General features: G+C 40.3%; 1 protein-coding gene across 3 annotated transcripts; it reads left to right on the forward strand.

The window, feature by feature from the left end:
* Window positions 1-14086: 14086 nt before the first annotated feature.
* Window positions 14087-52671, forward strand: RNASEH2B (ribonuclease H2 subunit B). Of its 3 annotated transcripts, none has more exons than XM_041407400.1 (11): window positions 14087-14221; window positions 25176-25247; window positions 28174-28281; window positions 30545-30621; window positions 33195-33315; window positions 39578-39642; window positions 40866-40971; window positions 44042-44120; window positions 44899-44941; window positions 49915-49995; window positions 51931-52671. In XM_041407400.1, exons 1-11 carry the CDS (start codon window positions 14140-14142, stop codon window positions 52036-52038), a joined length of 942 nt encoding a protein of 313 aa, XP_041263334.1. In that variant the 5' UTR covers window positions 14087-14139; the 3' UTR covers window positions 52039-52671. The 3 variants fall into 3 exon arrangements, with proteins under 3 accessions (XP_041263334.1, XP_041263335.1, XP_041263336.1); XM_041407401.1 differs by having other exon boundaries at window positions 33198-33315; XM_041407402.1 differs by lacking the exons at window positions 49915-49995; window positions 51931-52671 and adding an exon at window positions 49788-49898.
* Window positions 52672-72089: the final 19418 nt, after the last annotated feature.

Genomic DNA, 72089 nt, shown 5'->3' on the forward strand with positions numbered 1-72089 from the left:
ATGTTATGGTGAGCACCTGTGCAGTCAGAACAGCTGCATCAGCAGTAAGGCAACAAAAAGGTCCAGAATAGGACATTTATATGTCATTTATCCTTTTCACCTAAGAAATTAATTTCAGAACAGAATGAAATAACTGGATGTAATTGAACAGACATCCAGCTTAATACTTGTGTTTGTAACATTTGATAACTATATTTTTTTTTGGAGAACATGGTGTTGGATTCTCAGTTGACTCATTCATTGTGAAAGCATCCACTAGATTTCCAACACTGAGATTTATTTCTTTTCATTAAAAGTCCACATTATTATTTATATGGTCAAGAACATAAGTAATGCTGGAAAAAAAAAAGTATTAAAGTCCAAGAAAAAAATATTCAAATCAATAATAACAGAAGAAAAGAAAAATATGTAGTACATATTAAAAACGAAAACAATTGTTATAAATATAATGGCCTTAAATGTTTGCTTTTATGTGACAGATGTTTTTAACAAAATGTCTGTGTTGGCAGTTTGAGCGCACTTATGATTTTAATTTGTGTAATATTCCCTTTTAGTATTGATGTCTATTTACAACATCTGTGAAGGGTCTGTAACCTGAATGTGACAGGGAAAAACTAACAGACTGCTATTGGAATCTTTCCACTGAGTCCATGTAACAGACTATTAACAAAAATCTTAAATAGCTATTCTAATCATCAACAGCAATCTTACACAAATTATATCAGACCCAAAGGACCTGATTAACTTTAAAATGCCTTACAGACCTGAAACATAAATTTTGCTCCTCCTACCTTTCTCTGTAGAGTCAAAATCAGATCATATCACAGGCACTGGTTTTAGCTAGGCACACACAAAATCAGTATGCAGGGCAGGCTGCAGACACGCAGGCAGGGTTCCACTTTCATGACAAGGAAAGCACATTTCTGAGTACTAAAATTAAATGTAATCCTCCTTTTTTTTTTTTCCCTGTTGCTGTTCTATAAATCTCCAACTGGAATTCCCATTCTGTAACAACTCTTTCAAACAGCTGGAACTTGGACAACATCCTGGCATGGGGAGGCATTAATATGTCATTGAAGTGATACCACTGATAGAGGCAGATACAGGATTTCTGCTGGAGGAAAGCCAAGTCTTACCAGGACGGTCGCACATAACAGGAAAGTGTAAATGAGAAAACATGAGTTGGGGTTTTTTGCTATTAATTTCTTAATATTTGTACCAAAATTTGAAATGCTAACTGTTATTGTTATGTCCCAGAGGTCTTTTCCACAGAGTTCTTGCTTGTTCACGCCTTCTAAGTCAGGAGCCAAGATTCCCCCACCTTTTGCCACTTAGGCCCTCTCTTTCCCTCCCCTCCCACACATACCCTTTATTTGACCCCATCTATACTACAATAACTATTTAATTAACAACAGTTGTTAAATTTGTTTATGGCCTGACCTTGTAAGTTTGGCTGGCCAGTCAAGATGGAGCCAAACTGTTTTATATCTTGGTTACAAAAAAAGCTTAGGTAGAGACCTCAGCTAAAGAGCTTTTTTTAATAAAAACTGAAAACCAAAATGCAACGAAAGAAGGTCATTCCATTTGTATCCCCTTTTCGCCTCATCCACTGTGGCTGTTCAAGCTGCATTATAACCAAATCCTTGACAACAGAGCCCAACAGCCATTGACTGCTAAAGTTTTCTATTTCTCATGCAGCAGAGAAGTAGGACAGTCCTTTGAAAGTTTTTTTATTTAAGGCAAAGCTTTTCATTTAAAGTAAAAAGATTTCTTCATTTCTAACCCTGTTTTGCTTGGCATTTGGAAGTTGGGTCTAGTTTCTGTCAAGAAAACCCTAGGGTGTCTGACAAATCTGGGTCTCTGCTGAGCACAGCTGCTTCTGTCTGAGCCACAGATATGGTCCTATGGGTAGGAAATTTCTGGTGTTCCCTGCAGTTACTCCTTCTTTCTCTCTCATTAGACATATTTAACTTCTTTGTTTCTATCTTTTTATCTTCCTTTGCCAAAATCCTCCTTATTTCTTGTGGGTTTATTTACAATTGCTCTTTCCTTTTTCTGCTTTTTGTCCCTCAGAATTTCCACATTAAATCACTTAAGAGTTGAGCACAGAAGTCTTAGTTTAACAAAAAAAAAAAAAAAGTGTTAGCTTTGGTTTACCTCTCTACTCCTAAGTGCATTAAGCTGCGAGGCAGAGCTAAGATAACTTCCCCAAGGACTGATAGTGTCCTAGATGTGTTCTATGTAATTCACAAATTATATATTGCACAAATAAACCCAGCTAGTTTTTCCATATTTATTAGGCTTTCTTCTTTTTCAGAAATATTCAGATAATAGTTTTAGCACTTCAGTATTTTTAATACCTCAGTGGAAATACCTCTCCCTGAGTCCAAGATGGTTCCCCAAGCATTCTGCTGCTTAAGCAAAACTGACTTGTAAAATTTTATTTCAACTCTGTGAAGAAAAAATGTGACTGCAGATGGGTCTAGAGCCAGACCATAGAAGGCTTAGAGAGTATTTGCATGGTGGAAAAGAAAAGAAGCAAAGCCTGGCTGCAAGTGAAGGAACTCACCCATTTGCCCTCTGAAGGCAGGTTGGTTGTAGGTAGAAAGGAGAACTGCTCTTCTTTGTGCCAATGTCACTGCTCACAGAACAGGACACAGCACTCCTGTGGGACCTGTCTATGAAACAAAGCCAGCCCATGTGATTAGAGATTTATTAGCACTTTTCATGAATTCATACCTTGGCCAAACTGGCACTTAATTTAAAAAAGAAAAGTAGCATGGGTGGACAAATAGACAGGCATTCCATACTGTGAATGTCAAGGTCTTATAGGAAAGTCTTCAGACTTTCACTGAAAAATACTAGGTATTCTTACTCCTAAACAGCTCAATTCTTCTGTTGTGCAACTGAGCTCAAAACAGGTTTCCTGAAGACCTCATCCACTTCCTAGTCACACTTGTGTTTGAGTGGAACTGTTATCAAAGTATCTCCTCACTCTGATTTCAGACCAAGAGGATGAGAAGGCACAAATCTTCATTTTATAGTGTGTTCTTGTTATCCAAATATGCAAAAATATTTCAGCTTGAAATCAGTCAGATTTTTTGACTACAGGCTCTGCTGGTTTCTTCTTTTATTCAAAAGGACTTATTTCAAATTCTGTTAGTATCCCTTTGAACCAGCAGTTCTCCTGCTCTTTTTGTGTACTGAGCTGTACATGCTCCAAAACAGTCAAAGATAATTAAATCATAAAACAGTAGATCTCTGATCCACCTGAATGTCAAGGAAAAATTAAAAACATATTTTGGAGAAAGATTAAGGAATCACATCAGCCGCTGGTCTGAGTACTTTCAGAAGACACAGATATATTAGAAAAGCTGAGTTCAACTGCTGATGCATGGCATTTCTAAACAAGTTTGTGTTCAAGAAGTCTTTGTCTTCTTTCAACTCACTACCAATGTATGTAGCAGAATCAATTGCCTTACCTGAAATTAAATTTTGGACTGAACTCTTCTATAATTTTGAATTAAATTGTTCCAGATAGACACAAGACTTGGACTTGTATTCAATAATTCAAAATAAGTTTTAATGAAACTAAATGAAAATTTATTCTATTTTTGCAGTATTTTTCTACAGTATCTAGAGCAATATTAAAGCATACAAACCACTATATCAAATACACGTACCTCCTAATTACTATTACTTTTAGCATAGTTTGCCATAATTCCCACAATGGGGCAATCTGCCTGTCTTCCTCTCCTGACCTCCATGGCCAATTTCAATCAAATTAGAAAGAAAAAGGTTCAAATTGGAGCCTTACCGTAGGTTTTTAACTTGATCAAACATTTCAGAAAACTGAAGAATAAGCTCTCCTAAAGCAAAGTTTCCCTCTACAATTGGTGGAGACAGGTGAGTACCTTTGGATCTTTCTGAAAGCAGACCCTGTCTGCAAAAATTACATGCCTAGTCTCAGGAAGGCAGCAATGATCTATTGTTGCTTTAGTAGGGCAGAAACACTGAAATGAGATTGGCTCTCTGGCTTTCTTGAAGTTAGGTCCCTCAGTTAGGCAGGCTTGAACCCCTCTCAGGCATCCATGAAACAATGAAGTTTTTCTGGAGGCCAGAGGTGCTCAGAAAACTCGCTGTCACTGAGACAGAGACACTGCGAGCTCAGCTATGGCAGGGCCTGGGGGCCAGCAGCACACCCCAGCTCTGAGTAAGCTGCAGCATGTGATGAGTCTCAGCTGGCTCAAAAAGTGCAGAGGACCTGGGCAGGGGAGCTGGGGTTATGATGAGGGAGGCTGAAGAACAAAGACAGAATTCCATAAGGAACAATTTGTTCTTTTTAGAATTTGTTTGCATTCATTAGTTCTGCTGCGCACAAAACAACTTATTCAAGTGTGTCAGTTGCTTTTGTTTACTCTTGTAAATGCCAAATGCATTCCAAATTCAACTGTTGGAGTAATGGGTAAGCCTGTCCTTACCGTACCAATTGCTTTTCCAGGACATCAAATGAAAATCCTCTGTTGTAGGAATATATCTTTTGTGGGTGGATTTGCTGATAGTGCAGTCCAAATGCCTAACTCTTACAGGAACAACCATTGCACTGACTCTTGCTTACATTTTTAATCTTTCTTTGGCCCCTGGCCATATTCTAAATAAATGAAACATGCCTGTATTGTTCCATCCAGCAGACAGATGATAAAAGGTCTGTTTCAGACTATGGGCAAGTCAGTCTTCAGCCAGTCATTTCTAAAGATATGGAACAAGTACAGCAGTCTTTAAGTTTAATACAACCCTTTCACATTTTAAATCAATTTACAATCTTTCTTTGTAATCAGTTTGGTTACTTCCCAAATCCAGTACAGGGGATGTTTTATTGCCAATTTTTTATTTCTGGTATGATGTTCTTGATAAGGGTTATGTCAAAGACAACAATTCTTGATCTGTAGAGAATCTTTGAAACAGCATCTCACACAGGTCCTTTATTTCAATAAAGCTATGGATGGTACATAAACCTCAACAGGTTATTATTTTAATTATCTGCCTTAAAGGTCACAAAATACTATTAATGATGTTCCAAGTAACAAGGACCTTTTTCCTCCTAGAATTTCCCTTCAGAACATTCTTGGCTGAAATCAAATTTTATATATACTAACAATATAATCTTTTTGCAGTGTTCATAAAATAAGACTTAATTGCATTAGTGAAGACGCAACACTTCATAAGCCAATACATAATTCAACTGAGAATACTGATTTTCAGTCTGAATTAAAAGTAACCTGAGAGTATAGCTAGTTCCAATACGATTAACACATGCAGCAAGCTAAGAATTCACCAAATACCTAATTTCCAGTAAGATTTATTTTGCCCATGAATTCAGGAAACTTTTAAAAGATACATGAAAAACTGTTGTGAAGTGAAAAGTTTTATATGGTATAGGAAACCATTAACTTAGACACAACTGAAAATTCTAAATTCTTAAGTATATCTTCACATTCCACAGAAAAGACCCTTCTTTTTTTTTTCCAGAAAATTTCTACTGTCAGAAAAAAATGCGCTCAAGGATCCCTGCATGCCTGGCTGTCCATTTGGAGCCTTGGCAATCACTTTCCCTGGGCTGGTATTTCTGGGTAAATGGGCACCGTGTGTGCACTGGTACCTGCACACACCTGCAGTTGTTACACAGTCTATTTCACAGAGATGCAGACCTACAATAAGTTTTCTTCATGTGCAGTAAGTCTTGTACTTCCAGAAATGTCAAGCTCACAGTGCATGAACTGGCCATGCCAACAAAATCTACACCCACAAGTCCTAGAAATAGGTGAGCCTTGCAAGATTTATTAGACTACTGACCTGTTGTGCCTGCTTACATTCATCCTATTTGGCAAAAATTCTCACTGGGCATGTTATGAGCCATAGTGAAGCATGGCTGTGTCTAAACTAGCAAATAAATCAACCCAGAGTGCCTCCCATTGACCCAAGGGAAGAAGCATGATGCTGACACTCTTCCCCCAACACAGCGTGGCCCTGCGTGGTGGGTTGACCCTGAGTGTCAGATGTCCACCAAAGCCACTTTGTCACTCTCCTCATCAGCTGGACAGGGGAAAGAAACTATAAGGAAAGGCTTTTGCATAGAGATATGGGCTGGGAAAAATCACTCAACAATTACCGTCATGGGCAAAACACATTCAACTTGAGGAAATTAATTCATTGCAAATCAAAACAGAGCAGGGTAATGAGAAATAAACCCAAATCTTAAAACACACTCCCCTCGCCCTCCCCTCCCTTCTTCCAGGCAGGGCTCAACTTCACTCACAATTTCTCTCCCTCTGCCCTGCCAGTGGCGCAGGGGGATGGTGAATGGGGGCTGCGGTCAGTTCATCACACATTGTCATCACACATCCTCAGCAGGATGACTCACTCTTTCCCTGCTCCAGCACAGTGTCCCTCCCACAGGAAACAGTCCCTCACAAACTTCTCCTACATGAATCCTTCCCACAGGCAGCAGTTCTTCACAAATTGCTCCTGTGTGGTTACTTTCCATGGGGTGCAGCCCTTCAGGAACAGGCTGCTCCAGTGTGAGTTCCCACGGAGGCACAGGTCCTGCCAAGAGCCTGCTCCAGCACAAGCTTCCTGTGGGGTGACAGCCTCCTTTGGGGCATCCACCTGTTCTGGGTGGGGTCTTTCACATGCTGCAGGTGGATCTCTGCTCCACAGGCTGCAGGGGCAGAGATGCTTCCCCATGGTCTGTACCAGCAGCTGCAGGGGAATCTCAGCTCTGGTGGCTGGAACATCTCCTGCCCTGCCTTCTCCACTGACCTTTGTGTCTGCAGAACTGCTGCTTTTGTGTAGACTCCTCTTTCTGTCTGCAACAGTGCAGCTTTTTTCCCCTTTCTTTTCTCTGCTATCCCAGAGGCACTACCACTGCCAGTGCTGGGTTCAGCCCTGGCCAGTGGAGAGTCTGTCCTGCAGCCGGCTGGCATTGGATCTCTCAGATACGGGGAAGGCTTCTGGCAGATCCTCACAAAAGTGACCCCTGTAGCCTCTCCTACTACCAAAACCTTGCAATGCAAACCCAACTCACACTGCTCACACTACTTATTGGGCAAAATCTTATCCCTGGCATTGTGCTGGTGCAATGTCTGGAAAGTTGACTGCATGGCACAGGATTAAGCCTGGAATTGCTACCAATTAGACAATACAGATGACTTCTGGACAGTGTTTGAGGCCATGTTCTAACCCTGTTTATTTTACTTCTCCTGATACCAGTTACAGTCACAGTTACAGTAAAGAAGCCACAACCAGGAATTATGCAAGAAGCAGGAGAATACAGCTGTGTTCTGTGGGAATTGGCCACTCCAACTGTGGAAGAACCAATAACTTGTCTTAAATGTGTTTCTTCATCTGTTAAGACAGTGTTTGTATTCTGTGTCAAATGAGGCTTCTTGGAATTAAAACTCAGGTGTCTCAAACTTCTATGGACCTGTTCTTTCTAAACTCACTCATACCTGTGCCTTCTGCTTACAGATCACCTGCTTTCATTTGTAGGCAAAGCTCGGTTCTCACACCACCACCACACAGCCCACACTTCTGGCCCCATAGAGGGATTTCTGTGCATGACCACAGATGGGCATAGGCAGATAACCCCTCCTAACATATCTGGGGTTTAGAACAACAACAACAACAGCAAAACAATGTTCCAAATTCACCAGGGAAGCTCATTTACTAATGAATTTGAGCTCTGTAGGTGATTGAATTTTCCTTTGAACTATGGCATAAGCTCAAGTTCTTGTTAGACATCACATAACACATGCACATGTTAGCCATTTTACAAATGCTATTACTCAAAATTGGGAAGCCTTCAGGAATATTCACACCTACATGTGTTGTGGTTTAACCCCAGCTGGCAGCTGAGCACCATTGCAGCTGCTCACTCACTCCCACCCTTCCTGGTCAGGAGGAGAACCAGAAAATCTTCAGCCTCATGGACTGAGGTAGGAACAATTTAACAATTCAAACAAAATAAAATATATTAATAATACAAATACTATTAATTATAACAATAACAATCTTCATAATGAAAAAGGAGAGGGAGAGAAATAGACCCTCCAAAAAAACAAGAAATGCTCAATACATTTGCTCACCACATAGTGACTGATGCCCAGCTGGTCCCCAAGCACTGATCTCCTTCTGGCCAGCTTCTCACAATTTAAATACTGGCCATGGTGTTCTGCAGTATGGAATACTCCTTTGGCCAGTTTGGGTCAGCTATCCTGACCATGTTTCCTCTTGTGCACCTGCTGGCTGGCAGAGCATGGGAAACTGAAAAGCCCTTGATCAGAGTAAGCACTACTTAGCAACAATGAAAACGTCAGTGTGTTGTCAACATTGAGATATATTCTCATACCAACTTCAAAACACATCTCTGTACCAGCTACTCAGAAGAAAATTAACTCTATCCCAGCTGAAAGCATGACAACAAGAAAGAATAATTAAGAGAGAGAAATCCTGGCTATGATGTTGATCCTCCACTGCCTTAGGACATTTGAACATCAAAATACACACAACTAAGGCATTTAGAATTTGTATTTCTTTATCTCACAACCCTCTTCTTCCCTAGAAAGGTCACTAATGTCATCTGAGATACTCTGAGGTATCTGACACGTGTACATGCAACTAGAGGTTATGACAAAAGACCTATGGGAGACAGCGCCCTACTATACCAGAGGTGGATGGCCAGGTGTATACACAGAGAGATGTACAGGGTATGTATCCGTGTGTATAAACTGTGGTAGAAAGGTATTGTTAACATTTTTTTTATCCTACAGATATTACATTTTAAACCATTGATACTCTGGAAGGAAAATTGTAGCCTCAAGACCCTCAAAATACTTTTGGCTAATAACATTAACAACAACAACAACCAGAAAAAATAACAGTAATAATGCCACTACACAGCACTTACAAGGGTCACTGTAACATTCAATCTCAAGTGTTACCTTCTTTCTTACCACCCTGGACATTTTGTTTCATAGCTTTTATTCATGCTTTCCAAGTGAACACTTGCTTTCAGAGAGAGTCCTAATGGGGCTGAGAAATTTGTTGAAGTACACAATAAAGGAAGGCAGGGCTAATACTGCTGCTATAATGGTTTTGATATATATTTATAACTTTTAATCTGAAAATATTAATAAATTCTCATATGTTTGGCGCTTTTTTTTTTTTATTATTACAGGGGCTTTGTAGGCTTTTTTTGTTGTTGTTGTTGGTCATTGGGGGTTTTTTGGATGTGTTTTTTTTTTTTTTGGGTTTTGCTGTTGGTTGGTTGGTTTTGTGCGGGAGGGGGGTTTGTTCTTGGTTGCAGGTTTTTTGGGGTGCATGTGTGTTTTGGGTTTTTTTACCAGTGTCTGAGTCATAATGAGGATATTTTGCAGTAACTTACTGCTGTGGATAAATGTATCAAGCACATTAAACAAGTGTTGCTACTGTTCATTTCAAGCTAGCTCACAATCTGTATACTCATTCAACTTTTTTCTCTAAACAGTATACATCATTCTGAGCAGCTTCTATAAACAGACCAAGATCTGCTTGCTACAGCAACACACCTCCAATAAGTGAATTTTCTGGCTGATTAAACAGAGGAAGAATAACTCTTAGATCTAGCATACTTGTGTCAATAAATATCTGCTTTTGCTAATCCCACAGTAAGGTCCTCATCCATTCTCAGGGTGTCATGGAGGCACCAAAAACAGGGGGAAAAGGAGAATGACAAGAGTGATCACAACTGTATGTAAACAGGGGCCTCTCCCAGTACAGACAAACAAAACAAACAAAAAACAACAACAACAGTAAAAAAAAAAAAAAGTGGAGAAAAGCTCTTACCTTTCATCTGATGTATCTTCAGTTTGGACATCTACCTCTAGATAGGTGGGCTAACTCTGACATAAACTTACGAAGTAGCTCAGATAGATGCTAGTCTGCTTCTCTCCATTTAGTAGAAAAAGAAACTATATAATCAGATTGAAACTACACATTTACAGTATAAAATTAGGCAATATGATTACTATGGTTTCTGTGGGTGTGCCTACATTTTCCCATCTAATTCTGCTTTCTTCCTTTTCTCTCTCTTACTGCTATTTGACCTGACATACTGGCAAACTCTTGAACTTAGTAGGTTATTTCTATAAAGGCCAAAACCTACAATTGTTACCTATAGGTGCACAAGGTGATGCAACCTTGTTTAGTGCAAAGGACAAAGTGATTTCTGCTCAGAGCTGGTTAGAATATTTTTCACTGTTGCTTGAGTGCTTTTAAATGAATACTGTTATTTTCCTTAAAATGGACTATTTTCAATAAGAGAAGCACTTGTTTAGACAAATGCTGTCATGAACAACAATTTAAAATAATTACTTTTCAGCCTGACAGACTGACTCAGAATTTCAGTTAGAAATTCAAATGATGTTTTACAGGTTTGCAATGCCAGCATGTGTCCTTTCAGGTCAGTGCCATCTCTGTGTGTGGCCTCTATATTTCAATTTGTTTAAGTGCCACAAATGTTTTGTTTTGAATAAACAAACAAACAAAGAAAGCAATAATTTTGCCTGTGATTAACTTAGAACAGTATTTTAAACTAGATAACTTAAAATGGATCACAATTATCATGGTACATCTGCTAGTTACATGTATCACTAGGCCTTTTACTGGCGTTAAATGTAACCCTTGCATCCCTGTGTGCAGGTGACCCTTAAATGTGTAGAGCAATGGATTTAAAGCCATGCATGTAAATGCTTGAACCACTGAAGCATAAAGCAGATAAACTTGGCCCATATTTGTTGAAACAGTGTAAAATGAAACATAATTATGTGGAAATAATTTTGTCTTTTAAACAAAAACTTCTACTTAACAATGAATCACACTTCTTTCTATACAGTCTTTTGTTTCTTGCTCTGAGCAAAGTTTAAAACTGCCTTCACTTAAAACTAGTGTAGAGTAGAAGGAAGGAGTAAATTCTGCAGCTGAAGGTGGACAAGAGGTAGCATTTCTTTGGCACCAAAAATAAGTAATTTTTGTTTGGCAAAAAGGGACACTTGCATTTGCACAGATATTTGCATTATAAGAAGCAGGCCTAGCAGAAATGAATGAACGAACAGACAGCACGTAGGTGAAGTCAAAATGCAAATCAAATGGCTCTGAAATGTGGAAAACAATTGTCCTCAGACTGGGTTAGGGTTAGTCCCATATTGGATGCATTTAACTTTCTGGACTTAATGAGTCATATGGACCCAAATGAGAATACCCATGTGCATGAAATTAAGATTTGAGTATTTAAAAAGGATATCACTGCAGAAGTTCAGATCACTCTAGTGTTTAAAACATCAGCATTTTCTTTTGGGGAGACACCACTACAGTTTAAAAGTGTTGGCAAGCCTGAAGGTAAAGTATTTAATTCTTAAGCAAATAAGATTTTAGTATCATCAGCCCTTGACAGAAATCCCTAATTAGTTTATCTTTTGCTTATAATGATATAGTATATCCTCTGTTTATAAAGGGGAACGGCATATATCAAGTGTGGATGAGTAACAGCAGAAAGTTTTAAATTTAAATTATGCAGTAATTTATACATATTTAATATGTATAAATTACTGCATAATTTTTATTCCAAAACTGATGTTATTCTAGAGCCTTGTCCAGGCCTATTTGAGAATTTCCGTTTGGGGCATTTCAAAGTACCTGAGAAAAACATTTCTATCTGAAAGTTCCTGGAAAAGGACATTATAGATCCCAGGGCCAATATAATCTAGAGATTGTGGGAGATGCTCATAAATCAAAAGAAATGAACAGCTGAAATGTCCATTCAGCTCAGTTGATGGTAGGAGTACTCAGTACCTCTGAAAATTAGCTTGCTTACCAGGTGCCTAAATAAGGATGGATTGGTGCTTTGAAAAATGTGAGCTTAATAAGTCAGTTTGGTAAACATACAGCAATGTTTGCTACAACATTTCCATCACACGCTACAGCCAGGGAGGAAATAGGAGGTCTGGAACAACTGCAGCTTATGCTTCTAGACTTGATCCTGACACACGCTGAATCTGGAGGCTGGCAGACTTGGATTCCTGGCTTTTCCAGAGCTTTTTTAAGTTCAGTGGTGTACAACATGCTAAGAGCTGCCATTTCCAGGACTAGAAGCCAAATCTTATGGAGAACCCTTTTTTCTGCATGGAAGGCTTTCCCTCTAGGAAGGTTTCAAACACAGCTATCAGCTCTGTTCTGCTCTTCCAGCAGTTTTGTACAGATTACAGTGGAATTGCTGAGCTTCCTTCTCTCTTTGCTAACACAAGAAGTGAGGAGAATTTTACAAGACCCATCAGTGAGTGTTGCAATCCAGGCATACACCACAGCAAATTGCAATCACTCTGAGAGCAAGTGATTTCTCTGGGGACTTCAAAACACATGGTGCAGTGCGGTCTTTGGCACTTAATTCTTGCCTTACTTCAATCAGTGGAAGGAAAAGTCAGAAAAATTAAAATAAAACAAATTTAGATTAATGTAATCTCAGTGATGAAGGTATATGCTCAAACTTCAGGAAATTATTTTTTTCAGCCTTACATCAGCTCAGCTGTTTTGCATGTGCTGGCCTTGGTTAGTTCTGCTCTGTTAGTATGTTTTTAATATTTGTTTCATATCTCTGAGATTTACAATTGATATGTATACTTTAATACTTTTGATAACATAATATTTATTCCTAAATCTCTGGGAAGGTGGCCATCAATCCAGTCTGGTACGGGTAAAGCCAAGTTTACATACATATATGTACATGTGCATGAAAATATGCATTTTGTGTTGTGGCTATGGCTTCTCAGAGCCATCTGGAGGAAAAGAACATATTTACCAGGATCATGTTGTACACATGACCCACACAGCTGGGTAGGATGACGGCTATGAGAGAACTGTGGCTCTGCCCTCGACCAGCCTTGTAGGAGTTCCGTTGAATGGCCAAGGCTGGCAGGCACCTTTGGAGAGGGTCTAGTCCAGCCCCCTCCTCAGGGCTACAGCTGCAGTGGCTACTCAGAGCAACACACAGCCTGGTTTTTGGTACCTCCACTGATGGAGACACCACAGTCATTCAGGACAACCTGCTCCACTAAAGACACATTTCTTATGTTTAAATGGAATTTCCTTCAGTCTGCACCGTTTGTGTCAAGCCCTGTCACACTGTTAGAAAGAACTAACTACTACAGTACTGACATGTCATGAGATGTGGCTGGAGAAGGGGGTCATGCAGAGGTAGGGCAGCACTTTTCCTGGACAAACACCCTTGTTCTAGTTCCTGGAGATGAGCACAACACAGTACAGTTTAAGCATGGGAATGATGAAGCCAGGAGGAGGGCATGGACTGTAGAGGGGGATCAAGACCACCCAAGCCCCCAAAGGCCTTTGACCCATTTCCAGAAAGATCGGACTGCACTTGGTAACCAATTTACACAGAAAGTAGGAAGCCCGTCTTCAGGGTGGAGAAAACCTATCCAAACAAAGGTATCCCTCCCAAGCCTGGGCAGCGACGCCTAGGACTAGGATGAATGCTGGAATCAGAACTGGCGATCTCTTTTCCCCTTTCTTTTCCTCTCTCTCTTTCTCTCTGCCCCTCTTTAACTCATCTCTTCCTTTCTCTCTTCCCTTTCAACCTACCCCTATATCAAAACCCACTGCCATGTGCTTACACAGTAGGCCAGGGACTAACGAAACAACTTCCACGCCAAGTGCGCGATTCACTAATAAAACTTTCTGATTGTTTGCGGACCCCGTGGCTTCTGCCGCTCCTTTGGACCACGAGCCTTCAGGAACCTCGGGCGCTGCCTTTCCCTTGTGGGTGGGACATCCTGCCCTCCCGCCCGAGCCCCGAGGGGCGGCGGAGAGGGAGAGGGAGAGGCTCTGCCGCCGGCACTCCCGCCGCCACAGCCGCACCACACGCTGCCTGTATGGGCTGGGAAGGGGAAGGGGAAGAGGCGGAGCGGCGGCGCATCCCGAGTCATGGCCGCGCCCCGCCACCGCCCGGCCCCTTCCCGGCCTGCCCCGCCCGCCCGCCATGTTGGTGCGGCGGCGGCGGGAACGGGAGCGGCGGGATTGCGGGGCGCTCGGAGCATGCGGGGCGCACGGAGCGGGCAGGGCGCGGAGCGGCGTCCCGCGGGCGCGTCCCCCGCGCAGTGGGTGCTCATTGCCCCAGGTAACCCGGCGGGGTCGCTCCGCGGAGGGGCGGCTCTGCCGCAGCGCCGAGCTCTCCCGCCCCGCCGGCCGGCTCGGGCGGGAGGCGGGCTCTCGTCCCCGGGCCTGGGGCAGGTGCCGGGGCTGCTGCGGGCGGCCGGGCCCCGCCCGGGTGTGCTGAGGCCGCTTGGACACACGGCCTGTACACGAGGCCCCGCACGGTACCTGCCCTCCCCTCTCCAGGGACCCCGTTTCCCTCGCTGGATCAGTGCGTTTAATTTACGTCTGTCATTAGCATTTTGCCAAGGGCTCCTGTCACCGATGTCCCCGGTGGGGTCTCGCTGTCCCCTCCCCGGAGCTGGCGGCCCGCCTTGCCTCCATGCCCTCAGTCCCTTGCTGCAGCTTTTGAAGGAAGCGGTTTCGTGCCCTGAGCCACAGCTGTCAAACAGACATCAGTGCTAAACTAAGGCAGAGGGATCTCCTCAGCTCCTGGTGCTGAAGCAGCAGAGCTCCCACGGCAGCTCTGCAGGTGTGATATCCACTGTGTTGTGGAGGCTCTCGCTCTCTCCCATGTGCGCTGAATCCGTGGGAGGATGCCTTTGCTCCTTACATGTATTTCTGCTCCTTACATGTATTATCAGGTTTAAACAAACAGATCACAAAATGATTTGCTGCTAAAAAGGATGAGTGAAACCGGATGTGTTCAAATGCCAAGTCATTAAGAGGAAGGAGACATAACTGTCCTTTTCTAGTTTAGTTTTTAAGGAAATGTGACTTCCATGATTATCTGTGGGCCAGCTTTGTACTGTGGCTATTTCCTAACTTGCCCATAACTGGACAGTGATAATAACCAAACCTAATAAAAAGATGGAGTAATTTTCTGAGCTTTGCCTGTGATGGTGTGAGAAATGCTGTAAACGGCACCACTGAAGGAAAGGCATAGCAAGAACTTTGTTCAGCAAAGGTGGAAAATAAGGCAGGAGCTCAATCTTGAGACATGTGCCCATAAGAAACCAGGCTTCTCTAGTTTCATGAGAAACAGAACCAATTGCTATGATTTCACTGATTCCTCTCTTCCTCTAGTTTTAACTTTTCAGTTCCTCCCTTTGGTATCTGACATATTTGATGCCTAAGAAAGGAATTTATAAAGTGAGGAATTCCTTTTTTTAATATTGACTCTGTGAAGACTAGGATTTAAAGCTGAATCTTGTATCAGATGACTGGCTATGCCAACAGATGTCCATACTGTGCAAATATTTACAAATATGCTTAGCTTATGCATGAGTAGTCAGTTCTGTGCAGTAAGTTAAACTTTTCAGTAAGTGTTTGCAGGATTGGAGCCAGAGCTTGTAACTTTCATGAAGCCAGACAGTTTGTATTACCAATTATGCCAGCACAGCTCTGACAAAATTTATGTAGTACTCCAGACCTGTAAGAAAGTTTATTAAGCCTTAGTTAAACTTCAAAGCACATAGTGATTTTTTAAAAAAGTCTGTGGCTGATAAATTCAGAACTCCACAGCTGATGAGAGCCAGCCAAATAAAACATTTCATGATTTTAGTTTTGTTTTAACATTATTTTCAGAAAAGCTTTTTTAAGTTAACTTGTTACCACTTTTCAGAATTTTGCATTTCATAACTGCTCCGTTGAATGAATCTCAGAAATTTTTCATTGGCTGTTTAGCAGAATGTGTAGTAGGAAGACCCGATTAGTTTCAGGAATGAAGATGGTTGCAGTTGGATTTAGAACAGAAATGTCTTTTAATGGTAAAATTTTATTCGTATGACCATCTCTATCTTCATAATACCAGTATGGCATTATGATACATACATACCTAAAACCAACTGGTGCAGATAAGTACAGAATCTGTTTCTGGGTGTGAGTTCAATGCCATTTGTTCCTGAGTCTGCTGAAAAAAGCTTGTCTGCTTTAATATTGAAGGTTATGAGATTAGTACTGATTTCCCTGTTTAAGTACATGTTTATATGCTGTTATATTGCATGGACAATGAATGGCTGCTCTGCCATTCAGAGCATGTGTGATTACTGACAGGACAAATTTCAGTTTTATTTTTGATTTTGTAGTTTCTATATTGGTTTCAGTGTTCTGGAAACAGCTCAGAAACAAGGAATCTCTTCTGTCAAGTAGAACTGCGCGTGTTTTTTGTTGAAGTTATGATTCTGGCTAGAGGAATGCAGTCAGGGTGAGTTTTTTACCAATGGTGTGAAGTGTTTTTAGAGGGACAGACTGTCACTTTCTGTAGCAAGTGATTAATTCTGTCATATTTCCAGCACTGGAAAAGTTTGGTAATTAGTGATCCTCTCATGCCTATGCATCACAGGACAGAGCTACAAGCTCTGTGTGCTCAGCAGCGACTTTGCATGGTTTGTAGAGGTGGGTGATGGTGGGGAGAGGAAGAGGAGTTGACTGAGCCAGACTTTGTCCTCATCAGCCCTTCTGCCACACCAAGATACTCGGGCTGTTTGGCATGGGAAAATTGCACAAAGGGGACTCCAAGTAGGAAGGGAAAAGAAGAGCCTCAGTCATGTCTGAGCTGACTGCTAAGCAACTTCTGGGTGAGATTGGAAATTGTACCTCTTGAGATGGTAGCCTGCCCTTGGCCTGCTGAGAAGTCTTGTGGTGGTATTTCTGCTGATACTTGCTTTTTTTTTTTTTCCATGAAGACAGGACAGTTTGATGTGCAAATACAATAATATTTTTGTTTTGTTTTTTTAAGTGTAATGGTTAGGGATTGAACCATCAAGGGCAGGACAAAGATGGAAGCCAGAAGTGGTGGGAGAGGAGTTAGGAAATGCTGCTCAGGCAGAGTGAGAAGGTGGTAACCATGTTAATGACTCCAGAAAGGCTGGAAGTCGCTGATGTACATTGTGCAGCCTTATTGGGGATGTGTAGTGAAAGGTTGAGAAATGGAGTTGAGTGGCCAGGAGAGAAAAAAGTGAACAAACAGGAGATGGTGGGATTGGTCGTTGTGGAGGAAGGTGAAAGGACAGAAAACTTGGTCATGTTGGTAGCGGTAGAGCTGTGCATGCTGGCCTTGAAACAGAGTCAGCTCCTCGGGCCATTTCTGCAGTTGCAGATTAGCTGTGCAGTGGATATACAGGCACCAGATTTAGCCTTGGGCAGGCTCAGCTCAGCACTAGCAGTTTATTAATTCATGTGCTGTGCCATGTTAACACATCTCCGCTGTTTCCAGAACCAGCTTTGCAGTGCAGCTGCTTTCAGACAGTGTCTGAGCTAATAAGTCCTGATGGGCCAAGCTGGCTCTGTGTAGACCCACTTGGGTGTTTCTGTGTTGTGCGCCATGTTCCAGGGGATTTTATTAGCTTGGCTGGAAATCTGGATCTGAGCTTGCTTTGTGCAGAGTAGTTGACGTTGATGGTTAAGGAGACCTCCCGAATCTGGAGTTCTGGAGGAATCATGGTACAGAGACACCAAAGTGCTAACGAGTCCTGAAGGACCACACGGGCTTTGTTGGTGGATGGCTGCATTTCCAGATAGTGCTTTCCTGCATTTTCAGTGGGAGCTGGGTAATCAAGGCTGTTACATTACCCTTGTATCCAAGCTCTCTACCCGTGAGAATGTGGAAATGCCTGTACTGGCTTTCTGTTGTTGGTCTAGCTACTGAACAGGTACAAGGGAAAAGTAGTAGCTCTTGGGGATTAAACCTTGGCTCTCTCACGGCTACAAAGTTACTAATGATGTGCTTTAATAGAGCAGATTCTGTCTGTATTTACTGAGTATCCATGTACTTTAAAAAAAACCACTGCTACTTTTTAATGTGAATGTAGGAAATTTCTACCTGCCTTTTCAGCTGGGCCCATGGAACTACCATTTTTTATGTGTTCTCTGAAAATCATAAGAGCTAGAAGTTATTTTCTAGACTGAGAAATATTGTTGAGACCCAGCAGTATTTTAGGGCTGTCTAAATCTAAAGATTTTTAATTTTAGGACAATCTGAATCTAAAGGCAGAGCTTTGGAAAACTCTCAAATACTGTGGTAAAGTCACTGTGTCTGAGGTAGATGTGATCTGAGCTCTGTATAACAAACAAACATTCTTATGTAATAGCTTCAAACCGGTGTTACCAAAATCACACTAGCTGCTTAACAGGATTGGTGTGAAGGACAGTCTCTTTTTCAGTATTCCTCAGGGATAGGTGTTATGTCAGAACTGAAACTATTTATATCCTTCACTGGTTTTAGCAAAGAGGTCAGGAATTGGAGGCAGTTTTCTAAGTGTGATGTTCCATTCTACACCTAAAGTTAAGAGTGATGTGTTTAATATGTTCTTTGTCTGTATTAGGAAAATAAGTAAGGGTTAGCTGCATGCTGAAAATTATTCTCAACCTTCATTTTTCTGAGCTAGACAAGTTTAGCTGAGCACATTTTTTCAGTCTGCTGTTTTCTTAAACAGTAAATTGATTAGCTCTTTTATTGTTTTATTGGAACTGCCATATGAATAGAACTGGAAGGGTTGCAATGGGGGAGGGAAATTTAACAATCCTATTATTTTTAGGAATTACTTATTCAAAAATAAAAGGAGCAGTTTCAAATTATACTTGGCAGATTGTTTGAACAAATCTCATATATGCCAAAAGTCAAATGGAGGCAGAAATAAATGGACTGTGATGCCAAACCATGGGGCATCAGCACACATTAAATTAATCCTCCATCCTTTCAGTTGAGACTAAGGAACTTTTGTCTCTATGCAGTAAACAAGGAAGTATTTGACTTGAAAATTTTGGGTCATAGTGAGAGAAGGTGTCATAGAAAAAGAAGCTGTGGAATACTTAATTTGTGAAAGTGGTTTGCTTTAAAAACAGAAGTAGACAGGTTTTACATTAATTTTTTTTCCATCCTTGCACTTTGATACATGCTTTCACTTAGTGTTTTTAAAAAAATTCAGTTTATCTGCTACGAAATAGATCACACTGCTTGGCTGTTAGGGTGCTTGAATCAAAAATTGTAATGAGTGTCAAAATTGAGCAGAATAATTGAACATTAATACTTTCCCAGAATAATCTAGGTAAAGAACTTGGAAATAATGTTGCAATAAACAAATATGTATTTTTTTAACAGCTGAGTCAAAACATCAGAAAACTTATATAAAATAATTGCACATGTTTATATACCTTTTTAATAAGGTGAAAGTGAATATGGTTATTTTAGAAGTTAGCACTGTGTGGGCATATTTTACTAAACCTCCCCCTAAACTGGCATTTGCATCTCCTGAACAAAGCCCTTTGCCTGCAGGTAATTTGCACTCTTTCTTACATGTCATCTCGTAACTCAAAGGCATACTGAGCTCTGCTGTGAATAAAGCAGATATAACTGGCAAGCTAAGGAGCCAGAAGGAAGCATAGCAAATAAAATAACTGAAAAGAGATGTTTTAATGTGTAACACCATCTCCCACTTCTGCTTTCTGCCATCTGGCCTGGAAGAGACCAACTTATGCCAACTTAGGCCTCTCTGCATATGGGAATAGGGCTGATTCAGCCAGTAATACAGCTGCACCAGTGCTGACCCTATAAATATTGAGAAGGGAAGTCTGTAGTTTTTATCCTTTCAAGTGATAACCAGTTCTTGAACTTCTCAAGACTGACCTCCCCTTTATTCAGCTGAAACTCTGCATGTTCTGCCAAGCATCTCGACTGCACTAAAGGATGAATTAGTACTGTCCATTGCTGCTAGTGAGTCCATGAACATGGGGGTTTTTTGGCTAAAAAGTGAATTGTGCCAGCATAAAGGGAAGCCAAAAGATGCTCTCAGGCTTAAGTCTTAAAATTTAGCTGTATTGCCTAGCTGTGTCCTGGAGCAAAAGACTATTCAAACTGTCAAGTAGCATTTCTTTCTGACCTTGTGGTCAAGATAGAAAACAGTGCCTTTTTTAGATACTGTGGTTTATTGTACAATGTTCTAAATTATGTCACATTGAGCATTGTTTCCTTAGGGCACTAAATAATAAATGCCATGATTGCCAAACCAGTTATCATTCTGTCTTTTACAATAGCCATGGCAAAAGTCCCCTCACTGAAGCGAGTGCTGTGTACAGTCATAGAAGGAGTAAGGTGATGAGGTAACATCAAATTTACATAACTGAACAACAATTAAGAATATTTCCAGAAATCAAGTGTGGGCAAATACAAACCCATACCCTCTGTGTAAGCACCTGCGAAATACTGGCTGTTTGCAGAGGTGAATTGAGCCGTGTTCTGTTCAGTGCTCCCCTGAGTATTGTGAGCCAAGGAAGCAACAATGTAGACCTGTGGCTCATCTCCTGCTTTCTCAACCCTGTCAGTTCACATATGATCTGGTTTTCTGATTTGTGTGCATTGGTCAAAGACACCTGTGTCACATGAGGAGTAGGGTGTATTCTACACCATCTGCTCCTGCCTTGGGTCCTGTCTCTTGTTCCAGTGAGCTTACTGATAGGATTGAAAGTTATTTACTTCTTCATTGTAGTTGGTTACTTCTCAGCTGGATGAGTAGACTGAGCTGACTTGCTGTGGGGCCATAAGCTTGCTAGTTTTGATGGTACAAAACAAGAAGGGAGCAGAGTTGGGGACCCCAGGACTGCACTTTTCTATGGACTGTGGTCTTTGGCCATTTGAAGCCATTTATGAAACTGTATCCTCAGTCTGTGCATACCTGAATTCATTTATTATACTTGCAGTTGATTGTTACTTAAAAAAATTATCAAAAATTTGGGTGATACAAAGTACTATTTTTATTAATTATTTTTCACTAGGCTTTTTTCAGGGCATGCTGCACAACAAAGGACATGGACAGTGAATTAAAGCCATTTTCTTGAGGGTTGAGATTCAGAAAAGAACACGAAATGTTTAATAGATCTAACCTATCTGTACCCTTAGGCGACATAGTTTAAAGTCTTCCATAAAATGCCTATTTAATGGGCTCCGTCATAATGTCTCCATCCGACACACCTTTCATGCACAGTTAGAAGTTAAGAAGGGAATGGAAAAGACTTGTGTAGGTGACGTATGGTTTAATATCTGTTTTTAAATGAAATCTTAACTTTATATTTCCAGACTTAAATAGTCTTTTTTCTTTGCAGGCTGGTGGTGGTTGGGAAATTTGTGCTCTCAGAGGGTTTTTTCCTCTTACGCATTTGACAGATATTTACAGCCTTTTTACTTGCTTGGCTGGCAGCTTTTTGCATGGGAACTCCATATAACTTGATATTAGTCTGTTATATATAGTATTCTATAAGCATTTCTTAAAAAAAGGTGAATAGACTTTGCATCATCCATTACAGTTTCATAGCTCTTACTGGGAGTTTTATGTTGTTTTTCAATTTATCTATGTTGCTGTACCAGGTAACACTTTTTTGTTTTAATGACCAGATTCATTAGTGCCTCATATCTATCCATGGTGGAAGAAATCATTGCCAGAAATCCTTTGAAAGCTTTGTTTTGTTTATGCATTTTATAGGTTGTATGTCTGACCTCCATGAAATACCATAATATTTTCTCCTTTTCTTCAGCTGTCTCCTGGAAGTATCTGCCTTCTGTCTTTTTTTAAAGAGTGACTTGCTGGCTGAGATGCCTCCTTGAGACAGGATTAATAGAGCCCCTCTGTACCCTTCTATTAGTTTTTTATATTATTGTAGTGTATGTTGTCCTAGGAGAAAATCATGCTGTAATGACACATGTTAGTAAGCTGACCTGACTGTGGGCCATTGTTGGTAGAGACTGTACTGTTCAAAAAGCTCTTACCTATCTCCCCCCAAGTATTCTTGGGGAAAAAGTTACTCAGGGCTGAGCTATGGGAACTGTTATTATAAACATAGTGGCAATCATCTGATGTTTTCCTTTAGAATTTAACAAAACAGCTCTTCCTGTAATGTTTTTACTGTTTATTTTCTGTAAGGTGATTTCTTACCTGGAGGTAAACCTTAAAATGGAAAAAACCTCCTAACCTAGTTTAACTCTCATTTTTTCTGGAAAATGGCTACAGTACTGCTTTTAAGAAGTCTGTGTTTACTTAGCTATAAGAGATCCTTGCTGAAGTAGAAGGACTGATAAATGTAATGGCATTAAAGAAATCCAGTTACCTTTCCTGGCTACAGTCCAGAACACAAATAAGTTAGGTTTGGACACCTAACATCAAAAATCCCTTGCTCAGCATTTTCCTAGTCACGAGGTATTTAAATTCAGATAAATAGGGCCTTCTTTGCCCTTAAGGCCATATTAATACTGCATCCAGTTTTCCAAGCAGGCATTCTCCCAATTGCCTCTTTTTTTTGTCTGCCAACTTGACATATAGTAAGCCAATCTATAACAAAAATATACTTCAGATGCCCCTGGAAGTGGAGTGGAATACTGCCTACATTTTGAGGAAATTGAATGTTAAAGAAACTCAAAGAAACCGCTTTTGCCTTTGCTCGGTCCTTCCCTTCTCTTTGTGTGTGTGCATGTCCCTTCAGGCAAACTATTTTCCGTGGCAGCTGTGTGGAGAATGTGACGTACACTCTGATCCCATGAGATACTGGGACAGAAGCCTGCAGCTCAGACTGTTTGTTGGGGTTTGATCCCTGCTGCCCTCTGTGCCCTGCTGAACCCTCTGGAGCCTGAGGAGCACCAAAGAGTCCCGTGGGCAGAGCTGTGCTGCCCTTCAGCACATGGGGAAGAGCTGCTGGCAGGACCAGAGGGGCAGATAGAGGGTGCTGAGCCTGGAATGGCATGGGGCAGGCCTGGATGAAGGAGGGTGGTTGTCTGGTTGGGAAGGTAGAGGATTGATGATGAAGAGAAGGGACACTGTATTCCTTGGGTTTGTTACACTTTGTGCTCCCTACCTGTAGGTGTCCCCCAGGCTTAGCAGAGATGGATAAATTCAGTGTGTTACTAGCAGGTTAGGAAGAGAACATCTCAACCCAGTAAAGATGCAAATGTCATTAAAACCAGCAAAAAATTAGGAAGGATTGTCGACTTAATTGCTGACAAGATGCAACTTCAGGCTCAGCTGGACAGATTCCCAGTGTTCATCAATCTGTGCATGAAGAAAGCAGAGCAGGCGAGCGCTGAAAGTTCCTTTGGGGTTTTTTTGTTTTGCTTTTTGTTTTAAATTTTGAAACTCACATTTACTGTGTATATTTTAATATGTTCATGTGAAACACATCAAAGTAAACACGTGCAGTGTGTTTCTTTCACTATCATTAATCACTTCAGTGTTTTAAAAAGTAACAAAAAATACACTAATGTTAAACTGTGGTCAAGAATTGAAATATACACAGCTCTAGAAACTGGAAAGTCGCCTTTGCCAGGGCAAATGTAGCTTGACAACCATGTGTTTATGTATCAGCATATGAGGCAAGTCTGCTTAGCAAATATGGACTTTTTCCATTAAAAGCCCTCAACTTATATTGAAACTTTTTGAAGCACTTTTTCAAGCCACCTGAAGACTCAGTTGAGTATTGAAGGGGAGAAAATTATTTTAAATAATTTTTAATTATTTTAAATTATTTTAATAATACTCTGAACAACTCTGAGAATTATTACCCTCCAACAGTTTTATCACTGAACACAGTTGTTTTTTGTGTCCCCCTTATGCCTTTATCTGGGCAACTTCTGTTGGTGGCCCAGCTGAATAACAAGGGGTGGGTATGAAGGTTGAGAGTTATTTGGGCCTTTTGGTTTTTTTGCCCATGAGGTGTTAGTGAAGAGCCAAATGTGAGAAGTCCACTTGTTCTTTTCAGATATGTTGGGGCTTTCAGCCAGGGTGGAGGACAGCTACTTTCAGTTGTTCATACTTCCCTGTTTGCCAGTGAATTGTGCCAGCTTCCTCTTCCCAAACCTGCTGGATGTTACTGAAAGGGGAAAGTCAGTGTGGCGCTTCTGTTCCTTTGAATAGTCATGCAGTCTGCCTCTACTGCTCCTCTCTGCTTTCCTCAGCAGCACCGTAACACAAACATCAGCCTGATCTCTGTCAGTCCATTCTCTGGGGTCTGGATACTCATTATATATGTGAAACGGTTTAGTAATTTTCCTTGCTCTAATGAATGCCTGTATGAAAGGAATTGAGGTAGAACTGGCAGTGTGCAGGCTAAGAAAGATGATGCTGTCACGGTGCTCTTTACTGAGATGTGGGAAGTTGTTTTCATAAATATAAGTTAGACTTTCCCAACAAAGAGAACTTGGCTAGAATATAATTAACTGGGGATACTTATAGATCTGGTTTTTTTGTACTTGAGTCAGCGTCCTTGTGGTAGCTGTTTCCTTCTTTTTTCAGTTTCACAGAAAAAAAAAATTATGCTTTTGTGGCTCTGCTTTTTATCTTCTGTTGGTTCAAAGATACAGGAAAGAAAATATCTGTAAGGGGCTTCAGCCAGAGGTGCTGCATTCTCTCTGCTTCTTTTTCTTGGGGGGGGGGAATTAAATGCAGTCTTTATATTTCAAGTTCATGCATAAAAGATAAATAAGTGTGCATGTTTTTCACAGACATAATAACTAGAATAGGCTAATTCCTGCATAATCTGACTTTGTGAAAGCTTTAAAGGATAGTTTCTTCCCATGTGTATTTTACCTTTTGGACTTTCTTAATGTCCACGTTGTGCTTGGCCTGACTAACCAAAGCATTCTCATTGTCTTTGTGACTAATCAGGGCAGTGTATCAGTTCATCTTACTTAACTGGGATGTCAAATTTAGGAGCTTTCTTGCCTGAAGGCTCTCTGGGGGGAAGTGGTTTTCAAAATCTAAATCATCCCCAGGTGCATATCTTTCCTGTGACAGATAGAGAGTGCCAGGAAGTCTGGAATCATAATTTAAGTGCCTTGATCAGGTAGGATGAATTTGGGCTGAGGCATACAATTTTTGGGCAGATGTGTATGTGTGTGTTTTCAAAAAGTGTCAATCCAATTAATTCTGAATGTCTTAGTGAAGCAGATGTGAAATACTTCACAATTTACAAGTTCCTAACTTTTTCCTCTCCCCCTACAGAGGCTGCTATTGATCCCCCTAAGACACCTGACAGCGAACCCTTGTTTACAAAACTTCGCAACCCAAGCACAGGCAAGTTCTGGAACTGTGACATGAGCCTGTTAAAAGTCTAGTTGATTTTCTCCACCACCAAAAGATTCATATTTCTCAAAGCTGAAATAATGATGATAGGTACAAGTCTTAAGTGCCAAAGATACTGCTGGTTATGCCAGATGGTTAATGCTGTGCAAACATTTAGGATTTCTTTTATAATTTTAATTGGTTGAATTGTTTATTCATCAGAAATACTGGCAGAACAAAAAAGGGGTGTAATTTAAGTTCTGGTTTTAAGTGCATTAGTTTTGGGGAGCTTGCAGTGTTGGGTGTTGAGTCCAAGTTTCTTTTTTTAAATCCAAATTTAAGATTCTTAGCATTCATCTTACGCTATAAAACAAATAGAGTTAGAAGAAGTGATTCAATTGTACTTACCAAGCTTTTTGGGTCTTTTAATTTTTAAATCTAATTTTCTTCTCGTGGCCCAGGTCGTGGTGTCTCTTTTCTCCTTAGCAGAGGAAGAAGCACTTTGAATTCAAAATACATTAGAAAGACCAGCAAATGCAGGCAATTCAATGGCAACACCATGCCACCATTACTTTCTTCTAGTCATATTGTTCTTCTTGTCAAGGATTTTTAATTATTCTATGATTAATTAATAATTGGAGTGTATGATGCTGCAACAGAAACTTGCAGAAAGCCTTTGTTAGGGTTAACATTCTGTTTGAAAAACACTTTTCATGCTGTTTTTTTTTTCTTTGTCTGAGCTAGTTTCTTTTCCATAGATTAAATTTTATTGTTTTGGTCTGAAATTGTCTGCTTGTATTTATATGTATTTACATATGTGTGTGTAACTGAGTCTTCAGATGAATTTTATTGTCACAGTATAGGAACTACATTTGTTCTTGAAAGAGGGATATAGTCAAAACTAATAGTACAGAATGTTAAATCACTTACTCGTCATGATACCTTTTCTTGATTGCTCAGATTTACAGTGGGAGTATAAAGACACATCTATTTTCCACCTGTGTTATTATTTCCTGCTGTAGCATACTGTCTTTGTAGTTTGTTATGTTTTTAAAAGCATAGATGTTAATTTGTTTTTCTCTGTGTAAAAAGAGATCTGTTTACCTTGTAGAATCAGAGATCTTGGGGAAGTTTTCTGGGGAAAACCTAAAGTGCAATGATTGTCTGGGTGTGTTCCTTTAGAATTTACAGGACCTTATTTATAGGCCTGCCTAGACTTTCAGTTATGTAGCCTGTTATAAATACAAAGTCTGACAATGGAAGAACTGAGAACGCACTATTAATGTATTTTCCTTACCTTTGTGTCTAACAGATGAATTGTTGGTGCCAGATACTGTATAAGTAGGCACTGAAGGACTCAGCACACTATAGAATTGATGCTAACCACTTTATTAAATAAAAACACGCTTTGTCCTTTATATAGACAGGTAAAAAGAACAAAATTTCTGTCCCTTACACAGACTATAAAGTAGGATCAGACTGCAGTTTGGAAGTACCACAAGAACCATCAGTGAAGTTGTGAGCAAAGCTGTCCAGGTTCTCTCCCCATCCCCTGCAGTTCCTGTCTGACAGTACTGTAGGGCACCTGTGGTGACTGTCCTTTTAGCATAATGACATAAATTAAGGAGCTGTACTTAGGTAATAAGAAGGGTTCAAAAGAACCAAGATTTCGTAGCTCACCACTGGATTTGGCTAGCACACTCACTGGTAGGAGTCTTAAGTTGTTCAGTCAGCACTTCTGTGAGTAGTTTGATATGGGGCTGATCAAACTGTGGTGTAGACCCTTGTTGAGGGTGCACATGGTAATGATTGAAACTTCTGCTCCCCCCTTATGACTACTCATTGCTCCTCTCCTCCCCTACCCAAAAGAAAAATTATCAGAGTACTGAAATTATATCCTTAAGTGAGGTTAAACATCTGGTCAGCCTTTTGGATAAAGGGGAAAAAAATGCATTACCAGTCATTTTTGGGAATTCATGTGTCTGCCCATTTTTGCTGACCTCCCTCCGCACCTGGGGGTGTCTGCAGACTGAGAAAAGCAATGCTGATGTCAGCTTTCAGGGCTGACACTGAGGCTTCTCTGAGCCAGCCCATCATCTGCAAGTCACTGCAGCTTTGCAATTTATGTGCTCTGAGCAGGACAGCCCTGCTGTAGTTACTCTTGTTTCCTGAAGATGGACTGATAACCAAGATGGAAGCAATCCAGCCAACAGACTCAGCTGACCGCATTTCGGTGGCCCCTTCTGTAGTTGTGGTAACTTCCCATTTCAGATGTGAAACATGCCAGTCCTGTTTGCAATGTTTGTCACCCTTTTATTGTAACCCAAAACTAACGTCAAATGGTAGAGCTGTGTTATGGGATGACCTAAAATAAAGCTTTCCTTTTTTTTTCCCAACTATATTAAGGTTCTGATGGGCACTTGAAACCAACTTCTTCTAGCTTCCTCATTTACTTTGTATGTCTATGCATACAGAGTCATCACAACCCATTTTGGTGCACAAAAAAAATAGAGTATTTCAAATTGTCCATGATAGTTTTGAGACTTTTGTTCCCCTAACCCAGAGTCTGATATCCTCAAGACAAACATGATGGAAGGAGAGGGAATTCTCTTGTTTTCCACCTTCCCTGTTCACTGCAGAGAAAAGCTGATTTCTTGAGTGATTTTGATTTGGGTTTGGATCAAAGGCTTTGTGTTGTAAGATGAACTATTCACACGTCTTATTTATTGATTCAAATTCAGTTTCGTTTATAGAGCTGGTAAATGAACATCTGTATATAATAGTGTTTTTTGTCTGAGCTCTCTTTGTAGTGAGTTTATGTAGACTGTGTGTATGTTTGTGTGTCTGTATGTATATAAGGCACATTCTTCAAGCATATTGGGTATTCTTTTGATTTTTCTGAAAGCTTACAAACACAAACCAGATTTCTTTTCAACAGGGGAAGCAACCCTTTACTTATTCAATAGTGGTGCACAGCAGCTGTTTGAAGTAAAAGCTTTTCACGAGGAATGCCGTTCCTGGTTTATAGGTCAGACTGTTCAACAGGGTGAGTTGGATAATGTGCCTTTCTCCCATCTTTAACTGATGTTTGTACACAGACCTTCCCTCTTTCTTCTAGTAAATTTACAGGTGTTTTTCCTTGTTGTTTGAGAAATGCTGCATCATATCCCCACCTTCTGATAGACTCATTTGCCATATGGATTTAACCAGGGCTGGGGGCTTTGTCATTTCTCTTTAAAAGGTTGCCTTTGGCAGCCTCAATTAGGCTGATGTTCATTTGTCATCTCTTGAAGGGGTAAGGAGGGGTAAGTAATTCAATTGTGTTTAAACTGAAGTGCCATAAAATAGTTAGCTTTCCTTGTCAATCACACCAGCAAGTCCTCTGAGTAAGCTAGTATGTGTTATCCTCTGGGAAAGAAAAGAAAGGGCTGGAAGGCCTTAGCTAGCCAAGCAAAGTGGTGTGTTAGAGCTCCAAGCACTGGAATGTATGGTCTTGTGTTCTTTAAATTGCCTCTGTAGTCCCCAGCCTAAGTGCTGGGTTCTCAGGAGAGGTCTGAAGCTGCTATTTCAGTGTTATCTCTGAAAGGAGCTGGGCTGCACTATCCTGGATATTCTCTGATCCTGCTCACCTTTCTGAAAATGAGGAGGAAGCTTGTGTAACTTGCTTGTGATGGCTTTCACAACCCATTTTCACTAAGGATGTTATTGTAGCAGTGTTTCTCTGCCAGCATGTCCACAGACCAGCATGTCCATAAGTATTAATTCAGATTAAGGTATATTTGTTTTATTCCTTTTCATTAGAGAAAAGTCCATTTATAGTAATAAATAAAAGCAACCCTTCCAGACATATGCCTTCCTTAACAGTAATATCCCAAAGTGTGTGCTAACTTTTAAACATCCTCTGCAGGCACATAAAGCAGTGCAAGCAGTATGTCTCTGAGCTTTTCCTTGCTCTGTCTTGGGGGTGAGCCAACAGACTGGGTCTGCTCCCTGCTCCCAATTATGTCCACATTGTATTCTCTCTCTCCCTTTCTAACCTTTATTTTGGCCCTTGGGAAACAGTTGCCGTAAGAAATCATGCCCTCAGTTTTCTTTAAAAAATACAGTGGAAAAATTGTTCCTGAATGTTAGGGCTGCTGTATCTCTGAAAGGGTCAGGAGAAGAACAACACAACAAAATCTGTGTGTTTGCAGTTAAAACAAATTATCTGGTTATCTGCAGAGAAGGGCAGAGGTCTCTATACACCTCTAGTGAGTCTGAATTTTTAGAACAAGCAAAAGTAACTCTTCCTGGAGGTTGGGTGAAAAGCATTTAAATGAAAGCTTTGAGAAAGTGGCTAGTGGGTCTTTTTTCTTCCAATTTCAATATCAAAGCTCTCCTGTTTGTAAGTAGTCCTCATGTTTGCTTTGCCTCACACTGAGCATCATGCTGGTAATACACATGGTAGGTTGGATATCAGCTTTGCCCAAAACATATTCTTCCCACATGATCTTTTGTTAGTTTTAGGGCCATCATAATAGGATTTCCTTTTCTTTAATTATCTTAATCATGTGCTTTAAAACAAAAAAAATAATACATTTATTTGCTTTTGGTTTGCTAATTACTGTCAAATTGTCATCAATTATTTGGTCTCATTAGTGAATTTCCTTGATGTTACATTGTTTCCAATTATCTGCAATTGTACAAAAGGCCTGACTAAGCCATTGTCCTGCAATGAGCTCCAGATGGGCAGAGGTGTCTGTTTCAATGGGAGACCAAGTCCTTCCTTTGTGTGTAACCTGGAATGTAACACACTGAGCCATGTATTCTGATCTAAGTTTATTTTGTTCCATTAGGAGACTGCATCAGATTCTCCCTTTACAGATGAAGGCAGCTCTCACTTAACTAGTCCTTGAAATTCTTTCTTGTCCTGCCTGTCTCTTTTGCCAGTGCAGTGTTGCCTTGCCTGGTGTTAGAGGTGGGGTGTTGCTGAATATCTCTGGTATACCAATCCAATTTATGTTGCCCCCAAATCTGCCAATAGAGGGCAGCTTCAATTTTGCTGGTTTTAATACAGTCCAGAAAAAAGGCAAAACTCAGAGTACATGAAGCAGAAGTCCTGAAGTGGAGTTTGTGCTTTGGTAGGGTAGAGAATTGAGTTATCTCTGTATTTTTAATATGAAATTATAAATACTATTTTTCCATTTTGTTTTATTAAAATATTGGGATACTTGCTAAAAAAAAATGTTGTTCACACTCCTAAAAAACATCCTAAAGCCCCAAAAAGTCAATATATTGTGGAAGCTTACTTTTGCTTGTCTGTCACCTAGATGGGCGCCTGCTATTTGTTACACCAATGGACCCCTTATTTCTGATACTTTACTACCTCATAAAGGCAGACAAAGAGGTAAGCCTGCTTTATTTTTTTCTCTGGAATTCTCAGGAGAAAACATTATTTCTGACTTCAGTTCTGCAGAAGTTATGTTAATTTTACAAAGAGTGACTTCCATAATAAAGGAAATTTAATTTGCTTTTAAAGCAGTATTATCTTAATACCTAGAAGTATTTTTTTCTGTCAGTTTTTTTGGTTGGTAAAGTATATTACAAGAGTCAGCTTTCAATCTCAATATGCACTAATCAGCTTCTTTTTTAAGAGAAGAGAATCTCTTTTGTCTTTTTGTGAGAGCCTGTCCCAGAACTATTGAATTTAAAATGCTGACATGTCATCAGATAAAAACAAACTAGTGCCCTTTCTGAGGCATCAGTAAAATTGTTATTTTGGGAAAGAAGGGGAAAAGAAAGAAAAATTTGGATGCTGTGGAGGAGGAAGGAGGAACATTTCTGTGGCAGTTTGAATTTGAAAGGAAACAACAACATTTGTAGAGATGCTATATCATAGAGCAGCAGTGGGCTGATTGAGTATCCAAAAGTTGGGTAATTAAAAAATGGCTTCATTGATTTATTGTGGGTGTATCAAAACCTCACTTAAATTCCTGAAATATATCAAAAGTCTTAGGCAAATTTTCTGATTTTTTTTCATAAGCAACCTGTGAAAAAAGGGGCGCAAAATAAAACCAAAATGTTGATTTTTTTGTTGTTGTTTTTTTTGCTTGTTTGGTTGGTTTTGTGGGGACAATGCGCTTTATGCATCCTAAGAGTTTTTGCCCTAAAAGAATTTCTACAAGGTTGCTTGCTATTTTCTGCTTTAGATTGCAAGTGGAGAATGCAGGAGAACAAATTATTTATGGTGAAGATATAAAGTCTTCCTATACCTTTGTAATAGTATCTTACTGTTCTGTAGTGATGTTTTAATTATTTAAGGTATAGGGTGTGCACTTGTATTCTGTATTTGGGTGGTCAGGGTGGTCCACCAGAAGAGGTCATTCCATGAGTAGTTCAGCTTGTTCTCTGGGCACTGCACTCTGAATTCATCATTCCTTTGAAAGCTTTATGCCAAACTTGAATTAGGGAAGTAGTAAATTTCCTCTCTATATGTGGGGTGGTGTTGAGGTAGCCTGACTAAAGGACAGCTACTGCTGCTGTTTCTGTGCATGGGAAGAGTCCTGTGCTGCCCTTCACTTTTTCAGTACATTGTTTTCTAGGTTTTCTGGTTTTCTAGGCCAGGCATGATGCCAGATAAATGCATAGAGCTGTTGTGGGTCCTAAAAAAGGGTAAATGCTTTCATGCAGCACCTTGCCTAAGTTAGTGTATTCTACAGTCTTGTGGCAAGGTTAGCCTGAATGCAGCACAGTCACTTCCAGCTTGAACTAATGGGTATCAGTGGAAATCACAGAATCATCCTTTGCGCTGTCCTTTGATTTTGACAGTGTAATGCAGGATTGCTTGGTGTCTCTGAGCAGAGCCATCTCCTATGCAGCACCTTTCTTGGCTTGGGCTCTGTGCCCATGCATGATGTAAATGCAGCTGTCTTGCTTTGGGACACAAGCAGGTCAGTTATCTACAAGAAAGAGCTTATTGCAGTTTTATTTTTGTGTCTCCTAAATTCTTTTTGCCATGGTTATTGTGCCTTTTCCCTTTTAAGGAGAATAAAATCCTCTAAATATTTTCTTGGTTCTGCTTTTTGTGCATTTGTTTGGGATTTTTTCTTTGTTTTTATTTTTCTTATTTTATTTTATTGTTTTTAACAATAGATGGTTACTTTTATTAAGCCTCTGAGTGTCTGGCAAGAGAATTAATTAATAATGAAAGCAGTGTACCCCAAGTGGGTTTTTTCATGCTGACCAGTATAATGAGTTCAGCCTTGGCTGCAGAGACCATGCACTCTGTAAGCATGAGAAGTTCACAGAGTCTTTGTAATGATGCACTAAAGGATCTTTCCAAGGGGAAGGTTGCCAGTTGTGCCAAACCATGCTGAATGATTATGCATTGTTTGGCAATGGCAAAATTTGTTTGATGGTTCTGTCATGTGTGGGGCTATTTAAGTTGTGCCAAAATCACTTTATATCCCTACTCTGGCCAAACTGGAATTGACTTTGCCGAGGTGAAAGGTTAATACTGTGTTCCAGAAGCTGCCCTGCTCCTTTGAGATTTATCTTTGTGGAAGGAAAAGCAAAATGTGAATGGAAGTTATGACACTGGGTTTAATCCAACAGGTTTTGGTCTAAAACACTATTGGCACACACTGACTACTGTGTCTTATGTCATCTTCCAAAAAATCCTGCTGTACTTCACATTAGTTTCTCCCTGTGTTGTTTTAAATTTGGCCTTTTAAGTGCAGTGTTTGAAGAGTTCAGCGTTTTGCAGGTATTTACTGGTCTGAAATAAATATTTATAGCTTGCTTTGTAATCAGTTTCTGAATGTGTCATGTGGTACCATTCAAAATACGATCTTCTTTAAATCCTTTATTTTAAAGCTATGGCCATTGCATGCATATATATTTATATACATATGTGTAGTGTGTATATATGTGTCTTAACATTTTAGTAATGCTTTTATAATCCCTTTGATGTATTTTCAGCAGCAAGGAAAGTTCCAGCCACTTGATCAAGTTGTGCTAGACTCAGAATACCCTAGCTGCCCATTGCTGCTGAAGTGTGCAGATGTTAAACAGTACATACAGCACGTAACAGAAGAAAAAGGTGAAAAAAAAGGGGTGGGGAGCGAGGGAGGACAAAAAAAAAGACTCAATTTCTTAGTATCACCTCATTATAAGATAGATTTAAATATTGTTTTATGCTTTACCAAACAACCGACAGCGGTACTTTGAAAACAGAAGCTTAGGCTTAGAGCTTGTCATTGCAGTCTTGTGAATAGAAATATGTGAATCTCAGATTATCTGCTGCAACTCTGAAAATCTCATGCAGTCTTGTTGCTAGGTGTCATACAAATGATAAATTCTTTATTTAGTGTAGGATGGTCTGGCACAGAAGTGGTCCATTTTACTTTTTTTCATCCTTTGTCACAAACCATTGAAAAGTAAGTAGAAAAAAGCTGGAGGAGAATGAATATGTTGCTGAGAAAGGAGAACACAAATTTTTTGGCTTTGCATAATTTAGTGTTTTGGGTTTAAGCTTAAAGACTTAATTGTTTTAAAATGCAAAAAATTGTTTGGGATGCGTAAGTATATGAGAGAGAAAACTCAAATGGAAAAAGTTAGCAAGCTATCAATTCTGTACATAATTTCCTCAACCTTTGGTCAGAATTCCCTTTGGTGTGGGGGCTTTCATTTTATTTGAGGACAATATATGCTTTCTAGGGAAGAGACAGGAGCGTGACATTATTTTTGCAGGTTTGTAGATTTGCAAAACATGCAAGACCTTGGTTTTTATTTTCAGTCCTTTAAATAGCATTATTCTTAGGCTTGCTAACTCCCTGATAGGGAATGGAGATTTCCCTACATGCACATAGAGATCTACAGGAGAACATACTGGAGCAGAACTAGTAAGCTGTCTGATTCTTATGCACTAGAGCTCCTCCAGCGAGTTGAGGTTAAAGTTAAAAGATAGATTGAAAACTACAAACATTAAGAATTTGCTTTCACAAAGCAAGCTGACCCTTATCATTGAGATATATATATATATAAGAAATATTTTGATAATCTACAGATAATTGGAAAGTGGCTAAGGAAAGGTGTTGAAAAAGTAAGTCTGCTAAGTAAAAGACTAGACCTCCTTCTAGCTGTATAGAACATAAGGTGTTTGTGGGGGGTGGGAGCTGTAAGTTAATTTAGGTGAACAAGTTTAAGTATTTTGGGCTTGATATGGTGCATATGCAGTAGAGTAGGGAAATTGCATTTGTACTTCAGGGCAGGACATGTTTCTGTTGAAAATGCTCACTTTCACAAGGGAGCAGAAAATCTAGATAGAAAGGCTGTTGTGACATTCTGTTTGGGACTGGGATTGTTGGAATTATGTGGTTCCATAAACACATAATTGTGGAGTAATGTTACTATTCCTCCTGCATTTCCAAAAGAACCTGCGGAAACATCTAGTTACATTTTGTATCATTTGGACCAAACAATATTTTTCTTTGGGTGAGTTCTGACTTTTGAGAAGGCTTTTTTAGGACAGGTGCATCTGAAACGCAAAACCACTTTTGCTTTCTCATAAAGTGACAAGTATTTCCATTAAAAAGTATTTTTAAGCTTTCAGGCAATTGCTGTGCCCTACAACTTGTTTAACATGGGGTAAGTAGCCAGGGTGAGAGAAGAGCTGTTGAACTTCTGTGTACAGAATGACACAATCATCAAGGTTGGATGAAACCTTCGAGATGGTCTAGTCCAAGTGTCAGCCTAGCGCTACCATAATCACTCCTAAACTGTATTTCCAAGTGCCACATCCAGACTCCTCTTGAACACTTCCAGAGACTGTGATTCCACCACTGACCTGGCCACTTTATTCCAAGGCCTGACCCCCCTTTCAGTGAAAAAAATTCTTCTAATACCTGATGTGAACATCTCCTGGTGCAATTTAAGGCCGTTTCCTTTTATCCTTTCTCTTGAGACATGGCAGAAGAGACCGACCCCCACTTCAATGCAACTTTTTTCTGTTTCTGTTTGGTGTAGAGAGCAGTAAGGTCCCCCCTGAGCCTCATTGAGAGTAAACACCCCCCAGCACCTTCAACTGCTCCTCATCAGACTTGTGCTCCAGAGCCTTTACCAGCTCCGTTGCCCCTCTCTGGACACACTCCAGCACCCCAGTGTCCTTCTTGTAGTGAAGGGCCCAGAACTGGAGGTGTGACCTCATCAGTGCTGATGGAGACAGTCACTGTCCTGATCCTGCTGGCCACACAATACCTGATAACAGGCCAGGATACCACTGGCCTTCTTGGCCATCAGGGCACACTCTGGCTCATGTTCAGCCACTGTTGACCAGCACCTCCAGATCCCTTTCTGCTGAGCAGCACTCCAGCCAGTCTGCCCCCAGCCTGTAGTGCTGGAGAGGTTTGTTGTTTGTTGACCCAAGTGTAGGACCTGGCATTTGTCCATGTTGAGCCTCATGCTGTTGGGTCTCGGCTCATCAATCCAATCTTTCCAGATCCCTCTGCAGAGCCTTCCTACCCTGCAGCAGATTAACACTCCTGCCCAACTTGCTGCCTGTCTGAACTGATTGAGGGTGCACTCAATCCCCCCATACAGATCATTGATAAAGGTATTAGATAAATAATTGGCCCTGGGGTCTCTAGTGGCTGGCTGCCAGCTGGATGTGACACATTCTCTGGGCCTGGCCATCCAAACTGGTTTTTACCCAGTGTACAGTGTACCTGTCCAAGCCATGAGCCAGCTTCTGTAGGACAGTGCTGGGAGAGACAGTGTCAAATGCTTTCCAGAAGTCTAGATAGGCAGCATCCACAGCCTTTCCCTCATCCACTAAGGAGATCACATTATCATAATGGAGGTCAGGTTGGTCACCCATCTGAGAAAGTGAAAAATGGAGCCACATCCTTTTGGCTGTCATACTTGAGTCTGCATAGGAACTTAGGACAAGGTCTGGATTGTTTTTTTGAAGAGACACTTCCTCCAAACAACAGTACAGCCTTTGGGCAGTATTTATGTTCCCAAAACAAGACTTTTTTTAAAAGTATCTGCTATATACAAGATCTTGTGTCTTGGTCTTACTTCTGTATCCATTCTGATGCTGTATCTGCAATTGTTATCCATCTGGGAGCATCCTCCCGTAAACTGTATTCTGTTAGACAGTAGTGAAGATGCTTCACTGCTTGGTTTTTTTCCATTTCAAGTAACACATTATGTATACCTATAAGTTTGTGTCATTTTGCCAACAAATGCTGTTAAAGGTGTGTTCACTTCCTGGGTTTTGTTTTGAAATGTGAGGTCAACAATGCTTTTGTCATAAAAGCTGTACACACACATCAGCTTTATGTGATGTTCTTGGATTTTCCCAGGCATGTACCTGCATGTATGTGCTACTTCTTTTCTTGTTCAAGTTTGGATTGGGTTACAGTGGGGCTTGTTCTTAGGATTTCTTTCTTTTTATAGAACACCAAGAGTACTGTTACGCAACAAACCCATTGGCGCTTGCTTGCCTGTCATGCACACATCACCTTTCTGTTTAATCCACTTCTATGTGTTTCATATTCTCATGTCTTTTATTGCTTGTAAAAAATACCAGCATTATGGCTTCAGGTACTCACTCTTTTCTGGCACTTAAAATGTTGTCCACTTTGTAGCCTTTCTCATTTTAGGAGTAGAGCATTAGGGCAAGAAATACCAGTTGCGTTAAGGCTGCAGCAGCTCTGTTCTGCTTGACAGAACTTAACAGCATGATTATTTCACTCTTCATTTAGTCTTAAGACTTTTAACATCTGTCTCAGAAATTCTTACCCCAGAGCACTCACAGTTTACACTTACTGAATTAGCAGAGAACCCACCTTCTCTGGCCTCTTTCTTGAAGGGCACTGAAAATTCATTTAGTTGAATTAAATACTGAATTACCTGCTTTAGTAGTTGTGGAAAGGGTGTGTTACAGCTCACTAAGTCTGGGTGAGGCAGGTTGTTTGCTAATAAATTCTGACATTGGATTGAATGTACAGTAAAGAAGGTTTAAGAAAGGGTTATGAATTCCAGTTCTAGAGTGTTACTCTGTTTCATTTTGCAAGGCAAAAGCTGCACTGTGATCTTGTCTGATGTGATTAACATGAAGAGCCAAAAAAACTTACCTGATTAGAAGAACTAAATAATATTGCCAAGCTTGTATTCCCAGGAGGTAGGAAAAAAGGGGCCCTATAAGTTTCAGAGTTATGGAAAACACTGAGAAAATGGATTTTAAAATGTGCTTTAGGCAGTTTGCTCAACAATACATCAGGGAAACTTCCAAGTCTACATAGCGATTACCCGATCACTGAACATATTATTTAATTGTAGAACCACTTATATTCCATCTGTATTTCTCAAACCCAATCTTTCCAGATGTCTCAGACCAGTTTTATAGGCACCAGACACATTAGGGAACAAAAGGCTTTCCAATATATACTCATATTATCAAATGTAGTCACTAACTCTCACCAATATCAAATGTGCATCACATGTTAAATCCACGTTCCAATATTGAATCCTTTTGTCAGCAGTTTGTGACTTTCATAACTCACTTTAAGTCTTCAGAGGTCTTGAATATTGTCAGTTTCTAGGGTTTAATAGTCAAAACTGTCAAGCACACAAAATATTTTCAAACAAAGTGATCTCTGAAGGGTTCAGTGTAATTATTTTTCACATGTTTTAATGAAAATGGCTTCACAGTTCTACATTTCCTTTCCCTGAGTCACTCTGAATCATGCTGTTGTGGGGGAGTCTGCCTGGGAATCCAGACAAGAATTACTTTTCAGCATGGGTTGGGGGATGGTGCCCAGAGGATGTCCCTTCCCCCAACTTTCTTAGATAAGAGAGGAATCCATGAATTGTACTTACTGTGCTTGAACCCAAACCATGTTAGCCCTTTAAGAAGCAGGTTCAAGTATCCAGAGAGTTTCTCCATTTTCTGCTTCTTTTCTTTCACAGACATTTAGAAGCCTCCAAGGCCTAAAGCCTGCAGCCAACAATGTCACAGCTAATTGTTTTACCTGCACCTCATCATTAAGCAAAGTGTACATTAGTGGTTTTTTTCATTTTTGCTCTGAAGAATTTTTGTATTTTGCTATTATACAACTATTGAGACAGATGTAAACTTTTATCTTGCTAACAGCTTTCCTTGGCCTATCCATACCCCCTGCCATGCATACAGAAAGAGCACATAATAGTTCACTGTTTGTGTGCAATTTGGAAGAGCCAAGATAAACCCCAAAGAAGGAAGTGCTGAAGGAATCATAAATAATATGTTTTTGTTTGCCAGGGGAGAAGGAAAATCCATGAAATGAGTGTTGGAATATGACACTGTATCAGTAATTGACATGAAACAGATGTAGGTATTTATGAGAATGGTATACAGGAGATCAAAACTTATTGAAATACCTGTTAAAGAAAAGGACTGAAGCAGCAGGCTCCAAAATCTCCTGTGAAATCTTATTAGGCATCTGATTCCATTTCCCAAATCTAGCTTTCTGCAAGTTAGTACTGAATTTTTATATTGAAATTTCCTTGAGCCTTTGTAATTTTCTCTTTTGCCTGGATGTTTTGAACTCATGTATCTCTAGATCACAAGTGCTCACGATGCCCTCGTCATTGCAGGGGAAGCACTCTCCAGAATTCTTATATCAAGTTAATTTGTATTGCTCCATAAATCATGAGTGAATCATGTACTTCCTCCCACAAGGAGTGAGTTTCACTATTTTGGATTCTGTATTTTCTTCTAACATTATATTGAATTATGTAAAAGGGTGATAGAAGTAAAAATTCTGCTTTAGTCACTCTGACATGAGAGAGAACTGATAGGGAAAGGGTTTATTGAAGAGGTGGATAGTTTAGCTTCAGTAACCAACTCTTTGTCCTGGTCCCTTACTAGTTGCTGGAATTCAGTACAGAAAGATTTAAGATAATCTGTTGTTTAAAAAAAAAATCGTGGAACCAACATTTTGTGTTACAAGATAGGTAGTTAAAATCACCAGTCTGGTGACACATGACAGTGAAGGTGAAGTGAAACTACAAGGGCTTGAGAAGAGTCTTAATGTATAAGAGAACCCAAGATTACACATAAATAAATAAAATCTGTGCTTTGCTGGATTAGGTCCTAATTAAAGAACTGTCAGATTGTCCAGACTTGTTCATATCAGCGGAGTCTGGGTTTTTTTTTTTGCTTCCAATATTTTTTTAAACTTATTGCCCTGATATCAATCATGTGCAAGATGCAAATTAACTTTTATATTCTATCTACAAGTGAAAAGTTTTTAAAGATATTGAAAATGCAATCCCAACCAGACATGACATTTTTCCCCTTGCTTGTTTTTCCTCAGAGATTGGCAGTCAGAAATTCCACAAATACAGTGAAGAGAAGACACTGAAGTGGTTAAAGAAAAAGGTATTGTCTTTCCCTTTTTCTTTAAAAATTGCTGTATGTTCAAAATGGAAATGCTTTTTAGCTTGTCCATATTTGCATTGGAGCCATGTGCTGTGCCTCAGTTCAAGGTATGTGTCCTGTCCAAGAAGGACAGACATCACAGTAAAGTTGCTCCACTTGGGAATGTGTCAGGTGTTAGAGATACTAACAAGCTTATTGCATTTCTCTTTTTGATGGGACTGGCCATGAAAGGGGCTTATATGGGGTGTGGGTAGGAAGAAGAAGCTGTCAGGTTATTGCTTTAGGCTTTGCATAATGTGAGGGGCTTGCTTTTGCTTTGTCCCTTTCATAGGTGGGCTAGAGGAGAGTTTTGATTGTTACAGTTTCTAAATTCTGCTGTGCTTTGAAGATGGACAGAACTGCCTTGGTTTTGTGCTACAAATGTGTTTCCTGAGGTTTTGGCAGAGTTCACTCAGAACGGTCCTGGTTTGGTTGCTATTATCCTGATCCAATCATGCTGTTCAAGAGGCCTGTAGAGTTTACCAGAAATAAACTAGTGTTACAGCTAAGCCTGATGGGGTCTTTGTTTTGGTATAAAGAAGGTGAATTTCATTTTACTCATGTGCATGTGCCCTTAACATGATGCTGCTCTGTACAAAAGAGGGTGTGCATCCCATGATGAGGAGGCGTTGTCATTTAAATTAATCAATACAAGCACAAAATCTGGTCCACTTTCTGAAGTTATGAGGCATGGGAATGAATATCTGTTTTGCAATGATTACCTAAATATTTACATGTGAACAGGTACCTGTTTGTGTTGTTGAAAATACCTTCATCTGGCAGTTCTATCTCTGTTGGATCCAGCACATCAGTGCCCTGTAAAGTCTTTAATCTTTGATTTCCACCAGGACTGCCTTTGCCATCCTGCTGAGCTCAGGAGTGTTCGCTGAGCAGGTGCATTTCTCACCTGTATAATCATAGCTGTTGAGTCTGAGTAGCTCAGCTCATCTTAGGGTGCTGCAGAAGTGGTGCTGTGTTGCCAAGGCAACATGTTCAAAGCCATGCTAGTTTCTTTGGGTTTTTTGAGCTCATCTGCTAGTCATTACAAATGTATATTAAATTTCACCACAGTCCATAACTTGAGTGTTTTATATGCTTGAAACAAAATTACAAGAGCTTTGTCACTGCATTAACATGTGCATAACAATATTGATACAGGCATTTCATTCTTTGGTTTTCTGTAGGTTAATCAAACAGTGAAAGCACTTAAAAGCAACAATATATCAGTAGGTGAAAGGGTGCTTGCAAGTACATGTATCAACAGTAAACAGATCACAGATGCTCAGGAAGGTAAGAAAACTAAACATGGTAATGAATTCCAATTTTGTGAAGTCACATAACTAGAGATAAAGCACATGATTAGAAACTAAAATATATTGAATTTGGCCTTTGCAGTAAATTTGTACCCTGTACAGAAAATTCCATATAAGTTGTGACTCTGTGCCTTGGCTTTTTCAAGTTCTTTGCTATAATCATCAGATGACATTGTAACTAACAATTACAATGGTGTCAGCTGGGGTTCTCTTAGCTCCTCCACAGTTCAAGGAGGAAACATCTTGCTCAGTGAAATATTTGCTGAAGTGCTTTGGTGAACTGAGACTATGTTAAAGAATGGGACACATATTTATAATATATGAATTCCCACCTAGTAAGTGTGTCTGTATTAGAACATGCTTCTTTTCATTATTATTGTTATTAGGATGCATGGAATATTAGCATTCATAGAATTCTTCGAAATGGCAAAGGGATCTTAGGAAGTCATGGTCACAGAGAAAAGGCTCCTGGTCCAAACATTACGTTATGTGACAAATGTATGAGTTGGATGATTTTTGTGGGTTCACTGGCATTTTACCATCCTCAACACTACAGATAACACAGTTGTGTAATTATGAAGGGCAAAATGTTGATAATAGGTGTACTAAATTGTAACAATCCTGTTACCAAAATGTCTGGTGGGATCCCATTTGCTTCTATTTACCATTTTTCTGGGGAGGGCAATGTCCTGGCTGTTACTGACACGAAATTCTGTAGGGAAACCTGAAAATGGACTCAGAATAAAATATTTGAATGTTAATGGAAATTAAGAACAGTTTAGAGCAAGATGAACCAAAGCATATTGTTTCTTATTACAAAGACATTCAGAAGTCTTCATGTTATTGAAAATTAAGGAGAAATATAGCAGCTTGCTGACAAAGTGGAAAATGAGCTACCAAGTCATGATATCAAAAGAAACAACATAAATGAGATTTGTGAGGCAAATAGACAATTTTATAGAACAGATATTGTAATATATGGTTTTTCAAAAGAGACTAAGTTGCAAAAGTTGTGACGGTAGCTTTTAATCTTTTTCCCAACCCCTACTTTTTTAAAGAAAGTGGAAAGTGTCCTGGCAACAGCCATCTTGACTATGCTTAAATACTTTTTCTCTGAAATTTATAATTAAATATTTCATCTGTGGTGGTTTTTTTTCCCGCCTTGCTCTTTATTTGTGGTGACATGATTATAATAGTCTTTTTAAAAACCTTGGGTTTTCATATTTGAGAGAGCCGCATTGAAATTGGAAATACTGGGCTTTAAAGTAGGTGAGTTTTGGAGGTAGTCCCACTGTATGTGGCAAGGTGAATGACAGGAGGTCAAATGGACATTATTCAACACTAATTTCTAGTAAGACTCATTTTCTTGTCTGATTTTCACTCCTGTGACAGTGCAATTTATTTCTGTAGATAATTGTTTTCATAGGGCTATTATGAAATTTCAGCACCTTAAAAATAGATGAGGTGTATGTAGTTAGCATCTACAGATGTTGTAGGGCAAAAATGGGGAGGATGTAATGGCAGCAAATAGGGAAGTGGGGGAGGTTTATCATATGGGACTTGAATATTTTGTTCAGAAGACAAAGAAGGGAGGTGTGCAAGTATTCCTGATGTTTGATGAAAGATAGGCTGGCTTACGAACACAGACCCCATAGGAGGCAAACAGTGGTGTTTTTAAATTGGTAAAGAAAGTCAGTGAAGATTGCTTCAAGTCAGAAATGCAAAGGGAATGGGTTTAGTATGTAGTATGAAATAACTACAGTTGGTTTGGACTCACCATTCAGTGTCATAATGCAAAGATTGGAACCATTTTTCTTAAGCAAGAAATTGGACATATTAAGTGCTGAGGTGAAATTGTATTGGGTTGGAATTGTTTCTTGTTCTCTCCTGACCCTAAAGTAGGCTTAGAGAGTGAAAAATCTTTGGTGAACCTATGCAGTGAAGGAAGGAGAAGTGCAGATAGGTGATAGTAAGAATTTATTGTCAGTACAGTTGAAATGCATATGGTACTGTCAGTTTGTTAATGCTTTCTCCTTCAATGCCAGTTTGCATTGGACTGTTCAGGTTAAAAAAAAAAGAAAACAGGAAAAAAAAGATAAATTCATCTCTGGCACTAAAGTGATCGCTCTTTGCCTCCTTGAGATTGGTATGCCATGTGCTTCTGAACTCTCTAAGTGTGGAGGCATATGAGCAGACAAACTGGCCTGTTGGAGTTGAAATTCAGAGGGGAGATTTTAACTAATATCTGTCTGGCAAATGCTTCCTGTGCATGGGTGCAGTTACTCCCTAGCAGCCTCAACAACAGCAAGTTTAAAAAGTCCAGCCCACGATCAGTCAGTGCTTGTGTAGAACGTGACCGGAAAAAATCTGGTTTAGGACTTTGTGTTATAAAAGGGTCACTTTTTTTTTCCCAGTCTCTCAGAAGAACATTTATAGCAGGAGTGCCCTGTACTGAAAACAGCTTCTAGTAGTTCATATTTCCACAGATAATTATCCTGTCTTGCCAGTGATGTTTAGATAGGCCTTGGCATTTTCTATAAAGTACTGAAAATTAAGTACAAGACTTTGAAATAGACTCATTGTCTCATCTAATTGTTTTCAGTTGAAGCCAGAAAATGTTCTTTAGTACTGAAGCCCTTGCCAAATAATTGTAAGATCCAGATGCTTTAAAATTAATGATTGCATGTTCTGTTGAGTCAGCTTTTTACTTTTGCAGGTTTTTAAAATTTAATTTCTTCAGAAAAATACACGATATCTAGTACTCTCAGAAAGTGAACAGCTTTTGTAAAGTACATGCAGCAGATATTAATAACATGTGCTGACAAAGTGAGTGTAGCAAGTCTTTACTTTTTAAATAAACCTACAAGTGTCATATAACATAAACTACTCGAGGCAGAGAAGCATCGCAGTGTATCCATTAGGAGTCTGTTACTAGTGATTCAACCTTGTGCCTCATGGTAGCACATGAAACATGGCTAAAGCAACGTGACTATGTAACATGAGTGTTCTTTTTCTCCTCCTTCCCACTCCCTGACCTCTTCCTGAAGACTATGTACGGTATGCCCATGGGTTAATATCAGAGTATATTCCTGAAGACCTGAGTAAGGAGTTGTTAAAATACTTGGGGTAAGTATTGTTCCAGCTAGCTTACAGCTTTACATGGCATGGATTAATGTCCATTTGGTCATCTCTGTTGAATACTGAGATTTGTTCATCAAGGTTGCAGTGAATGACACAATTGAAATTATATTTGCCACACTTTCAATGTGATTTTTCAAATGTAGATTATGGGTTATTTTCTGGCTTTCCTATGGTGTTAAGGACTGTGAGCTGGGAGAGATGTAATATTGAAGTCGGATAGGTCTGTTACCAGTGTTGCGTGATGAAACCCTGAGTAATGTATCCTGTTTGAAAGCAAGTGGGAGGAAAATCCAAAAGAACAGTTTGTCCAGAATTGTCAAGCGCAAACAGCAGAGCCAGGAATTGAGTCTTCATCCCCAGTCCTTTTCCCTACTCACTCAGTGCCCCTTGGGTTTGACTTATTTTTCTCACCTGTGTTAGTTTGTATTTAAATCTGGAAGGTGAGCCAACATCCTCATCTTGGTGTTCCCTGCCAGCAGCAGACTTGGCTTGGATCATCACTGGGACTCTGCACCTATTCATCAGTTCAGTTCTGTTCAAAGGCTTCTGTTATGGTGGCCTTTGGAAAAGTGTGCAGTTTGCAGCCTGAAGCCCCATAGCTGAACAGTTTCATAAGTCAGAAATACAGTCCGTGAACTGCTTTTTTTTGCAAGTGCTTGTATCAGTGCAGCTGATAACCAAAGTAGCATTCATGAAGAAGGATTTCCAAACTTTAGGTTGTGCAATTTATCTCTCTTTATTTTTAAAATCTTTTGTTCTGCAGGCTCCCAGAACTTAGAAGCCCAGCACCAGAGCCACCAGCAAAGGTAGGAGAACATTAAGATATTGATAGATGTGTTGTAAGTTAATTTTTCTGAGTTATTATTGAAACTGGACCAGACCAAGCACTGGGTACAATACATTAAGTAAGGTGGCCTTGTGAAAAGCCAGTCTGAAAAAAGCTCAAGAAATTTACCAGGTAACTCATATTTTTAATAAGGAATATTTTGGTTGGTTTTCCTGTTTAAAAAGGGGGAGGGAAAAAGAGAGGCATATTTTATGGTTTTGGTCAACAGACTTTTTCATACATGTTTTGCTTATTTAGTTTTATTGAGGTTGATGGGACAATATGACCTCATAGGTTTTCTTTCATATATAATTTATGAGGACCCTGAAAGGGACCTCCTGGGTCATGGATTCCCAGACAACCATGTTGAATAATCTCTCATATATCGACCAATCTTCACTGTAAGTCTCATTAGGATTTTTTATTTCCATTACTTCTCTTGGAAGAGTATTCAATAGCCTCATTCCTCTGATGCTCAGAAACCTTTCTGTAAATTCCACCTTGAATTTATTCATGGCCAATTTATTCCCCTGCCCTTTTGTGCTAAGTTTATCATTGTTTTTTGAAATTGAAATGGCTCCTTTCCCTCCCTGACATTAGTTCTTTCAATGTGTAAAGGGAAAACATATATGCTTTGTGTTTTCATTTTGAGAAGCCAGTTTGGTTGTGTGAGATGGGTTCTCCATTCCCTCATTGTGGAAAGATTTCTTTACACGTATTCCAAGATGAACTCAATTGTTTCAAAGCAGGTGACCAGAAAAATGTGTAATTATTTCTGATAAAACCTCTACTCCTACAATGTGATGGCATTCTTCCCTTCTTGTCTTAACTAGAAATACTTTGTCCCATTACACACTAGAATCCCATTTGCCTCTATTGATGTGTGATCAGATAGCTCACTGTCGTGCTGTGAATAGTTAACACACACAGCTGGGTTGTTGGTTTTTTTTCCATTGCAGTTTTTACTTGATCAGTTCTCAGATTTACAAGAAATTCATGCAGTTAGTTTCTGTGTACATGACCTTTTACTTCTTCTGTACATTTAATCTGGTTTTAATGTTTCCACTCTTGAAAGTTCCCTGACTTTTTTACACAGTGTTAAAAGCTCTTTAGGTGTTCATAATGCTACTCAGTGGTACACATTCAGCAAATGTTAGCATTCTATTATTATCTTTAATTAGTAATTAATTAGTAATCTCCATCTGATCCAATGGCATCCCTTTCTGCATTATTTGCCTTTGTTTCCCTTTTTCCCAGTTTCTCATCTACCTTAAAACTTCTTATGCAGTATTTTTTTTCTGTAATTTCATCTGCTTAAGTGGCACCATGTCAAGCCCTCTGGCAATCCTTCACATTCTCTCGCCAAAAAATGTGTTATATTTGAGAAAGTAAAGGCGAGTTAGTAGGCATTACCTTGTTTTGTTTTTAGGCTGAGACATACTGAGAGAGTTGGGGTTGTTCAGCTTGGAAAAGAGAAGGTTCCAGGGAGACCTTAGAGCACCTTCCAGTACCTTAAGGGGGTTACAGGAGAACTAAAGAGAAACTTCTTGCAAGAGCAGGTGGTGACAGGACAAGGGGCAATGACCTTAAGGTGGGAGAGAGTGTAGGTTTAAATTAATGTGAAGGTGGTGAGGCAGTGGAACAGGTTGCCCAGAAATGTGAACTCTCATCCCTGGCAGTTCAAGGCCAGGTTGGGTGGGACTCTGAGCCACCTGGTCCAGTGGGAGGTATTCCTGCCCATGGCAGAAGGGCTGGAACTAGATGATCTTTAAGGTCCCTTCAAACACAAATCACTCTATGATTTTGTGTTTCATTTACTCTTTAATTATTCTTCCTTCTTATATTATAATTATTATTATATTAGAGATGGGTCCATGGCTATTCTGCACTGATATGGTCCCAGCCTGATAGAATATACGCCAGGTTCCGGTTCTCATCTTGTAGTTCCTGATGCAGTCTTCCAACCGGATCAGCATATTGAGTTTTACTTGTCTTGAATAGAGTGATTTCTATTCTCTCTTCTGTCCCTGTGCTTAACCTCTTCATTTTTATTGAAAATGATTTACTGAGGCAAAGAGTTCTTCCATTTTGGGTCCACACATAGGTTAACTTTAATATCTATCCAATCCCTCCAGTACAGCAGCTTCACTTTCTCTTTTTTAATTCCCTTTTTGCCTCTGTGGCTAAACAACCTTGTACTGTTTGTTTTAATTTCCTTTCCAAGGTCTAACTCAGTTTGAGTTTTTGGCAGTTCTCACTTAGTCCCAGGATTACCTGACCCCTAAACTGATCTCTTTTTTTTAATAATTCTTTTTCCCCAGTCTTTTTTTCCCCCATTCATTAGAGACTTCTGCTTACACGTAATGTCACTTGGATTTTTTGGGGGATGGATGGCAGGTGGTGGAATATGCATGCATCTGTGTGAGCATTTATAGTGTTTAGTCTGAGAAGCTTTTTCTTCCAAGATTTTCACCTTGTTTGAAGTAAAAGGTCCAAAATCACTTTTTCAGTCTTTTTCTTTTACCTTCCAAATGTCTTCCTCACACATCAAGTCCCTTTGCTTTGCCTCAGACAAGTAAGGCGTATGGTTTGCAAAGTTTGCCCCCCTAGAACCAATAACCCCACTTTGGATAATCCTTTCCATTTAATTTAAACTGGGCAGCCTGTGTCTGCTGAAACGAGACTACGTACCACACTGGTCTTTCCCGCAATGTCCCTGCTACTTACTGAAACAAAGTCTAAAAAACCCCTCATTTCTGGCTGATTCAGTGACTGTTCTGTTTAGCAGCTTGTCAGCTAGCGCATAGAGGAATAACTGAGCCCTACTGTTATTAATAGCATTTGTTCTCCAATGGATATCCAGAGATATGTTATTTCCATGTGGCTGGACAGTTGTTCTGGCTGCACAGTTACTTGGCCCTTTGATTCAGTTAAGAATTATCTTTATGTGTTGTAAGAAATATTAAGCACACATCAGAAGCCAACTGATAGTCATTAGCTATATAAGCATGTTAAAACAACTGTATTAAACTGCATGTGATGTACATTCCATATTGTGTACGAATAGCTTTTATACCGTTGGGATAGTTCTGAGAATCTATTTTTAAAACCAGTTTTATTTCAGCAGTTTGGTTGCAGAGGAAATGAGGCTTAGAACTGTTCAGTTGCTGGGCAGTGAGACCTTGCTGAGGATCTGATTAATTTCCAGAGCACTGACCAGGGTGTGTGTGATGTTTCTGTGTTTAAGTCCTTGCAACTTCAGAGATTAAAAGACTCCTTTATTTCACAATCTCAGAGGAGCAAGGTAGACTTATACATGGAAACTTCGTCTCCTTCAGACCATTTTTAATCACTTGTGTTGACATTTCTCTTCATAAGGGCAAGGTGTATTAACAGACATAATATATGATTATTCCAAAGTAAGGTTCTAACATGCATTTCCTGTTTTGGGAAAATAGTTGCGTGTTTGGACATTACATTAAACTCTGAAGGGAGGAAAGATGTAGAAACTTCAGTGATCGGCCGGAAAGCAATGACACATTCTCTTTCTTGAGCAAAACAAACTGGGTGCAGCCTGGTCTTTGTGATTTAATGATTAAATCAAAATTGCATGTTCTTTGTATTAATTGTAAGCTGTTGATCTTGTGTTGTAATCATCGCACTGTCCAGTTTGTCAGCACAGGGAGTCTGGCCATTGGCAGATGATGAGAGACATTTACAAAGAATATATAGGCTTTGCTACAACTAAACAGCAAATGTTTTGCTGAAATGCAAACATTTTTGTTATAAGTTTTAAAAACTTGTTTATCAGGTTCCAAAAAGAGGAGAAAAGTAATTCTTCATTAGATTGTCATTTGAAAATGTAATCACAGCACAGTAAACAACCTCCTAAAGAGTCTGATCCAGATTCCATTGAAATCAAAAGAAAAGGCTTCAGCTGGATCTGGTTCTAAGAGCTGAGAAATCTAGGCTGCAGACCTGGCTTCTGTGCCAAATAGAGAGGGAGGGGGAGGGAGAGAGAGAGATATCAGAAGCACCATAAACAAAATGAATAAAACAGGATCTTAAAATGTATGGTACCATCCAAGTTGCTTGCAAAATCACTCTCTTTGGCACAAAAGCTGGGAAGGCCACAGTCTAGATTTCACAGGATATTAAGGACAGGGTAGTAATATCAGATATATAATAATAATAAAAATACAGTGTTGTAAAATACTATATACTTTTTTTTTGCTTTTGGAAACATACCAGAAAGTTTTCACCTTTAAACTAAACACATGCTCACAGTTTATGGAAAGAAATATTCATTTTTACAGCCTGATCGTGTGGAGTGCTTAGAATCCTTCACGTGCATTATTTCTGAAGTTAGAAGGCACACAGCACATGCAGTGCAAACTTCCATAATGTACTGTTGGATTCAAGTGATGAAGCAGTCAGTGGAGCTATGGCAGTGTTTCACTGTTGGCAGCTTGTAGAAACTAATTAATTCTTAAGGTTGTGAACAAACAGACTACAGACTAGAGATAATCCACATGTGTTGGCAGATAGCTGCAACACTGGAGGTGCTGCACAGGTCCATGAGATCATGAGCACCACAGTTCCTTGACTGTCAGGCACTGACTTCCAACAGCTGCTCCAGAAAGTTCTCTAAATAGACTGACACCAAAGTCACAATCATGGCTGATTTCTAACAGTCATCCTTCAGAAGGCTAGGAAGAAAATCCTTCCCCTGACACTGAATGCTCTCTTCTGAATGCTGTAAAGACGGTTTATATTCACATGTAGAGAAGACAATTGCAGACAGAAGTCTTCCACTCTTGCTGCAGATTCTTCAGTTGATTTCCAGTCCTGTTTTGGTGCTATGGTTACGTTTTAAAGCCAAAGCTTTGAACTTCCATGTGTGTACATCATAAAAGTGGTTGACAGAGCAACTTCCTCACTCTAACATTTCAGAAAAGGAAATTGTCAGATGTCCCTGTGGAACCACAAGAAGACTATACTAAATTTAACAGTGACAATCTGAAAACCAAGAAGGTAAGCAAGCCTTGCATTCATACATGTTTTGCTGAAGTGTAGATGACTAGCACAGAACGCTTAACTTTCTCCTTCAAAACACATCACAAATACAAAACAAATACAAAATTGTCTGACATCTCTAATTGTATCTCTTTGAACTTTTCTTTCAGGTTTAATGTGACAGTTTTATTTTCCTATTCTGAACTATTTTGTACTATTGCTGCTGGGCTGTATTTCACCAGTGAACATTTGAGTGAGCCTCACAGACTCAGACACACGTGTTAAGATGTTCGGCTGATGTTTGCAAAGCTCTTTGAGATCTTTAGATGAGAAATCCTATGGCTTAGTGGTAGCAACTGGTGAATTTCAGTAACTCAAAAAAGAAATCAAGATGGCAGCATTTACTTAAATTCCAAGGGATGCTAGGACAGGCTTTATTTTTACCTAGAAATATTGCTTGTGCGCTTACTTATGTCAGCTTAATGAAGATAAGTCAACACAGAACTTACTGATTGCCAGCTCCAACGCATGTTTGGAGGCCAATCCAAATCTGAGTCCAGCGGTGCCTGCCACTGTACTATTCCTAGGAGAGCAACAGAGATGTGAAAAGAAATAGATCCTGTCTGTGTCTGCCAAAGCTGTGAGGCTTGTACTGGCTTATTTCTGTGAACACTGAAAGAAAATGAATCTTCCTCCAATCCGTGGGGAACCGAAAAGGCCCGCTGTGCTGGTCTTGTGACCTTCAGTCTGATGCTGACTACTCGTTATCCCTTTGCAAAGAGAAGCAGCTGGTGACAGATGCATTCCTTCCTCCCCCCAAAACCCCAGATTTTTTTTGTACTCATTGCACATTGTAATTTGGAAGTAAGAGGATTGCCCCTAAGTGAAAATGATAAATAGTTTAAATATGCATGTTTCCCCCCTCCCCACAATATATGCTATAGCTTTTAAACTTAGCATGAAGATAGACATAAACTGAGGAGAGATAATTCATTTTACCATTAAATATGATTTACTTCTGAAGTAATAATGCACATTGATGAGAGAATCTGGGAAAGAAAAGATAGCCCTTGGACTCTGTACAGTATACTACTCTTTTTAAAATACTTTGGCAGTGGTTTTGTTTGTAAAGTAACACAGACAGTCATACAGTTGTTGCCTATCTCCATCGTATCCATAACCATCTAGCTAATCCCAAGTACTGTTATTGGGAAGTCCTGCAGACTGAGGGGTATCCTAAAGGTCAATGCAAAGTTTTCTTAATAGGGAAAGCAGCTAGAGATTTAAAACATAACATTTTAAAATACAAGAAAGAAAAGAGGTCAGCTCTATAAAATGTGGTTCATAAAACGTGTTTTAGGTGTAGAAGTCTGGGAAGTTGTCCCAGTGGCCTCAAAAGTGCTTTGGAAACGTTAGTTACCTTCTTCATTCCTAGTTCTTAATCTCTTTTCCCTTTATTTCACTGTGCATAGTCTTTGATAGTAAATCAGTGTGAATTATTCATCATCTGTAATGCAGGTCTGTAATTCAGCCTGCTGACAGCATAATCATGAGATTGAGTCGGAGGGTACAGAATGCATCTGTTCTATTGCATGCATTATTCCTCCTAATGTACACTCAGGGATTATCCCAAAGTAAACGTTTGATTTGGGATACCTCGTTCTGCAGAAAGGAGAGATGTTTCACCTCCTTCTCCTTGTAGTTGATTTTCTGTCTTTGTTTGAGGTTAAGTAATTCATGACAAGTATTCTTCAGTTTGAATAATCTCAAATTTGTTTTTTAATGTTTTTCTCCTACGATTCAAAGCCTGCATAACATTATCTTTACGGCCATATACTAAAAAAACAATTCAACTTACTGCTTGACTTCTGTATTTAGGAGTTTGTAGCATCTGTTTCCCCCCTATGGAATTGCTGTTTATTTAACTGTTTCTGTTTATCATTTCACTCACAGGCAAACACCAAGATGTCTGCAGCACAGAAGGCTCTGGCCAAAGTGGATAAGAGTGGAATGAAATCCATTTCTGCTTTCTTCAGCTCCAAACCTAAAACATCAAAATGAAGACCTGTTCTTGAAAGAATTTTATACAGTGGTTATTTTTATGTTAAGTCAAAGATGTCTCATGCAGTTTTTTGTTAGTATAGTGTATGCAGGGCATGTCTGGGTACATGGTGGAGTGTGATGGAGAGGTCTGAGAGCTGGCAGGGCACAGAGCTATTAGGCTTAGTGAGGCAAGGCAGTACCATGATATTTGATTTTCCAGCCTGGATTGGGAAGATGGCTCAGCTGCATTAACATGGTGCTGCGAGCTAGAAGCAAGGCTTAGCAGGGTACTATATTGTGCTGCTTGCCCCTTCTACAGCAATCCCAGACAAGCCCACCATGGAGTTTTCTCCATTACACTTCATTCTAGGCTGAAAACTTGCCCACCTTTGATGATTTTTTCCTTAAATTCATAAGGAGCATTATTTTTCTAAAACTTTCTGAAGTTTTTTACCCAGTGTTATGTCAGAGTAGGATGGCATCGTTGCATTTTTATTTTGATCCAAATATAAGCGCTGATGTAAGCATTGTCAGTGGTGGTATTTTATTGAGGCAAGGATACTCTCTGTATTGGGATTTGGGTTGTTTTCAATATGCTGGAAACAAATGGCAATGAATGTCAGTGTACATGTAATGCAATAAAGTGCTTTGTGTAAGAAATGTGTGCTTGCTGTATTTGCTGCATGCTTCAAAAGCTAGTTTGGGTTTCAGCACATTTTTAGGTGGTTTTGGTATTTTTCTGTATATAAATTTTAATCCTTAAAGAGTTCTGGCATCTCTTTGGCTTTACATGATAAATCTCTTAGCACATAGCAATATAGGGGTATTTTTATGTTTAGTTCCAAGGTCAAGAGGTCCTTACGAAAATAATCAGGGAAAATTTCATTTAAAGGCAAGAATGGGTGGGGTTTTTTTTAAGAAGACTGTTTGGCATTGGATTCAAAAGCTTGAGTATGAGTGTCTTAGATAAGGTTTAGTTTTACAAAGTTTTGCACAAGGTAGGACTGTTACTTAAAATGCACCACCCACGCTTTTCTCTGTTCTTTCATCATGACAGAGTATTCCTGTGTATTTAGAGGGGTTGCTGATGATGTGGCTTCCCTTAATCACAGAACTGAAAAAGAGATGGAGTCACTGGGATCATTTGTACCAATCTAGCCAATTCTGCGCCATAATCAATGTCATCCATCAGTTGTTGCGCTGTCTCCTTACTGTGGATCAACTACAATGTGTGTTTTTGAAAGACACTCTTAAAACACATCAGTCTTTGCTACTTCCGCTCAGTAGAGAATCTGCTTGTATCCCTTGGTGATGTGAGTTTCAGAGAAATTAGGAATTCCCCCTTTTTGAGTAACTGCCATTTTTCTGCTTCAAACTTACTTGCTGTCATTTACAACCCTTGGATTACAATGGTGTCTGTTAGGTTTAAAAGCTCTGTGGCACTCTCTTCCAGCCAGAAATGAAAGAGAAGCCTTGCCATGTGTCCTGTGCAGTTTTGTAGATCTTGTTGAGTTTTGTGTGCCTTTCAAACTGATGTTTTTTACAAAGTATCAGATGTAGTTTGCAAATGCACAGAGGGCCAGCATGGTTGGAATTCCAGATAGAGGAAAATACTTGGAAATCTACAGAATTATTATCTCTGATAATAAATAGTATTTGATGAGCCCAGAATGAGCAATTGTAGTTGTGTGGAAGGGTTAAATTCCAAAAAACATTCAACCTCCCAAATTCATGTGAGTAGAAGGGTGCTGAAGTGATGGCAATTTTGAAAAACACCCTTCAAAAATGCAGGATGATGTTATGGGAAAAAAAGAAAGAAAAATAACAGGCACATTCTGTCATGTTAATAGAGAAGTATTGTGCAGTAAGCAACAAGTTAGGGAGTGTTTTGGTAGAAAAAAAGGAGTTTTGTATCTATTAATGAAAAGCCAGTTCTAGAAAACAGTGAGAAAACAGCCAAGCATGCATGTTGGAAAACCAAGAATGGGAGAGAATTATGTTAGAAACAGGAACTATGGGGCAGAACAGATGCATAGTAGAAACTCTTCTGGATAGGCTAGATTTTTTTATTTAAGCTAGCTCTTAAATATGCTAGTTTTAGGGGTTTGGGTTTTAACAGTTCGAAAATTTTGTGAAATAAATTTTGCAAGCACACCTTTTCGTTGAGCTGTTAAAGAGCCTTCTATGAAAAAGTTTCTCTGGTCAGAATTTGGGACAGAGAGAGAACAAATCTGATGCAGATGAGAGGCCTTTGTGCTGACTTCTGATCTGGGGTACCAGATTTTATTTTTTCTTGCTCTATGCATGGCTTTCACATCTGCTGCTGTGCTCAAGGACTAAGTCTAGAGTTCTTCCTCTGTGCAGGGATGCATTTTGCTTTAGTGCCACATCTCGACTTCAGCTCTCAGCTATGCTGTAACTTACCACAATAGTAATTTTATTGTTGTTACTGTGCTTTTGGTTGACTAGGAATTTGTGCATGACAAGAAAAATAAGCTATTTCCAAAAACCATTAGATCTTTCACGTGAAAACAAAAACTCTTTTCCCTTTAGGAAAGCAAGAAATACATTTAGTAACTTTGAAACTTCCTCAACATGTATCTGTAAGAAGTTATGAAGAGCATAAGGTGCCAAGTGCATAAAACAATATTTCCTACCACAATAAGGATTTAAATATAGTTACCCTGCCTGGCCAGCAGTAGCAGTAGATCATTATGAAGTGCTGCTTTGCTATTTCTTCCTTGGTTAGCATAGTATGGAGCAATATGCCAGGGCTGTTATAGAAATGTGGTCTTACTTTATTTCTTTTTCTGGGTTAACATGACATCGCTACATGTTCATGTAAATATCTGATGAGCTGTGATGATTTTATAGTTGTTTATCTGGGATTAAACAGCTCTCACATTTTCACTTTTTTAGACTTTGCATAGCAAATGGATTGACATCATTTTCCATGGAAAACATGGAAATACAAGCACTGACTTAGGGATATTTAAGGGTCAAACTGGCACATCATTTTCAGTCTTAAGTAATAAACTTAGTTCTATTTGTAGAAGTGATTGGTGATTTGAATATTTTCAGTGGAAGAGGTGGCATTGTTGGCAGAACTTGCATTCAGATCTGAAATCTGGAAGGGTTCAGTGTGCTTGTTTTCAGCTGTTCAGTTGCATCTGACGTGATGTTTATTGGGGCAAAATTAAATGCATGGATGGTTATTTGAATAAAGTAATTTTTTTGATTAGGGTTTTCTCTTTCCTTTGTAGATGCCTGAGAAAAGATGTGCAAAGAAGAAATGAAAGGAGCTTAAGGAGACTCACTTGTATTATTGTAACTCGCCATAATCACAAAGCTGCTTTTGACAGCTTTTTTTACGTACTTCCTGAAAAATAAATGTTTGACATCGGACATGCCCTGTTCCAAGAAAGAGCAAATCTCAGCAGATTAGCATTGTTAAATATGCGGTGTGTTAAACATACTCTGCTTCAAATTTTATAGCTTGCACACGATTGGTCTATCGGGCCCTTCCAGGAAAGCACTTACGAGCATGCCTAATGTTAAGCACATGAGCAGTGATCCTAAAGTCAGCCGTGTTGTTCGTGTGGGTAAGTGCTTTGCTGGATCGCTGCCTGCAGCCCTGTTAGGTGCTGAGCATCCTGATCCATATCCAGCAAAGCACTTACGTCCATGCTTATCTTGAAGTGGAAGGGCCAGTCTAATATTTGTGCATTAGTGTTCACCATAAAACCTCTCTTGGCACAATGACTCATATGCTTAATATTAAGCACCTGCCCAAGTATTTTGCAAGATCAGACCAACTACATCCTTGAGCAAGTCTTAACTACTTGATTTTCTATGTTTTGTACTGATTTTTTTAATAGACTGTATGATTTTAGTGACTGTAATTACAAGTTTTAGAAGCTGTACGGCAAAATATGTTTGTATAGCATGTTTTATGCAACTTCTTCTTTTTCAAAATCTATCCAAATTCAGAAAAGTGGCCTTTTTGGATGAGAAGTCAAATGTTCAATCATAAAATCAACCAAAACGGGAAAAACCCCAATATTGACTCTTTATAGGACATTTCAATTTTTTAAAGTAATTTCACTGAGTTTGATTTACATTATTTTGTCCAACACTGACCTGTTTTACAGAAGGTGTCACCTGGCTCAGGTTGTGTGGACAGTGTGACTCTTAAATGCTAATGCTTCAGGTAGTGTTGTGTGTTCAGAAGGGCAGATGGAAAAACTGTATTTTTTTTATTTTACTTCTTTTATTCTAAGGGATCGAATCCTTACAAACATATATAAAATAATATGTACATTTTGCGTTAAGAACTAAACCAAAACTTAGGTAATCTTTCAGGTTTAAAAAAAAAAAAGACCTAATTATCCTTTATTTATTAATGTAAGTGGCACTTTCTGTGGAGTGAGCTTCAACCAAAATGTCAGTCTGAGTCTACATAAAACATGCAGAAAGTGGATGCTAATGAGATCCTGAAGTGATTTGTGTCATATGCAGTCTGATGTTCTTAACTTAAATACCTGTACATCAAACTGCTACTAATATATAACTCCTTCCTGGAGAACTATTTAAAGTTAATAATTGACAGGATTTTGAACAGAATGAATGTTTACTTCTGTAAATTCCGACTGTGATCCCAGTTCACAGATGCTTACAGCAAATAACCAAAGTGGTTGGTAAAGCTTGAATGTATTTTAAGTGTTCTAGATAAAATGTAAAGAAATATTGTACATCAACTCTAGCAAATTTTGCATAATTTTCAGTAAAGAAGAGCTCCAGTAAGAGTTTATTATGACCTTGCTAGAAACTAAATTCCAGGACAGAGGCAATAGCTTATTCAACTTTCTTTTCAGCTGACTCTGTGCATCTCTCTTTCCGAATATGAAAAACCTGAGCTATTAACTGTTTAGAAATCATATATGAAAGGAAATGTAATCTGAATGCCTGTTTTAGGAATTTGCACTTAATTATTTTTGTTAGTCTGGTGAATGTGCACTTTCCGTTTTTAAGGAAAAAATATTTATTTCAACATCATTTTTAGGAATACAGCAAGATTATTATTTGGGTCCAAAATGAAATTTCTATTTTTCTAGCTTACATTACAAAATACTTGATGTATGAATTAAGATTATATATTTCAGTATGTGTATATTTTGTAAGATTTTATTTTTAATTCATGCGCAAGAAAGAAATAAATGCCTTTGGAATATTTTGCTGTTTATTTCTTCACAGTGTCACAGAGGAATGCAAAGAAAAACATGGTGCAGTCAGGCTACTGATGCTGTTACCCTCCACAGGATAGTAGGTAATTCCTGGACTGAGTTGGAGGAAATAATGAATCCTGATATAAATACAAATCTAAAAGTTCATTTAGACTTTAGACTTTAGATTCAGTGATTCCTTTAGGCTAGTCCCTGAGGACCTTACCATACAGGTGTTCTAAAGAGAACCCATCTCTGTCTACATACAGTTGCTGGCCTACACACTCTGGACATTTTCATTTTTGGGAACATGGTGGTGAATCTTTGAGCATTGGTGAGATGAAGAGAGTGGAGGTGAAGAGAATGATGTCATTATTAATGTGTGACCTTTTACGTATTTTGCATTCTTCGCCATCACATATGTGATACACAGGTGGTCCATCACGGACTGGTATGGAACTGATAAACAATTATTTTCCATGTTTTTTAATAACAGACAGTTAATAAAACACAGAGGAAAAGCTGTTCCTCTGCCAAAACATTATCCTGGTATCACCCTGTTATTGTAAGTGCTGACATGAGGCTTCAAGGCTATTAGGATAGTAACAGTCATTGCATTTATAAAATCCAGACAGCAAGGGGCAAAGCAAAGGTGGTGGGTATTTTATTTGGCTGTCAAGTTGGTTTATTGATATTAATGAAACCAAAACAGAAAATAAGTAAGGCTTGTACCATTTCATATACCCGTCGCCCACCAGCTCTTATCTGAAGAAAGAGAAGTACCAGTGCTAACAACAAAGCAATGGCACAGCACCTATTTAAATATGAAGTAGCGTTTACATTTCTTAGTTCAATGAAGTCATCTCACAAGGTGTTGCTAAGACTAAGGAAAACAGCATTCTGTTTCTGAATTTACATTCTTAAAGAGCTTCTATAGCTCAAGTGTCCAAGCTGAGCTCTCTAGTACCCCCTCTTGCACAACTGTTGTCTTTTGGGGTCTGTCACATTGCAAATTATCCTAATTTTTCCAAAGCTCCCTTTTAAAATGCATTGCATACCCTGAGATGATAGTTGCAAAGCAAGTAAGGTTGTGTCAGGTAAAACAACGCCCCTGTGAAGCTCATCAATTTTTAAAAGTGGAAGCTAATAGGAAGGTGAAAAGTTCTGCTTTAAAATTTGGCTTCTGATTTGGGATTATGGTCATTGTTTTGTTCACCCTTTCTCTTTTCAATCTGAGGACCTGATTATTTTTCAGAAGGTGCTGATTTGTTATTGCCCCATCTCCCCTTGACTTCAGGCCAGCTGAGCAGACTGTTTCAGAACAGGAATCCACATTCATGAGGATTCAGACAAAATCAAAACTCTCTGCAGCAGCCCTAGTCATGAATAGAATCATCACTACTTCCTCTTGAATTCCTTGTGCAAGCCGGCATTGCTAAAGGCTCTTCCAAAACAGTGCAGAGTTGATTCAGTAGGGGTGAAAGTGAAAAAACCCCAACCTGATATACTTTCTTCTCTTGTAGTCAATTCTATGCTGGAGAAACTGAGCAGAAAGGTTAGAGAGACAACAATGAGGATGGAAATTAAGAAGGCAGCAAAGCTGGCTCAAATGCAAAAGTCAATGTTGAAAATTAAGAAGAAGTAGGCAGTGAGGAAGGAAATAGTGGAAAACAAACTGTTGAACTGAATGTGGCAAAAGACCACAATAAGGCTGAACATGAAGAAAGCGACAGCAATGCTGCTGCAAATGAAAAAGACTGTATTTAATTTCTGCTGAATTTTGCTACCTTTATTAGCATCAGTCATGCTATGGTGTCACCAGGGATCTGGTGCCACTTGAGTAGGCACACTGGATACAGAGATCGGGCTACTGTTATCAGCAGTGGGATTTGGTGCTGCACCTCTCCTCCAGATGCAGATGGAGCAGCACTGAGCTCAGTCCTGCTGTTCCTTCCATATGAGGTAGATCCCCAAGTGTAGCGCCCTTTGCAGAGCTCACATTATCTCCAGACAGCAGCAGATGGCACTGGGTGGCTTGTGTGGTATCTTCAACCCCTTACATGTGTTTCACCCTTCTTCTGACTTCAATTTCCTTCCACAATGTGACATCCCATTTACATCATCTCTTGATGGTGCAGCCACTGGACCATGCCCTTTCTTGTATTTCAAATATCTTGGTTCCACCAGTGCTGGAAGGCTCCTAAAGAGTGAGTACCACTTGCACCAGCTACGGGTTCTGCAAAGCCACATTCCCAAAAGAGAATTGTCTTCGTCTTCCTGCAGAGTTGCATGGAAAAGTGTCCTAGTTTAGGGCAAATTTTGGGAGGAAACCTCCAAATGGGGTCCCTCTAGAAAAGCAAATTCAAGTGGCCCTTCCCCCAGCTGGTTTGGAAAAATAATTCCTTGGAGAAAAGTAGACAAAACTGTTTATTTAACAAGCAAAGTATTCACAAGCCTAAAAAAATGAATAATATTAAGCAGTATAACTTCTTGCTGTTTTGAAGAGATGGCAAATTCAGAAAATCCTTTTCGTTGCTTGTAGATCAGCTCACTCAGTCTCTTGTCAGTCCCTCTGGTGCTGGAATGCAGCGTCACAGGCCCCAGTGGGCCACAGGTGTGAAGCTCCCAGAGTTTTTCTGAGTTTTCTGTCCGGAGCAGGTTTGAACGGTTCCTAGAAAAATAAAAACTACAGTCTGGGGAACTTCTCTGCCTCAGCTAGCTAAAAAAAACCAAAAAAAAAGCTAACAAGAAAGCAAAGGAGAGCTCTCTCCCACTGTCTGTCCGTGCTGCAGACAGCACAGTCCAGGAGAAGGATGTGGGAGAGCAAATGCAGTCCCTGATAACCAACTCCACACTTCTTCTCTCCCCGCTTTGCTCTCAGAACCAGTCTGTGCATAACCTAATATCCAGCATAAACAGAACAAACAACTGGGGATACAAGCACCATAAAGTCATCCTAGCACATAAGACAAGGGGCAACAAGTATAAGTTGGCCTGGGAGAGCTTTTGTTTTGACAGAAAGGAATTGTTTATGTTAGGAGCAATCATTCACTGGAACAACCTTTCATGAGTTGTGGTGGAGTCGCCATCACTGCAGGTTTTCAAGATGCAGTTGGACAGGCTGCTAGATAATCTCATCTAGGCTCCTCTTCCATGAATGGTTGGACCAGATGATGTTTTGAAGTCCCTTCCAACATGGGCTGTTCTATACTTTTGTGAAATCTGTAATGAATGTGCCACCACAGAATTGCAGCAAGAGTGAGTGCTGTGCACCTTTTTCCCAGCCCATTGTTTAGAGAGTGCAGCTTTGGTAGAGAGGAGACCTTCAGGGAGGATTATTTGCTGTGGTTTTTATTTCCAAGGCACGTAGTGCCTGTATGCATATGCCTGACTTGAGCATTTCCCTTCCAGGACTGTTGGTTAGCGACAAGCAGCATGGGCCAAATGATCTACGGAGACCAGAGGGTTTTGTTGTTGGCTTGTTTGGAGGGGTTTTTTTTCAGGAAAATATGGGGGGGGACTCAAAGGCTGCCCAGGAAGGTTGTAGAGTCTCCCACTCAGGAGATATTCAAAACCCACCTGGATGCATGCCTGTGTAACCTGCTCCGAGTGACCCTGCCTGAGCAGGGAAACTGGACTAAATGATCTCCAGAGGGCCTTTCCAAGCCAAACAATTCTGTCCCTCTGATAAGACTGGAAATAGGAAGGATAGAGAGAAAAGAGAGCTTGAATAGCACAGGGAAGAAAAGAGGACCATGGTTCAACACTTTTCCATGCTCGCATTTTATCTGGAAGTTGTGCTTTAAAAGTTCTTCTTTACATGTGCCAATGGTATGTGTAAACCTCTAGGTAGCAGGCAACTACTAAAAAGCAGTAACTCATTAGAATGGAAATGCTACTCCGTGACAAGAAGAAAATGTTACTGGACCCTTTTAAGAGAAAACCACTATAGAAATGAGTTTGCCAGTGACGCTTGCAAGTATCAGAAAGATTCTTAGTGCAGTTTGCCAGGGCCTTTTTCAGCAGTTCTTCATAGAAAACTGTTTATTTTTACAGTGTACAAAAGAATCCTACTTGGCTTTGAAGCCACTGAGAGATGAGGTATCTGTCCCAGTGGGCTTACAGAATAACTACAAACAGTGACATTCTCTGATGTCCTCATACTTGTGTCCATGTGTTCTGTTATATGTGTGTGTGAGTATTTTCAACTCTGCCAAAGTGTAACCCCACAAATTCTATTGGAAAGAAAGGGGGTTTTGTATCTGAATTCTGTCCGGGGGTTTGGAAGTACTGAGCTTAAACTAACAGTGTGTATAAAAACAGTGTGTTTTTTGGTTGACATGACCTAAGCCATTATGCTCACAATACCTGGTCTCCATGATGAACGGAAGGGCTTGGGAAGGAAAAGAGCTTCAATGGGTAAACACCTGGCTGCACATCTCGTGCCAACAGGAATCAGGCATTGACAACTATGGAACCCACTTTGAGGACTGAAACTTGCTAGGAACAGGTGGGACCCATCTGACAAGATGGAGAGTTTGAGTGATACAAGCTCAGGAACAAAGCAGAGAAGATGCAGAGAGGGATCATTGTCTCTGTGAAGGAGCCTTTTGGATGTATGGAGCTCTCTCTACACCTGGGTTTGGCAGCGCTTCATGGTTTGCTTGTGGCCCACTGTATTGACACTGTCACCAACTTGTTTACCTCCTTCAACACCCTATCAGCTGCAAGTATTCCTAGGAAACATTTTGGACATTTTGCCAAGTTGATGTAAAAGATGTATTTGCAGAGGGCCACAGAAGGTCATGTGTCCCTCCACCCCAGCCTTGCTTGACAGAAACCCAGGTGATGCTGGTACTGATTCCCCTCCTGTACCTACAGAGAACTCTATAATTTCTCTCTGTTGGTTCATTTTTCCCACCTGATCTGTGGGACACTGATTTTCCCCTCTTTTTGAGGAAGCTATGTGGTATTAATCTACTGGTGTTAGAGCAGCACTTGTTTGTCCAGTGATCTTCAGTCTCTTCAAGGAGCATTTCCAGGTCTCACATGGTTTATCTTCTGCATGAGATAGAGAAAGAAATAAATGAGACAGCAAGAAGAATAAGGAGTGGTATGTCTTAATGAACAAGAGATGTCTTCCCTGGGGAGCCAGGAAAAGAATTAAAACTAGAGCCTGCCACCAGGGTTGGTGAGTGGGCAGGAAGAGGTGGAAGACAGGAAAAGAAAAGTTCATGTCCTGAAGCAAATGACATCAGCACTGCTTCCCAGCACAAGAGCTATGGCAGTAGGCACAGCTGCCCACTGAGCCTTCTTGGGCTGCAGAGATAGGGTAGCAGAAGTGCCCAGGTGCTAACAAATGTTTCTGCTCTGCATCTCTTGGAGCAGCAGACACAGGATATCTGCAGCCGGCTGGACCCAAGCGTCTGTGGGCTTTATTCCCCTCTCACATAGGTAAAGGTGACCTGAACGGCCAGAGGAGGAGCATAAAAGCCCTGACTGGCACCCAAAAATCTGGTTGCACTTCTTCTCTTGCTCCAAAACTCCACTGAGAGCTGGGATGATAAACATCCTTTTTTTGCCTCATGGAGGGGAGGAAGGATAGAAATTTCTACTTTTCCCCCATCTCAGTGATTTTGTGGTACCTTGTATTTTACTGAGGCAACAGCCAGTTTCTCAGTCATCTTCACGCAGTTCTTGGCTTGAAGTCTTGATCATTAGTTATTCCTCTCAATCTCAATTGTAAGATTTTTGTTTTATTCAGGGCTACAGTATTTGCCCATCTAAAATATCCATGAAACAAATAAATTCTCCTTGAAGAGTCCTAAGTCCTTTTTGATCTTTTCTAGAAAACCATTTAAGTGAAAGCTTGGTTTATGATGTACGCTGCTATGCTTCTTAATAGACCTCTTCTTAAAACGTGAGGATTTGATTAAAATATTTCTAAAATACTTCATTTTTTAAGATATTCTCTTCCTTGGACCCCAGAATTCTGTTGCTTTCACCTGGGCACAAGTACAGCCCTTTGCCTGAGCTCACTGGCTCCTGGCTTTGGGCTGCTGTTGGTCTATTACACCCGAGGGAGTGGTATGAAGCTAATGACCAAGGGCAGAGGAGAGTTACACAAAAGGCTGCTGAATAAAGTCTGCAACAAACCAAAAATAGCTGGGGGGAGGGAGCAGGAGGAGGAGGGAAGGAGGGTTGTGCTGCACGAGTTTCCAGATGGGCTCTGCGTGCTGCGTTACAACAACAGAGCCATGGGGGACGAGCGGAATGTTCCCATCCCGAGGGGATGTATGGCACCAACCTGCAGCACACATTCCTCACCAGGTGAAGGATTGTCCAGCTCCCTGTCCCAGGGACACAACCTGACCAATTGGGCTAGTGGGCTGATGTTCAACAAAAAGCCAGCATGACTCTTTGCTCCTACAGCGCTTATCTTAGTAGCTAATTAGACCAATTCCTAAATAAGTGTTACAAATAATAAACATGCAGTAGCATCCTGGTTTAACCAGGAGTTGAAGATGGTGCTGAAAGCATTTATTTGTGTTTTAAAAGTCTACTGGAAACCTCCTTTTCAAGGATGAGTTAAGTAGCCTCATTGTCATGTCGCTTCTGCATTTTGAAGTTAAACAGCTCCATGATCTATGAACTCAAATCACACAGTTAATTACCCCACATTCCCCCTTCTTGCTCCCCTCCCTCTCCCACTTTGCTCTTGAAATACATTATATTTCTTTGGCAGTCCACTGAGAACAATGTCTGCTTTTGTGACAGCAACATTGCCAGTGGTGTAAAAATCTATGCGTCTGTCAGGTTTCCCCATGTGAAACATAATTGCTTAATTTCCATTTGAAAGTACATCCCTGACATTAGAACAACGTAGACACACCAAGGATAACAATGATTTCCTGACACCTACAATGGGGCATAATGTGGTAATAAATATGTGTGCAAAATGAATGCTCTGCACACAGAGGGAGCAGGTCTGAATTTACAGCTGCAGATGAAGTGTTCCTCAGGAAAAAAAAAAAATAAAAAGAAAGAAACCAACAGATTAGCATCAGTGTGAGTCTATGTCAACCAGATGGCTTGCTATGGAAAAAGAGCTTCCCTGCTTTATTCCAGTAACCCTGGCCTAGCAGGCTGAATGTCTGAGATGAGAAGAGAAAAAATGATCTCATTCAGTTGGTTTTTTTTTTTTGTCCTTGCATACATACAGTTTGAGCTGCAGCATGATAAAAGCTCTGAAAAGAACACAGAAGTTGTCCCCTAATGGTGGCATGTGATGGACCAGGAAAGCTCCTGGACAGGTGTTCAAGCATACTGAAAGCACAGTGGAGAGCCTTGCCAGCTGGGAGGAGGGCAGCCCTCAGGGGACAGTCACTGGGCCTAGCCAGGCATCTACTCTGCACCTTGAAATGATGATATGCTTCTCCCTCTGACTTCCCCAGCTTCAGATGATCCCTGAAATGGTTGGAGCAGAGGTCATCTCCCCAGAGTCCCAGTTCCTAGCATCCTTAGATGCTAGTGTGATGGCAGGTGTGGCCTGGCATGTTTGATCCTGGCCTGCCAAGACTGGACTTGGACTGGAGAACATTTTCAGTTCATGTGGAGGCAGCTACAGCAGGCTGCTGCCTGGTCCAGGCCACCTCATCTCATTTTAGGCATTTAACTGAACACTTTAAGGAGCAGTTTCCTTCAGGGTCACTGGGGACGAAAACACATCTTCATTTGAGTGTTGACAAGGGGTCTGGTGGTGCCTCTCTCTACAGACTGTGGGAAAAAGTCCTAGTGTAATAAGACTCTCAATTTGGCCTGAAGTGAAATAGGATGAGTCCAGGCTCAGATGTCTCCCTTCAGGGTGATGAGTGCTGTCCTTTGCCAGAGCAGGTCAGGACATCCTCACTGTCAGACTATCTGAATCACACATGGCTTCTCCCCCGAGACACTGCAGTTTGACAGCTAAGGAAGGGACCTGTAGCTGACAGTTTGAAGAAGTCCAAGTGCACTTATCTTTACAGGCATTTGAGACCCAGTATGAGATTTACAGTGTTGGCTTGCTGCTAAAGTATCATTTCACAAAAGCTGGGGTTCAGTCGTTCCTAGGACAGACACCATCATCTTTAGACAATCTGCTTCATACAGCAGGCAATTTTGCTGGGAGTTTCTGGATTCCAGTTAGAACTAAGTGCATTTCTGTGACACTGTGATGAGGGTTGTCCTAGAGAGAGGTTGTAAAATAATCAGGGTGATTTGACCTCTCTTATCTGCAACAAATGATGAGTTCTGACTGTGCAACAAGAAACGGGAGATGAGAATCTTCCTTCTCTTTGGAGAAGTTGTGACACCGTTTCCTAAGACCTCCTTCAAGGCTAGGGCACCATTCAGAACAAAAATTGAATAGATATTTTTCAGTTTTCTTTGTTTAAATTCTGTTGCAAATGGAAATTTTTCACAGTAAGAAATGAGGAAGATGTTTAACTTTGATTTGGTCTATGGTAGAATTAATGTGCATGGAATATCCAGTCCTCGATTCTTTACTTGTCTTTGGCACTGAATGAATGTCTGTCATTGTGAATATCTACAAAATTACTGTTTTAATGACCTGTTTGCTTCAATTAAGGTCTGGCTATTATCTTTCCAAGAGGCAGAGGGTCAGGGAGGGGGAGACAGAACAGGAGAAAAAGCTGATCACTAGGATGTGTGAGTAGAACATTTAAGGGGCCAGCTGAAACTGAGAGTGGATTTGGAAAGGCTGTGTGATGAATCTGTGACATTGCAATATTTCAATCATCACATTTCAGATTCTGGTTCATGCATCATTTGCTATGAAAGTTTTGAGATTTTAATCAGTGTTTCAAGAGTAAATTGATACAGCCTAATCATTTAGAATCTCTGGCACAAGACCAAAGTGTATTATGTTAAGTGTATGTTATGTATTATAAAAGCTGCTTGCTGAAAATTAATTGAGTATTCCCGTGCTAGATAATGTTTCTCCATTCCCCAGAGCCCATCCCTTTGCGTGCGAGTGTTTTCCCAAGTGCAATGCAGATGCCAGAGAAAAGGTGAATATATAACATATGTAAAAGACTGGCTCAGTTTGACATAGCACAGTATCAGGCCTGCTAACCTCCCTGACTGGATTGTGGGGTTGTTTATTTCTCTGCATGATGTGTAGGAGGAAAACTTCCGGGTACAAAATGACAGAAAAATATATTTTCCATAAAAGAAAAATATAAGAAAACCTATTAAAAAATGGAATGTGTTTGCATTTCTGCTGATAACCTGTGTGGACTTGGCAGAGCAAGCAGCCCAAGTAAATGACACAGCTAGCAGCCAGTGGGTCTAGGTAACAAATGTGCTACACACTGTGTATTGAAAGGCTCACTAAATTCCCATGTTGTGCTTGTCCTGCATCCTGCTTGACCTGTGGCAATGATAGAAGGTAAAAGTTCCAAGATGAGGAGCTGGGCACACCTTTGATATGCCAAAAGCCAACAGTGGGTGGCCACCAGCATTACTTATCCTCTGTGTTGACATTTCTGCTACAAAACATTTCCATCTGCTGAAGTTGGTTTCTCAAGGGGATTTGGGCTCCTTTTGCAAAGAGGTGTTGATCTTGGAACTTTCCCTGTCTAACTAGTACACAGGAAATAGGTTCAAGTACCCCTTCTGCCTCATGTGCAGTTCTGCACAGGGACTCCCAAGATGAATCTTCACACCATCAGCATGTTCTCCCCAGCACCCTGGTCCAAGCTGTCCTAACTAATTTATGGGTTTTGGTCATTAGGCAAAAGAAGGGTATTTGCTGGCTGCAGTTGGTTCTCACTTCCCTCAGCTCCAGTCTCAAGGCCTCATTACACATTTACTCCCTTTACCACCTTTTAGAAAGTGGAAAAACATCAACGCCTGGAGCATGTGTCCATCCTCTCATCTTCTCATAAGATCTCAGTGCAGGTTCATTAGCCTCAGCTGGGCAAGCCAAAAGTTTGAAGCCCATCTGTACACATCCCAGGCTAGAGCCCAACCTCTCTCCCTCCCCTGCCCCCCACGATACTGTTGAAGTCCCCCAGCTACAAGGTGAGGAAAAAGGCAGCATTTGTCTTGATAGCTTTGGCTAGGACACGTAGCCTCCTCCTTTGGCTGTCTGTCTTTCCTTCTTTGACTTTTTTAAAGCCCCAAGGCAATGGAAGGAAAGCATTTTTTTGGGGTCACTTTGAATTCTTCTGTCAAACAGAATGAATTGTTTCATTCCAATGAATATTGGGAATTCCTTTTTTTTCTGTTTCAGTTTAATGGATAATCTCCTCCCCAGGAGGAAAATCAATAATTCCCATGGTCTTTATTCAGGCACACCCATTACCAGTGTTTCTAAGCTCAGATATAGTCCATAAGATGGAGGAGGGAGATAGCTGGGAGGAGGTCATTCAGCTCTCCTGAGGAAGTAACATCTCAAAGGACTCAAGAACTCCTTTCTGCTTGGAAGGTTTGAAGTCCCTTGCCTCCACCCCTGGCCTGGTTTGTATCACAGAAATGCCAACAGTACATGTGCTGGGTGCACACAGAGCATCTCTCATGAACTGAGCAGGGAGGTCCCACCTCTGGCTTCCCCCTCAGGCCCCGGCTGCCCTCCAGTCATACACCTGCAGTTCCACTCTGCTATACTCTCTGGCCCTTCTTTCAAAGGACAGCCAGCTGGCCTCCTCTGTTGGCAGCTTGCTCATCACCTGGTGGTCACAAAACAGCAGAGGGGTGCTTTGTCAGCAGGCCCCCTGCTCCCAAATGAGTCCCCCTGCAGCTTAGGGCTGCATCCTTTGCCCTGATGCCTGGCCCTCTGACATGCTGTCTTTGGTAACTGGAGAAGACACTTGGGTGTCCTGTGGGAGAGGCTTAATGCTCATGATCACAGGTGATTTAACATTGCAAGGAAATGCAGTTTAGCCACCAGCTCTTGTTATTAGCATAAATATTCCAAATGTTTATTTACCCGTTCTCTGTTTATAGTGGTACTCTTTGGTAGAACAGTGAACAGGAAATAGAAATGGAGTATCCAAGAAGGCAAAATACTCCTAAGATTCACAACTGATATCCCTCTTCAACTCTTGGGATGAAAGATCTTCCCTTTAGGAATAATTGAATGATTTAATGACTATGACATCCTCATCTTCTCCCCTTCTGTCATTGAGACACAGAAAACATTCCTCCAAGAGGAGGCCAAGCTCTTTTTTTTCATATCTAGTGGAAGACCTTGCAGAACCTCTTTGGAATACCATTCAAGCTCTTTTTTTCACATCTAGTGGAAGACCTTGCAGAACTTCTTTGGAATATCCTTCAGAGGTATTGGAGTCTTAACATCAGATGCCAGAAGACACAAATGCTTCTGTTTCATTTAGCACATATATGAAATGGCACAACCAGGTATAAAAGCTAGCAAGGAGCTATAAGCTTGGGCTGCTAGAGGTAACATCTCCTTCCTGAGAGTCCATTTCCTCCTTCCTGTTGCTGGCTGCTAATTCACCATATGGCTGTGGCCATCCAAACGCTCTTGGTCCCTTCCTTGCCTGTCCCATTGAGCTGGTCTATAACATGTGAATTGCTCTGATACACTAAAATGCTGTTGACAGGTGTCTTGTTTCTCCAGCCCCATCAGAGCCCATAAGCCTCACCACAGTTACTCCATTCCTCTCTAAAAACTCATCTCGCATCCCCCAGAAGCATGAAGAGATGAGATGGCATCAGGTCTTTCCTTCTGTCACCTATCTGAAGCTCCTACAATGAAGGATCTAAATTGCTTCAAGGAGTAACCAGGCTACCATGAACTGTTTATAGAGTCTGACCTTGGGAATGCCTGCAGCAGGAAAGAAAAAAAAATTGCCCACTGGCAAAATATTTACATAGGTCAGTGCAGACATCAAGGAGTGACAGAACCCATCACCATGAGATGCAGATGTTAAGATTAGCAATCATAGCTCTACACAATTCCGTAGATTCATGACTTCCAACTTTTTCTTCCCTTTTTGCAGATTCCTCAAAGTTTTTCTAAGGGAAAGACACATTGCTTTATAGTGAATTTAAGTCCACTAACAGGAGGCATTCCTCATCTCAAAGAATGGAGGTAGAAAATCTCTGCTATAACTGTAAGTAATGGCTCCTAGGTGTTTCTTTTTCCAGACTTTATAGGATGACACAATCTCAGTTTCTCAGCCAAGGTATTACATGGGTCACCTACTGCTGAACCTCTGGCTCATCATGCTTAACTTTGTGCTCTGCTTCACCTGTGAATGAAGTCAAGGACAGCGATCCAAAGTCCATGGTCAGTGTTACTCTGAACTTTCTGTATCACACAAAGGACTTAAATTATGGCTCCAGATCCAGCTTGAAGACACCTGCCCTCATGCTGTATATGTTTTTTAAAATAGTCTCTCATGAATGTCATATTAGCAAACTTAAATTTGGGGGCTCTTTCCTCTTTTACAGGGCAGTCACTCTGTAATGACATATAGCTCATCTTGAACTTTATATTAGCAGCCAGAGAGAAAGGGTGTAGACTGTATTTGATTTTAAAAATATAGGTAATAAAATTTCATCTTTTTTCATTTTGGAACTTAAGAACAAAAGCTGAACACTTCTGTTTACCTTTATTACACAGTGTTGGCATTCCTAAAGTCTGGACTGAAAACTCATCATCTTTTTTCATTAAAGAAGTGCCTAATATCAGGCTTTCTGCAATTTATTGTTCCTTATTTTCCATGTATTATGACAAAACACTAATCCTAGAATGTCTGTTGCCATTGCTAATTGGAAAGCCACTCTTCATTGTTCGTTTTTTTTTCATTCTCCATTAAGGCCAACTGGCTTTAGTTGCTGGCAGATAAAAAGTGAGAACAAAAAGAGGTGTTAAAAATGTGCCAGGAAAAAAATCTCTAAGCAGTCCTCAGTGTGAACAGATCTAGTTTGTCAGTCACCTCAGGAGAAAACTCTGGTAATGCTGACAAGACTCTTTCTTGAGTGCTGCATCCAGCTCTGGGGCCGCCAACATAGGAAGGACATGGACCTGCTGGAGCAAGTCCAGAGAAGGGCCACAAAGAGGATCAGTGGGCTGGAGCATCTCTCCTATGAAGACAGGCAGAGACAGCTGGGGATGTTCAGCTTGGAGAAGAGAGGACTTTCTGGCATCCTTCCAATACATGAAGAGAGCTTACAAGGAAGCTGGAGAATGATTTTTCACGAGGATATATAGTGATAGGAAAAGGGAAGGTGGCTTTCAACTGAAAGGAGTTGGTTTTAGATTAAACATAAGGAAGAATTTCTTTATTGTGAGAATGGTGAAGTGCTGTCATGGGTTTCCTGGAGAATCTGAGGGTGCCTCATCCCTAGAAATGTTCAAGGCCAAGCTGGATGGGGCTTTGGGCAACCTGATCTTGTGGGAGATGTCTCTGCGCATGGCAGGGGAGTTGGAACTAAATGATCTTTAAGATTCCTTCCAATCCATACCATTCATTGACTATGATGATGCTGTGCATGTGCTGTCCTTTGGGATTCTCTCATTCTCCGTGGCAGGGCTGGTGCATTGCATTCAGCTGTGTCTGACACAGCTGCTCCTTTGCTTTTGATTTCTTTTGTCATCTGCCATATCACCAACACTACAGGTCACGTAGCAAAAGCAGCAATCCCAAAAACCTCAGAGCAAAACTGTATGAGAAACTTCCTTATGGAAGATGGAGGAAGACATGGAGATGGAGTGGACCGTAACCTGGTACAGCAAATGCATGTGAGGCACCTTGAGGGGCCATATCAGATCAAAGAAGTGGAGTGATACTGTAGAAGCACAAGGTGTCCACATTCTTAGAGCTATTTTTTTCCCTTTGAACTGTCTGGCTCTTTACCTTCAATTCCCTATGTAGCCAATAGCAATTTTATGATGTCTCCAGGAGACTCCAAAGTCTTCAAAAACTCTCTTGAAAACTTGGTAATGAAGGAAACTTCAACGTGAGGCTGCTGCAAGGCAAATGGATGCTAGAGAGACAGGTGATGCCTTGTTCTGCACAATGTAAACAATCCTCATGGTCAGCTATCATCAAGTCATAAAGGTGTGAACTCTGCAGGGACCAAACCAGATTAGCACTGTATTTAATGCAGTATGGTTTTATTCATAGTGTTCAGCGTGAATAAGGACAAATCAGATTATAAAACTGCTTCAGCTTGTGGGTCCCACATGGTACAAAATTGGAAATCTGGTGTTTAGCATGGCTTGCTGTGGTGGGGACTTCGTAGTAGTGCCCTTTAACTGTGGTTTGGTTTAGCACTAACATAAATACATCAGCCAAATCCCACTGCTGCTGTGCAAGCTTACCAGCCTTGAGCAAAGCTTTCCACTGGCATCAGCAATCACGAATGTCTGCCCTGGAAATAGACAGGGCCAGGTACAAACCCGGGTCAGCAAACAAAGCCACAGCTTACACCTCCAGTCTTTCAAGATGAGGTAACTCATTTAGGGGACTCCAGTAGCAAAGCCAAAGGGACAGATTTTAAAGGGGCTTAGTTCCTTCTCTCTCAGGTTAATAAGGAGGAGTGAAGCACATAAATGTTGTAGAAAAACAATTTGGCCCTCAGGGAGTTATTTGCTATAGCATCCAGATGAGGTATGACCTGGCTTTACTAGGCTCATCTGGATCATCCTCAGCCCACCTCCCCTTGTGTGAAATAAAGTATCAGGACCATTTTAAAGCAAGCCTCTGACGAGCTCCCTGCCGGCAGTGCCGCTTGTGGTAAGCAGCTGCTCATCATCAGAGTGCTCCACAGCAGTCACCACTTCTCTGCCCAGGCTTCCTACAGCATCTGCCT

This window comes from Onychostruthus taczanowskii, unplaced genomic scaffold (assembly GCF_017590055.1).
Source record: "Onychostruthus taczanowskii isolate IOZ18803 unplaced genomic scaffold, ASM1759005v1 scaffold26, whole genome shotgun sequence".
Lineage (NCBI taxonomy): Eukaryota > Metazoa > Chordata > Aves > Passeriformes > Passeridae > Onychostruthus > Onychostruthus taczanowskii.

What these genes read in the sequence shown, in the direction of transcription:
- RNASEH2B (XM_041407400.1), top strand. Translation starts at nt 14,140, where the DNA reads ATGCGGGGCGCACGGAGCGGGCAGGGCGCGGAGCGGCGTCCCGCGGGC. An exon ending in TCATAAAGGCAGACAAAGAG is followed by an intron (nt 30,622 to 33,194) that starts GTAAGCCTGCTT and finishes ATGTATTTTCAG; the next exon opens with CAGCAAGGAAAGTTCCAGCC. An exon ending in GCACGTAACAGAAGAAAAAG is followed by an intron (nt 33,316 to 39,577) that starts GTGAAAAAAAAG and finishes GTTTTTCCTCAG; the next exon opens with AGATTGGCAGTCAGAAATTC.